Consider the following 72,089-nt stretch of genomic DNA (forward strand, 5'->3'; position numbering starts at 1 on the left):
CATATCTGGTGAAAGAAATTCGAAGCTCCTGCTAATCAAGCCAACGATAGAGTTAGCTTTCTTGATTTTACTGAATATATGGGCTTCAAAGGTCAGGTCACTATCGATTATCACTCCTAGATCTTTTTCTTGGTCAACATGTTCTAGAACAGATCCTGCTATGGTATAGGGATGGGCATATTTGATGTTCCAAAATTTACCCAGTGTTAAAACATGACACTTGTTCGGATGAAATTCTAAAAGCCAGTCCTTTGACCATTTTTCCATGGCATCAATGTCTTCCTGTAGCCTGAGCGCATCTTCGGCGTTGTTTATTTCTTCCACCAGTTTTGTATCGTAGCCTCTGGTAAATCATTGATGTACAAAACAAAAAGTAGTGGACCAAGTACACTTCCTTGTGGAACTCCACTCATAACTTTACATCTTCTCGACAATGTTCCGTTTACCTTTACATATTGATAACGGTCAACGAGGAAGGACTGTATCCAGTTGAGCTCCGATCCTCTGACTCCATAAGCATTCAGCTTTTTCAGCAGCCTGCGGTGTGGTACGGTGTCAAAGGCCTTCGCGAAGTCAAAATAAACCAGCTGCGCTGGAAAGTCAGCCCAATAAGCTTAAAAGGATTAGAAGGAAGTACAATCAAGAAACCTAATTCGATGTTAAAGCCAAAGAGGTTAAAAAGCTCATTTTGGTTGAACTTCAGACAAAAAAAAAGTTTAACACAAAGTTGAATCTGTCCAAAGCAGACAGAGATGTGATCGGATGATTTCATCCTTGGAATTTCACATAAATCTTTTCGTTAGAATGTCTTAAACCTGCTTTTTATTCTCTGAGAAAGTATCCGAAGCGGCCGCTTTATAATATGTTCACTGCGGCTTTCGTCAATTTTGTTCACTTTTGGCATTTTTATGTTGATTTATTTTTTTTTTCTCCAGTCAAGGCCGCCCTTCGTTTATAGTTGAGTATTTGAGTCTGCACGGTTCCGGGGGGGGGGGGGGGGTGCACCTGTCAGAACGAAAAATTGAAAATTTTTCCCATTTTCGCCCTGAAAATAAAAGTAGACGAAAATTTGAAAGATTTTGTGTTTTCCATCCTAAAAATTGTCCAAAATAATAAAAAATCGACCCTATCAGATACACATCTTGAAAATTAGTAAATTTGGGAACCTGTCAGATATCTTCAGAGCCTGAAAAAGAAACCCTGATAAGCGGCACGTCCCCGTACCCAATTTTGCCTGGGGCACGGTTAGCTGTCTAGTAATCACATAGTCAATTGATTCAGATTGATTTAAATGGCGTGTTGAACCTAGTATAATGTAAAATGAATAGGGGCATTTTATATTGATGAAGCTGCTTAGGAAATTCCGTCCAGTTTCGATAACGCAATCAAAAGTTATGACGATTCTAAGAAGTTTATGTTACGCCACACTTTGACGTTCCTTTCTTACACACAAAAACTCTCCAGACAAGAAAGCCTTAAAACCAATCATAAAAAACTTTCTTTTACACCCTCTATTTATTTACAATACAATAACTTCTTTCAATTAATTGAATAAGCAAAAAAATCGTTTTTCACCTTCTTCTTTTTAATTATAGTGTTCTTTTATTATTATGCGCAAATCTTTTAATGAAGTTATGTGTTTCTTTTCTCTTCCAAGGAAAAATATTTTTCGCGCCAAAGTTTTCCCGATAACTTGTTTTCCGAAAATAATCCGAAATCGGATTCAAACTTGAAAGTCTTGACGACGACCTCCGGGAAAAAAATCGTGAAAGGGATTTGAAGGGTCACCGGGGCTGACCAATAAATCACATCAACTACTTTATTATTTGATATCGAATCCGCGCATTTATCAAGGTATGTAAGTAATTGTGTTACCGTTGATCTCTTTGGCATGAACCCATGTTGTTTACTAGATAATAGTTTTTCATCTACCAGATGTTTCATAATTTGGTCCCTTAGCGCTCTTTCCATCAGTCTGCAAGCGATGGATGTAACACTGACTGGTCTGTAATTTTCAGCTAGATTTTTGCTCCCTTTTTTATATATTGGTGACACATGTGCAACCTTCCATCCGTCTGGCAGAGTACTTTCATCAAATGATTTAGTCATGATTGTGTGGAGCGGGACAGCTATGTAGTCCGCTAGCTCCTTCAACATAATTGGATGAATTTCGTCCGGACCAATTGACTTATTTGGGTTGAGACCTTTAAGTTCTTTTTTGACCATTTCCAAAGTGAGATTAAACTCTACTTTAGAATCGGTACGTGATTGAAACTCCGGAAGACTATCATCGGGCTCTTTCGTGAATACACTACATAACTGATCTTGTAATATATCAGCTTTGTCTTCGTCCGTATAGTGAAGAGAAGATTTATCCTTTGGGTTGCGCAGGAGAGGCGAGATCCCAGATTTTGTTTTCATGGAGTTACGAACATGTCTCCAAAATCTTTTTGGACTCCTCTTTGCTTGCCCACATATCCGTTTTTCAAGTTCCCTTTTTACTTGTGTTATCTTTCTGTTAGCTTCGTTCCGTGCAATCACATACTCAACTCTAGACAGTTCCTCTCTACTTGTACCGATCGATCGTATCCACTTTCGATGAAGACACCGCTTTTCTTTAAGATATTGTTGGATTTCCTGATTTATTGCAAATCTTCCTCTTTTCCCATAGACTCGTTTCGTTGCTGAAAGTGGGACAAATTCGGCCCTTAGTTCCAATAGTTTTTCTTGAAACATCTTCCAGCAACCATTCACTTGATGGTCTAGTAGCGGTCATATTTTTGTTTTAGCTCGGCCTTCAGACTTTCTAGAAATGTGATCTCTAACGGTCCTGGCCGCTTCTAGACGCTCGTGGCCGCTTGTTAGACCGGTCTAGGTTGCTAGTTAGTGATTTTTAGGAACGATTACATCAGAAAATTCTTGTAAAAGGATGTCGACTGGACAATCAGGGCCAGTCTGGGACCGGACGCTTCGGAGCGACAGCTAAATTAACTAGACTCGTAGCGGCCTTTTGGTAAATTTTTACTGGTCATTTACCACCCGTAAAAGATTGTCTAAAAACCGGTCCCATTTTCAGGTACTTTAAATCACTTGGGGGTCACAATTATGCAAAACTTCACATCAGCAAGTTTTATTGAATTGTTACATAGGTTATAGCAGGCTGCATTAATTGGGCTATTCCACTTTTAAATTGGGCTTTTCCACTTTAAAATTCAGGCTATAGAGGTGTTGACATTGGTATCAACTTTTCTCACAAAGGCTGCACTTTAAAAAAAGGTAGTTTTCCATCCCCAACCCTAGATATTGGAGGCGGTGAATCATTGGGAAAATGATTCTTATTTTGAGAAGATCATCAAATTTTGAAAAACCACAGTTAAGAAAATAGCAGACAAGCTAGAACAGAAAGGAATTCATGATTCCTAAGCTTTAGGATAGAAGAAGATGGAGAAAATTTGATGAAATTTGAAGGAAGTAAATCTTTAAAATGGCAATAAAGTTTTTTTGGTTGTCAAATGTCGAGGAAGGGTCATAGATTTATAAAGCCTGAAGGGGTAGATGTTGTGCTTTAAGCCATTGCAGACTAAAAAAGTTGAATAATGGAAAAAATATTGCTGCTATTGTTCTTGAAAACCTGCGAAGCTTCTAATTAATTGGTCAAGCACTGAAATTCTATTGTAATGTCAAGTGACCTAGGTAGAATTTCCTACCTAGCCACGGCACACTTTCAGCAAAAGTACGGCATCTAGCCCTTTGGGGCTCTATAAATCGATGGGTAGTGGTCAGGTGACAGGAAAACATTATTATTTCTTTAGTTCAGCCTTTCCCCTAGAAATTCGTTTGCTATATTATATACTATAACATCCACAAAAAGTGAAATTATCACATTTTCTCTGTGTAGAATATAAGACGATATTTTGCATTAATTCTATTCAAACTAGCCCCCTACTTTTTCTGTTTGGTGTGGAAACTAATGTTAATAGTTCCAGAAATAATAAAGCCTTGGACATTTATTTTATCCTTTATGTTTAAAATTACGAAAATGTACATATGTATTATGTGATAATTCAATAGAACTAGATGACATTTTCTGTAAATTCCTAACTTATACCGGGTGACCCACGAAAAAGTTCGGACGTTTCTCGGCGTCTTGAGGCCGAACAAATGTCCCAAAGTGCTTGGAGTTTTATTATTTAGAAAGTAGATATCCTAACTTAAAATCCGAGCCATTACTTTTTAAATTTGACGCACAAGTTCCCTAGTTATGAGCTTTTAAACTCAAAATTCACTTTTCGGAAAGTGTAAAAAAACAGGTAAAAAAGGGGTATCAAATTAGGTATTTTTAGATATATAGTTTTGAGAAAATTCCTTGAAAGTGCCAATTTTGATAAAAACTAGTCTTGGTTTAAACAAAAACTACTTTAAAAGGTGTTTTTAATAATTATTAAAGTCATAAAACTCGTTAAATAAGTCAATTTATAAGAGATTTTCTAATTGATTGCATTAATTTAATACCTCTTTTTTACGTGTTTTTTACACTTTCCGAAAAGTGAATTTTGAGTTTAAAAGGTCATAAGTAGAGAACTAGTTGGTTAAATTTAAAAAGTGATAGCTCAAATTTTAAGTTAGGATATCTACTTTTTAAATACCAAAAATCCGAGCACTTTGGGACATTTGTTCGGCCTCAAGACGCCGAGAAAGGTCCGAACTTTTTCGTGGGTCACCCGGTATTTAACTTACAAAATAAAATGATTCATGACACATAGAAATTCATGACACATAGAAATTCCCACACCATGAGCATTAAAATTGATATTTTCAATGTCAAATCTCTATAATGAAGATCAGCGGAAAGGAAGTGTTGAAAATACTAAACAAATATATTGTTTTGAAACTGTTTTTATTGAATATTTAGGGTAACATAAGCATTTTAGGTCAGGGAAATTTTTCCAAGCCTTTATTAGTTTACAATATCTTTTTTGAAAAAGGATATTTTTCAATTTTTACTCACTTAAGACCTTGTGTGCCAAATTTCATTTAAAAGACCAACTAGATCAGAAAAGGCGGATGAAAACCCCTTAGTTTTAAACCCCCCATCTAAATGCCTAGTATGAAAAGGGTAATAAAAAAACCAGCAAATTATCTTTCCTACTTCTGAAAGCTCCTACAATTACATGCATCACAAGACAATTACACCTCAAAGGAAGCAAGTTGACGTGGATTTTTTTTTCCGTCAACGAACGAAGACCTACGCTAGGGGCCGAATACCTTTAAAACTTTAATGTGTGGTTTTCCAGTGGCCGAAGACCTACGCTAACGGCCGAAGACCTACAAATTTAATGTGCGATCAGTTTTCAGCGGCCGAAGACCTACACAAACGGCCGAAGACCTGCAAAACTTAGAAATTTGAGAATCTAAATCTGAGCCAGCGAACGAATACCTTTCTTTGCCGCATGAAAGTTTTTTGCACCAAACTGCCGTTCAAGCAATAAATTGTTAATATTTCGAGAAATAAATTCTTTTCGTGATAAGTCACATGAAAACATAATGGTACTCTTGTAAACATGGAGAGGAATTCGATTCATGAAACTGATATTGAGATAAAATGTGATATATCTTTCAGCACAGATCTCAAAAATTTTATTGAAACCTACTCAAAATACACGGGTGAAACCTTGAAAATTAGGACCCCAAAAAAGAACACTGAGAAGAGTATCTATTCGGAGCGAGTGTTTTATAGATGCTACCACAAGGTACAAAAAGACAAGAGATGTCAAGTCAATATTGGAAAAGAAACCAACCAAAAGATTCAGGAATACTTTTTGTCCCTTTCAAATGTCGGTTAAGATACTTAAAAGTGATTCTAATAAACAACCAACTCCATTTGATGTACCATAGATATAGAGCATAAACACAATCACCCCGTGAATTCTCTTCATGCTTTAAGCTTTAAATTGATTTCAGAGGAAACGCAAAATTATATCAAAAAGCTATTCAAATCTGGTATGACTCCATCACAAGCATATGCTGAGTTTCTAGGTGAATTTCGTAGGAAATGTGCTACCGAGTACCATTATGTTTTCATGTGACTTATCACGAAAAGAATTTATTTCACGAAATACTAAAAATTTATTGCATGAATGGCAGTTTGGTGCGAAAAACTTTCATGCGGCAAAGAAAGGTATTCGTCCGCTGGCTCAGATTTAGTTCTCAAGTTTTGCAGGTCTTCGGCCGTTTGTGTAGGTCTTCGGGCGCTGAAAACTGATCGCATATTAAATTTGTAGGTCTTTGGCCCTTAGCGTAGGTCTTCGGCCGCTGGAAAACCACGCATTAAAGTTTTAAAGGTATTCGGCTGCTAGCGTAGGTCTTCGTTCGTTGACGGAAAAAAAATTCGCCCAGGTGACAGTTAGTCACACTTGACCTGATAACAGCTGGTAAAAACCGGTAAACCTCTGAAGGCGCTTGAAAATTAACCATCTGAGGAAACTGTAGTCCTCTCGTCGAGAATTTTACTTTAACAAGAATCTTGTTGTGCACTGGAAAGTTGAAAACTAAATTTTCCTGATACCGCTCTATTTTTAAAAACAATCATGCAACTATTGTCATTCCCAGTCCTATTAGACCAGCATGGTCCTCCAAATTCAGGTTAGCCACACTAGGAAATCCAGGGAAATCAAGCTTTCAGTTATCTAAAGGATGTATTTGCAACAGAAAGGATGAGAGTTATATTATATTATATTATATTACCTGAATCATTTCAAGATCACAAGACAATCAATCAATTTGTCAATTCCCGAGACAGCACTTCGATTTGCAGAGATTTTCTAAGCACTTTGAGCTAGGGCCGTTTTTGTAAACTTAGATTGAGTTTCTAATATGCCTGAAAGGGAAGAAAGACTCTTCCTCTAGCAATTAAAAAAAGTTTCATTGTAAAAGCTTTCATCTTTTAGAAGATATTGAAGACAATTTAAGGGTACCAAGGAAGAATCACGCAATTGATGTGGTACCTAAAAATAGCATTAGAAGTCATTGTATAATGTAAGCAATTCTAACGTTAATTCAAAGGGGCATCAAAATTGAGTAAGACAAGCATGATTTGGGTAAATCTAAAATAATTTTCAAACCTTTATATAAAAAAACTAAATCAAACTGAATAAATCAAGTGTTTTGTACTCTCTTCTATCTGTAGTGACCATTTGGATGTGAAAAGAAGTCCCAGCAAAATATACTGCTGCCATGAATAAATGGGGATCTTTTTAAACTCACCCCAACTTGGTACCTCACTCTTTACAGATATAAAAAAGTGCTCAGAGAAATCTTTGGATTTGTTAGGCCTTGATTTTACTCTAAAGTACAAAAATAATTCTGCACATGTAAATGGGTCAGTGGTTTTAAGGTCACGCAAAACATCCCAGGAATAGCCTATCCTGCAGTGCGTGGATCTAGGTGTGTGTCTTCTCTCCCGGTTTAGTGGGAAAAGTACTGGCTATATATACAAGGTTTGTCAGCATTTTTTGACGTCAAATAAAAAACTGAACGGTTGTTGTCTGAAAAATGCACAAAGATGGCGGAAAAATTTCAGGAAAATAATCAAAAATCACCATCAATAAATGACTTTTGCAGCCTGTCAAAGTGCATCATAAATGAAGAAAACACGCCAAAAGATACTCTACAACTGTCTACAATGCAGGAAGTGCCATCGCTTAGTCCATTTACCAAATCCAAATATGCTTGTTTCCAGTGTCAAAACACTGTACCAAGATCGCACCACAGGTAATTGAAAGGTATAATTCAAATGAAACATCAAAAATTGAAGGATTCAAAAACAATATCAAAGCCTATGAGAATATAATGAAAAGGCAGGGTGAAGAAATAAACCATTCGAAATCACAAGACCTCAATGTTATGGTTAACGAAATGAAAGAAACTATCGACACCAGAATAACCACGCTTGAAAAGAAGATTGAAAGCATTATCGTTATCGAAAAGAAAGGCAAGACCACAAATGAGCTACGCCAAAGTTACAAACACACCAAGAAAAACATTGTACCGTCAATTGCTCTAACTTGGGACTATCTGACAAAACATGATACGGCCAGTTGGCCACTATTTCACTGAACCTCCAAAGTCATTTAATTAACATACTGCAAATCATAGATAGAAAATAATGTGAATACGCTACTCTCAGGTAGGCTTTCAAACTGCAAAAGGAACAAATCTTTGCGACGAGAAATGAATGCGATCGCGCTCATTTGTGCCAGCGTTCGAACACAGATATAGAAAAATCTGTTCTTCCGCGGAAAATTGTGAGATCTGTTATCGACACTCGGTAACTTTGACATGTCAATCAATTGCAACGCTGGAAAAAAGTCTCCAGATAAAAACAGCACAAAAAAATGGCATCAAGATGTGAGCAGCGTGAGTGTGATTAAATTGTTAATTACTTCTTCAAATTATTGGCCCAGTCGCGCAGCGCAAGTGGGCCTTTAAAAAAGCAACTGACCGAAAAGATTTTGGCTTTGTCGGGGCCTGTGCGCGCAATAAATTAGTCCAGCAGTCCAGGCTAAACCAGCCGCCGATTTAGAATTTTTGCCTCGCCTACCTGCACGATGTTTGACCTACTCTTATATTGGATTGAAGTGGTAGTAAAGTCAAATTTCATTCTCTTTATGGCAAAGTATTTTTTATGGTTTTCGAGATGGACGGACAGATGGAGTCAGGTCAGGGAGCATTTGGATGTTGGAGTTTTATATTTCAAGCTTGACAGAGAATTTTTCCACGTAAACTTATGTTGTAAGTCATTAAAGGATACTAAAATGCGGCTCATGTGTAAATTTGAATAAGTTTGGAAAGTTTTTCATGATGCTACCCGTGAAAATGGTCAACTTTGGATCTATCACTCTAAACGGTTGGTGGTTGGATTTTTCAAACCTGACAGAGAATTTTCCCAAGCAAACTTATGTTGTAACTCATTAAAGAATACTAAAATGCAGTTCAGTGTAAATTTAAATAAAGTTTGGAATGTTTTTCATGATGCTATGCGTTAAATCGATACTTCTGAACTTTGACGGTCAACATTTGACATTTGAAGTTTGTGAATTTATTTAAACCGATTTTTTCTTTCATACTAGGAACAAAAACATAAAGTAAATCTATTATATACATATATTGCGTATCATTTATAATTGCTGACCTTCCAGCGAAGCTGGTTTCTTTTTTTCATTCAGCCAATTTTCGAACTTTTTTAAATTTTTGAATGTTCCGTATTTCAATCTCTGCCGAAAATGTGCATTAGGATTCTAAGACTCAATGTTTTCTTTCAAACCCTTTTCGGTTGCGTGAATGCGTGAAAATTGGAAAAAAAATGCGTGAATTGAAAAAATTTGCGTGAACGTGAAAATTCACTTTTTGATTGCATGAATGCGTGAATCTGGGCCATTTTGTGCGTGAATACGTGAATTTTCCCTTTTTTCCACCGATCATGTGCAGTTTTCCTGATTTTTCAATGTTTCCCCGGAAAAATCGGGTTATTGCATGAAACTCGAGGAAAATTTGCGTGAATGCGTTAATTAAAAAAAAAAAAAAAATCAGTTTTTTGAAGTTTGCAAAAAAAACGCCACATAGAAGATCTTTCAAATTCAGTATGTGAATAGAGCAGTAAAAAATACAACTTTTCTATTTTTCTTTTTTTTTGCAAAAGTTCTAGGAATGAAAATAAAGTGATAATGATAATTGAATACTATTCGTTGATGATCCACGGCACTATTGTAAAGCTAGAATCGCTTAGCGTACTCTTCGCTTGAGAAAATGATTGACAGATTGAAGTTTTTCACCTGCGCGGGAGCTCGCAGGCGTTCTGCGAGCGTTTTGCGAGCGTTCTCGACTTAATCCTCAGACCGCGCTAAAAATGGTAGACTGAGCTGTGAAAGTTTATTTTGATGGAAGTTGTTGGAATGTTTACAAGGCTCTTGACAGAAAATTGTTTGTTTTATTGTCAATGATGACAGTGCGGTTATTAATTTTGTTAGATCTGACAAATTAATGTTTGCAAGTGCACTTTATAGTTTTATACCAACTCCAGGTAGAAATATAGTTGAAAAATAAGCATTGGAAAGTTTTGAGTCATTATGTAAGGAAAAACACAAGATTTTCCCATATGGACTTTGTACCCTATGCTACACGCAAGCAAAAGCGGGACAAAAGTCAGTTTTTTTAAGTTTGCAAAAAAATGCCAAATAGAAGATTTTTCAAATTCAGTATGTGAATAGACAGGCTAGCTCTAAAGCTCTAAAACAGCATCTAATAACATGAAAACCAGAATATGATTCTTCAATGGAAATCAAGCGACCGTAGCATGAAGGTAGAGCATTCAGCTACGGTGCGCAAGGTTGTGGGTTCGATCCCCAGCCGGGTCATACCAAAGATTCCAAAATGGTACTTGATGCCTCTCTGCTTGATGCTCAGCAACTAAAGAGATGGATCAAGGGTAAGTGGAGAAATCCAGGGAAAGGAGGTGCCCTCCCCTACCTTCGGGTAGACAGCTATACGAAAAGGGAGCCTTCAGGTCGCCCTCGACTGCGGTCGCAAACTTACTTACTTACTTTACCTGGAGTTGGTCTCTTTTTGATAGAAAAGTGGCAGTGGAATGGACTATTCCAAAAAAAATTTGTACTGGGGTATTGACAAACTTTTTTCACTAACTCCCCTGGAAATTTTGGTTAACAAACTATTGTTAAGTCAGGTAACTTTCATCAGTGAAGGCAAACATGCATAGCCCTCAAATTAAAACATAAAATACAAACTTAAATCAAAACAAAAATGGTAGAGTAAAGCTACAAGCGGAGCTGCATAGTTCATTTGCTTTGAAATTTTGCTGCTTTGATTGGTTAGTCATTTTATGGCTATGGATGTTTGCCTCCACTGATGCAAGTTACCCAATTTCACAGAATCCCCTGGAAATTAGGGGTCAACACACCCCTGCCTAGATGGAAAGTGAAATTTTGTGAAAAAGACCTGGAAAATGACTATTGATGTCATTTTATGAGGAGAGAGCCCCCTGGAAACCTTTTAAAACACCCTTGGAAAATCTGAAAAATAAACAAATACCCCTTGGCCTAGTCAAGGCCTAGACCTAGCTTGGCTTGGCCTTGAAAAATCAAGGCTCAGACCCCCCTGGATGGAAAAGGGCCATTCCAGAACATTTTTGTTACCCCCCATCGGGCGACGTGCATTTTTTATTTTTTTCTAGGCTTGGAAATAATTTTTTTTCTAGTGTAGCAACTCCAGAAGATTTTTCAAGATTTTTCTATTGTGCAGTGATGTCTGACTTAGATTAGGGCCTATTCTTTTCTTATTTTTGGGAAGGAGTATGTCTTGTCTTCAAAACCTATCCTATCTTGTAGAGCTTTGAAAAAGAAAGAAAATGAGGGGTCATAGGCCTCTAGAGGATAAGTGGTTGTAAAGATTTTCAAATTTTAGTGTCAGATGCGTGCCCGCGCGGCAATTTGATCAACTTCAGATTCAAAGTCTGTGTTTCGGCTTCCGGTATTTTTTTTGTTGTTCACTGCTAGGGTACACCATTTTAAACGGTGTTTTTTGCAGTCCTAGCTACCAAACCGAGAAAATCTCCGTGGCTTCAAGCCCAACCATTCAAGGTCATTTAGACAAAATCATCGGTTTGAAGATGTGATTTATATAGCAAATTTTCGCTTGGGATAGAAGTTAAAAAAAATACTGTGAGTAGTCCTAAATCCGACAGCCCTGCCTAAATCCGATGGGGTCTTTCAAAGATACAAACTAAAATAAAAACAAATCTCTTGCTGTGACACAATGAAGATACCAAAGTGTCAACTAAACTGAGAGATTTGATACACTGAACCAATTGAACCAAATAACAATAATTGCTTCTTAAATACAAAACATAATTTTTTGTTACAAAATTGTTAACTTTTTAAACAGGAGCAACAGATTCAGTATAATAGAGGTAATTATTTTTACAACTCACACTTTCTGATCATATTAATTGACATCTTGACATTATAGTAATCTTGTTAGATGTTTTGTTTCGAGACTCGTTAATTTGAAAACTTGGAGAGGGAATATTTTGTAAACATAGAATTTTTTTTCAACTTGGAGAGGGAATATTTGTAAACATAGAATTTTTTTTCATAGCAGTTATTTGGGGGGTCGATTATGGCAGGGCTGTCAGATTTAGGACCACTCACAGTACGTGGATACATTACAATATAGCAAAACTGCTTCACTCATAAATTTGCTTCCCAATAACTTCAAACTTGACTTCACTGAATAAGTTTTTCTGAAAGGAGAAACCCCAATGAAAAGAAAATCCATTTCAGCAGAAATAAAAACTTTTTTTTGGGACTTTCCCATGCTAAAGAAGCAAAAAAATGAAAAAAAACTACATGAAAATGAAAGAACTAAAATTAGCGAATGTGATTTTTGAATTCCTCCACAGCTGTTCCCCTCAGGCAAAATCGTCGATTCTGTAGAGGTCACAAAATTGCTGAGTACAGAAGTCGAAAAAAAAAATTTAAAATGGCTGCCAAGTGAGCCCTAGCGAGCACTGACAAAAACAAAAAATCAGGAGTTTTCAATTGCCTACTACAGCAGAATGAGACAGAGAAATGCAGTAAAATAAAAAGTAAACAAACCTTGAACCTTTTGTTTGTCAAAATAAAGAAATATTCTAGCTTCAGTAATGTTTATATTCAGAAATAAATCCATTTTCCACCAGACCTACAACAACCACCAGCAAGCTTTCGAACCACGCTGCGGCATTATTATATTATATGGCAATGAATTCTGACTTAAAAAATGTTGGTCCAGTTCTCTGGAAAGGGTATGATTACACTTCCAAATGACTTTTCTTTACAATAACATTTGTCTTCTCACAAATCCAAAAAGATAGGCTATAAAACCAACACGGGGGTCAACTTTTTTTACAACAAACCGTCAGATCAAACTTTATAAAGATCAACCATGTAAATGTCACTTGTTTTTGTGATTATTTGGATAATATCAAAACCTTTTTGCATATATTTGGTTCTTCAAAACCATTTCCCTTTCCCGCAGCAGGCTTTAAAGTTCATGTTGACCCGCATAGTGGGCAGCACCCCTCCAACCCCCACCTGAATAAAGTCACCCCCACCTGCATAGGGTAACCCCCACCTGAAAAATGCTACCGACCCAACCCCCACCTTCTTGGACCACCCCCACCTAAATTCTGAAAAGTTTCCAACCCCCACCTGAAAAAGGTTTTTGACTGTTTTAACAATTTTGAGGGTAAGCAAGGTTAATCACTTGAAAATAATTTCTATGCTTTTTATACTTCATACATCTTTTGTTATAATTATTAGACTTGGGAAGAAATAGATTTTTACTGTCAATGTATATGTTTATGATGAGCAGGGTTGAAAGAAAGTTTTTGAGTCAAAATAAGAAAACTAGTAAATAAACTCTCCAACCCCCACCTGAAAAAAGTCACCCCCACCTGTATAGGGTAACCCCCACCTAAGATTTGTGAGCAGGCTAACCCCCACCTGCTTAAATTTTTCTGAAAACCTCCAACCCCCTAAAGTTAGGGGGGGTTCCCACTATGGACCCCCGGTTTTTTTGCGCAGTAATCTAGAAAGGCCTTTAGTGCGGTATAAACAAACGATTTCATTGGCTGAAAAAAGTCAAAATATCAAGCTATATCACGTGATCAGAATCATGATCGGAGTGAACGGGAGCCGTGGTCATACATCATACGATATTTTCCTGCGTTTTAATTTGGCAAAGTTTAGTAAATTCGACCACGTATCAATGTTTTGATTTTTCAAGCAGAGATTTCTGTTCAGAGCCAAAATATGATTTGTATGGGATCGAGCTCGGTACAGCTGTGCCTCACCCTTTTTCTGATAAACATACAAAGTTTCAGTCTTCAACTACGTTTTCCTCCATTTCCAGAAACATTTTTTCATTGATAGTTGCAAACGGTCGTGGCTTCTTCGTAAAGACGAAAGACAGATCTGGACTTATTTCGTACTTTCCAGTCTCTTGTTCGTAGTTTTTCTGACTTTCTGGTTCTATGTGAGTTATTTTCTATGTTTTCTAACTTACTGAATGACTTACCGCCAGATCGCCACCAGTGGGATTCGAACCCACTAAATGCAAAGTTCCGATGATTTGAGACCCAATGCCTTAACCACTGCGCCACGAATTCATGCCGAGAGAGTGTTTCTGACGGCTATTTATATTGTATAAACTGCAGACCAGACTATATTTCCAACCCTAACCCTAACTGATAATAACCAAATTCCTAGCCAATCTGATACGTAACCACACTCAAACCACACCCATACCCAACCCTACCAGGTCGCCTGCAGGTCCTGACACTATTCACGCATGCCGGATCCGAAAAATAGATATATGTCTTTCGCTTTTACAAAGAAGCCTTCACCGTTGCAAACGTTCGGCACTTTAACAATTCGCCGTCTAGCCCGTGTCCACAGTGTTATATACCGCTGGAAAGCTAAGATCACGGGCTTTCTTTTAGTAAAAACCGGAACGCTTTAGCATACATAGAAAAAAAGTTTGAAGGGTTCAAAGTTCACGGAAAAATGAAACATTTGGTTTGACGTCAACAAAGGTTGCGTGACCTCTGGAGTCCTTACCGTGAGATAGGGTAACTTGCATCAATGGAGGCTAACATGCATAGCCCTCAAATAAAAGACCTGGTCTAGCTGGTCATTAAAATACAACTACTATGCAGCTCCGCTCGCAGCTCTACTCTACCATTTTTGTTTTGATTTAACTTTGTATTTTAATGACCAGCCAGGTCTTTCATTTGAGGGCTATGCATGTTAGCCTCCACTGATGCAAGCTACCCATTCTCACGGTATCTAGTGGTAGTCGGAAATTCCGATGAAAATCCATGTACTTTCTTTGCAGAATGATTCGGAAATTCCACTCTTTTTTGCCTTTTTTTAATTCAATTGCCTTGGAAATTCATACATTTTCTTCTCTTGGAAATCTTGAATTTTGGTGAAAACTTTTGCCCTTGGAAATCCTGTGTCGTCCGCCCCCTGCCTCAGTGCTGCAAATAGGGAAACTTCAGTTGGCCGGTAAATTTTTGCTCCTCTTTTAATTAGAAGTGCTATTAAGAAGCCTCTAATCTAAAATTTTAACCGGACAAAATGAAAAACTAAGCTTCAGAATGACCGGTAGAAACTACAAAATGACCGGTATTTACCGGTCACCGGCCGTTATTTACAGCACTGTGCCTGACCTGTTTTACAGACAAATTCTGGAATGGCCCAAAGTTCGTCATATAATACCCCTGTATGGTTTAAAAATGGAATAGCCTAATCATGCTTTAAAACCTAATGTAAGACATAATCATACATACGAATTCCAATGTCATTTGCCATTTCTGATAGCTTGAAGTCTTGAAAGAAGATCGAGAGACATTCAATTCAACTTTCCTAGTAATTGAGATGGTTTGTTTTGAATTTGGAATGATTCCGGCTACCGTAAATGTTAAACTTTAGCTCTCCATCGCTAAAAAATTTAATAAAAACACGGTCGTCCACTTCAAAAATACCACACGGAGAAGATCAAAATATTCTTTATGTCTAGCTTTACGGCAGCCGAATAAAATTCCAAGATGGTAGACACCGTCTGCGGAAAGATTTCGCTATATGCACAGACCGCGCAAAGCAATTTTTTTCCCCGATAATTTTTCCTATCCATCATTCCGTGATTCAGGGGGTATTGGGTCAGGGTCAGGGTTGCTAGTAACGGCTTGTCACTGTGCCGGGTGCATACTCGGCGCCTTGGGCCCCGCAGGGTTGCTAGTAACGGCTCGAATTTCAGTCAGGTTTAAAAAAGGGGTACTTTTACCCATATTATAATAACACTAGCCGTCCCGGCGTCGTCCGAGACGACTTCTTACTCCTTTTAATACGCTCGCTTCGCTCGCTTTTCTATTTTTCAGAAACTTGTAGGGATTTGTATACAAATGTACTTATTTTGCGAGAAGAAATGTTCTTAAATTTAGGCCTTTTTCGTAAAAATTGATGTTTAAAATTTTTAAGGGGACACTAAAATTAATGCACATTAAAAAATATGATGAAAGTATTTTTAGTTGAATTTTGATTTTTCTTCTCCTTATTAAATTGTATAAATTTGTCATAATTTCTTTTGTTGAAAACCTTCAAACAATAATGTTCTTGACTCGCTAAAAATAATGCTCATGCAAATATTGGTGAAAATTGAGTTAAAAGTTTCTCGCGAGAAATCGGTCATACTTTAAACGTGCTTTTTTTGGGGTTTTTGGGAGAGGAAAGACTATTATTTTCCTCACGCAAGGATGAAGAGAAAAAACAAATAGAAATTCAAATTCAGTATTAGAGGTACTTGGCAACACCGATCACTCCAAAGACCACAGTGCTTTACGGTGGAATATAAAGAGTGCCTTTTTTCAATACCTCTTAACAGAGTCAACAATTATTTAACAATTAAACTCAATGCGTAAGTAAAAGCGTTTTCATTTTGCTATCTCAATAGAACAAAAAATAGCAAAACATTGATTAAAAAATTTCATAATTGAATTGGGAATAAGTCATCAACTTTTCTCATATTGTCAAGTCCATTAAATTGAAATGTTTTTATCAGAGTATCAAATAGAAGGGAAATGTCATCGGAGCTTTATTAATCTCAATGGTAATCATAAATATGATGTCTTTTTGAAAACTCAAATTTTATCTTCGACGTATTCCCATGTGAATCAAAATTATTTCATAACCGACATAAACTTTTTTTTAAAAAACTATAAATTATGCTGATAGTGCTATTGCACAGTCAGTTGTGTTTCTCCATCAAGGAGAAATGTGCTCTCTTGAATGGAAGTGCACTTGGCGAATAGAATTGAATATACAATCAAAAAGGCGCGAAAAAAATTGCCGTGTATTTAAAAATCGCTAGCGAAAAAGCCTCATGCGAGAATGGGAGAGTTCCGATTTAAGCGTATTATAATATAGATTACCCCCGTCTTTTTCCAGTTCGGTATAATGTGTTATGAATTGCGTGATTTTACTGTGCGGCGATGGCTGAATGGATAGAGCGCTGGTTTCCGAATCTGAAGGTCTTTCTTTGGTGGTGGTTCGAATCCCACTCGGTGCGAAAATTGGATTGGTCGAAATTGATGGAAAAATGATTGTCAGGTATGAAAACTCAGTCAGAAATGAGTTTCAGAAAGTAGAATAACCAGGTAAGGTGAAAGATAGGAAAGGGAAAATGGGCCGGCGCGCTCTGAGCATTTAGCGAAATGTCTGCGGAAAAGATTCTACTGTCGACTTTTACTGTTTTTACTGCCTGACTTTGCTTTTAGTTTTACCGTTTTCACAGTCCAATTCAACTGGCGCATCTGCTTTCTGCAACCATCGGTAAAAGCTATTCACCTTTGTTTTATCTAATCACTTAAACATCACACCAGGCCAAGCTATCTTTTCAGAAATTTTACGGATTGCACACTCTTCTTGAAGGATCTGACTCCTATAGTATAGAATCACTGAGCTTTTCATCCGGATGTGAAACCAGGGAGCTTCAGATGCTTTTTTGAAGAAGCAAGTTGTCAAATGTTTTTCCAGGTTTCCTGATTGTTTTTAGGAAGTACCATAAGTTTGGTCTAATATATTGACATCCCTCATCCCTTCTTTAGAGACAGGGAATAATATGAAAGCTTGTCCCAGACGATCTCAATCGAACGGAAACGACGATCGAACCAGTCGAACCAAATCGAACGCAATCGACCGATTGAAATTCGATTGTCGAACGCAATCTAATCTCAATCGAACGTCAAAATTCTGGGTAGTATTCGATTGGTTCGATTGTTGTTCAACTGGTTCGATCGTCGATTCTGTTCCATTGAGATCGTCTGGCTTTATTCTTGCAGCTTCCCAACATCCAAGCTCTCAAACATCACAAGCCGATTGAAATTACTTTCAATTTTCCGTACAAATTATGCGATGAACAATCTGGGGGTCAATGAATCGACGATAGAACACAATCGAATATCAATCGAATCTGAAAATTGCGGTAATATTCGATCGAGATTCGATTGCGTTCGACAATCGAATTTCAATCGGTCGATTGCGTTCGATTTGGTTCGACTGGTTCGATCGTCGATTCCGTTCGATTGAGATCGTCTGGGCTTGGGAATCACTGTTTGAAAAAGAATTATTCCTCTCTGACCACTAAGCAAAGAACAACAGTTTCAACCTTTTATCAATTTCAGCTGATAAAAAGGGTGTCGAAAATAGAGGAGGGATGTCGACATTAGACCAGACGTTAATAATTGATAAAATCAATTATCGATTAAAAATTGATAGCTAATCGATAATTAATCGATTGATTAAATATCGGTTAAAAACGATAATCGATAGCTATTTGATAGGCACAATTTTTTAGCACTCAATTTAATTATAATAATTTTTTTTTGATAACTTTTGAAATATGATTCCACCTGATGACGTCCTCATTCTCAAATTTTTTTTCGATGATATAGATTACAGTGTTAATAATTGATAATATCGATGTAATCCATACCTTAACCTTATCGATTTTTAATCGATAATATCGATAAAACTTGTTTTTAATATTGATAGTATATATCGAGTAAAATCGATATCTATAAATTATCGATTTCTAATCGATACTATCGAACTATCTGCATGTTAGCCTCTACTGATGCAAGTTACCTAATCTCACGGTAACTAATTGATTGAGTAATCGATAGCTAATCGACAATCAGGAACAATGTCTTAGTTAGGACAATGGCCTAACTAGGACAATGGCCTAAGAAGGACATTTTTTATGTCCTAATTAGGCCATAAGTAGGACATTTTTAATTTGAACCCCCATTTTAGACATTTTAGAGGAAAATGCGCATGCTAAAAACATAACCAATCGAAAGAGCAACCTTTAATTGATATTATGTAGAAAATTTCTTCAGAATATGCGGAATGGTTTTTGCGAAGCGAATTTATGAGCGAAGCAGTTTTGCTATATTGTGCACATACCTTTAACTTCTATCCCAAGCGAAAATTTGCTATAAAATTTGCTATATAAATAACATCTTCAAACCGATGATTTTATCAAAATAACCTTGAATGGTTTGGCTTGAGGTCAGAAAACTGCGAAAAATGCCGAAAAATGCCGTTTTAAAATGGTGTACCCTAGCAGTGAACAGCAACAAAATTACCGGAAGCCGAAACACGGACTTAGAATCTGAAGTTGATCAAATTGCCGCGCGGGCGGCACGCATCTAAGCAATCTAAGCAGTGGTCCTTCGGTTTTTAATGTTTATTTTGCTGTTAAATGGAAAAAAAATAGTTTGAACGGTGACAGAAAGGATCTTCATCATCCCTTGACTTTTAACAGCAAGTATCAAGTATCAAATCAAATAAGATCAATCAATGAGTGGTTTTTGCAAGTCGCGCGGGCGGGAGGAGTGCTCTTTTAGTGAATGAAACTTGCAAAACCAAGTGGATATTCTATGATAAAGAAGTACGGAGGTAATCAAATTTGTCGAATTTGTCAAGAAATAAATCAAAACTGCCGAAGAACCAACAAGCCATCTTTGTACATTTTTGTTTTTGTTTTATTTTTATGTTTTGTGATGATTTCGACAGACGATTTGTGATACGAATAAAAATGTTTGATCGTTCGACGAATATCGTTCAATTTTATTAAAGCACCATTTACACTAGAATAACTAGAAGGAAAACAAAAGAGCGATGCGCGGGCAGCGGCGGGTGTTGTGCGGCCGTGGATTATGTGGTGTGTTTGGGGCATTAAGGCTCTTACGACCCTGTCTCTATAGCGGCTTTATTAGAAGAGGGATTTTTAGAGAGTCTCTTATTTTGCTAGCAACTTACGAATTGAGGTGGAGTCTGGATCGCTTTGCAACCCTTATACAATACAGCTAGTTTCTCTATGTGTCTTTGAATAAGGCCAATAAGTTTCTCCACTTAAAGCTTTAGACATTGCCGTGAATAATTCACTGCCGCTTGGTCTACCATCATGAAAATTCCCGATTTTACAAATAAAGGACTGTCTACATCATAAAATTTCGGCTTTTGTAACATGTAGACTAGGCTTTAGGGCTAGGATAAGATATTTCTTGATTACTTTGAACAAAATATATGAAAATCACCTAGAACCTTTATTTTTGGTGCTCTTTCGATTGGCGATGGTGAGAAAGTGCGCATTTTTCTTGATTTTGAGTTATAGGCTAAAATAGAAAAAATGGCCTAGTAGGGACATTTTTTATTTCCTAGTTAGTAAATATATGTCCAAACTAACTCATGATGTCCTAAGTAAGACATTGTTCCTGACTGATCGATAAGTAATCAATTTAAATCGATATCACATCTAATTGATATAATCGATATCTTATATCTGATTGATATAATCGATACTCACAATTTTTTAGGCGCTGATTACTTATCGACTATCGTCAATCGATTAAATATCGATTAGCTATCAATTTTAATCGATAATCGATTTTATCGATTAGTAACGTCTGGATTAGACCAAGTTACAGTATGGGAAAACCGTTGAGGAATTTTAAAAATTTATTTTCAAATTGTAAACTTGTTTGTTTTGTTTTTGTTTTTTTTCTTTTTTTTGTTTAATTATTATTATCATGTCTGAGGAATTAGCATCAGAGTTATTCTGCTTTCCTTTTCCCAGTACAGTCTTCTCGTTGCGGCACGCCAGACAACACCGGGTTCTCGTCAAATTCCTGATTCTGTGTTTGACAGTTTTTAGTGTTGTTTCCAATTTTTATGTGATTTTTTCTATTTTTGTGTGAGATGTTGTTTGCTACAAATGTTTGTTTCACCTGTGTATGTGGGATAGTTGTTACAGTGTGTCTTTTTTATCTTTTGTACTGTATTTTGTTTCAGTGTTTGTTTGTTGTTCGTTATTTGTTTGGCATGGTTTCAGCCCCCCTTAAAATAAGGGGGGACTTAAATTTTTGAAAAAAGCTTTAAGGGGTCAAATTTTTGGAAAATCTGAAGTAAGGGGGGGCTAGGGCTTAAGGGCACCAAAGAAACAAATAAATATTATCTGAGGGGGGAGTAATTTTTGACAGTTGAGAAGAATTTCCTATTCTTATTTCAGACTCAATTCTTTTCTCAAGAATCTGTATTTCAGCCAAATGCATTAAAATTTGATTTTTTTTCAAGTTCGAATGTTTCTAAAATCTAATCGAATATCTTGTAAAATCGAATGTTTTCTAAAATCGAATGTTTTCTAAAATCGAATGTTTTCTAAAATCGAATGTTTTCTAAAATCGAATGTTTTCTAAAATCGAATGTTTCCTGAAATTGAAAAAATGATCTCTTTAAAAACAAACCTTTGTTTATATTTTATGTTCGCTTTGTCAGATTTATGTTATGGAGAAACATTTACAAATGTTCCATTTTTGTTGTAGAAAAATTGCAAAATCTAATAAACTTTTTTAGCTGCTCATAAGATTCTTATCAAGGTGGTTTACAAGTTATGTTTGCTGTTGGTAAAAAAGATGAAAAATTGTTGTTTTTTGCATTGCTACTCTTGTTTGTCTTGTTCGTCTTGTCTACTTCACACGGTTTGCAATTCGAGTGTTTTTTAAATTAGATGACAAATGACTTCTTTTTTATTCTTTTATGTAATCTGTTTTTTTTAGTATGATAACAAACTTTTTTAAAAAAACTAATAATTTAAGGGGGGACATTAAAATATTGGAGTGAAAATTAAGGGGGGAGTACCTTTTAAGGGGCAGCTTTAATAAATTTTGGAAGATAAGGGGGGGGGAAATGGATAAGGGGTAAATTTCTGTTTTAAGGGGGGGACTGAAATCATGGATGAAACCATGTTTGGAATCTGCTGGTCGGTTCCATTTTTGTTTTATGTTTTCTGAAGGCAACTGAGTGTGGGCCCTTAAACACGAGGAAAGTCACTATGCTAGTCACAATTCTGGGACTTCGGGTTGTGTTTTGTGTTTGTATGTTTTTTTTTATGTATTTGATGTAGTTGCTTTTGTATTTGTCCCAATTTTGTATGTATTTTGATGAACTTTACGTAAATGATTGTACGGAAATGTGTTTATCAAAATAAATTTTTTGCAATTCATTCTTTCTCCACTATAGTTTTTCTTCTATCATCTTCATTTGGGTTAGGTTTTTCTTTTACATACCACTATTTAAATTCCCTTTCACTTTTTGCTAACTTTCCCTCGGTTTCCCTCGGGAAACGCATATTTTGGACTTTGTTCCCAATGTTGCATGCGAGCCTTTAAGCTAAAACCTCGCAAAAGTAGGACAAAAATCAGTTTTTTGAAATTTGCAAAAACACACCATACACTGCACTGTTGAAGATCTTTCAAATTCAGGCAGTATATGGTGAGATCGGGCAGTCTAGACTTAAAGGGGACGTCAGCTTTGAGATATCATTTTTACCATTTTTTTAGAGAAGATACCTACAATGAAAAAAAAGTGATTGCAAAAAGAACGAATAAAAAATATTTTTTTCTTGGCTGAGTTATTCAAATTTTAATCTTTATTGTTTTGACTCTAGGATGGAGAAAATAAACAAAGGAGAGTAAATTAGTGACGTAGATAGTGTGTTTCTGTTTCCCCTCCTCTTTCTTTTAATAACAAATTTCTCCGAATAACTCGCAAATATCTGCTCTTTTTCGCCAGCGATTTTTAGAACAGAGATCCCCCATTTTCCAAGGCACTAATTCTATACTCAGAACAGATTGTATTTCTGACAAGTATAGATAAACTGGATAAAACTAATGAACAGATAAAATTTTCTGAAGGAAAAAAAGCAGATCGACTTTCCTGTTTAATAATTATGAAATCTCTCTCTTTTTACCAAAAATCTTGTTTAACAGATAAATTGTTTAAAAAGTAGAGAAGCACGTTTGTTACATCACAGATTTAAAAAGAAGGGGAATTTTCAAACGTCTATTATTACTCATTGACAAAAAAACTTTCAATAATATATAGCTCGTTTTGATCGTCTTGTTCTAAATTTTCTAAATGTAACAAAAAATGTGTGACAAAAATTTGGGCTGACGTCCCCTTTAAACTCCTACATCAAGATTATGGGACTTGGAGTGTGGGCCTGTTTTACTTTCATTTTCAGTGGTTTCACTTTCAATTTCAAGTCAACATCTTAGCAACGGATTGCTATATTATAGGCCGTGGCCAGGCCCCTCAAAAAGTTTCACTTTTTTTCAAAATACTGGTGAACAAGCTTTGACCATTAATTCTAGTCAATTTGAGGGTGCTAATTTGGAATTTGAATGTTACCAAGCTTGAAAACTTGCAGTTTTTGTGTAATTTGCATTTTTTTGCGTTTTTAGGCAAAATTGTAAGCCCTGAAAATTTGCCCTGCTTGAAACTCCTCAAAGATTGCTCCCTCAAAGCATTTTTAAGGAATTGGACTGAAAAGTTTGGTTCCTGAAACAGTTCAACTTTCTGAATCTTATATAGTTTTAGATGAAATAACAATAATGTAAGACAAAAGGAGGAAAAAAATATGAGTTATCTACTGTCATTCAGTCCAATTGACTTTTCAAAGAATTTTGCCTTTGGTCTTGGTATTGGGGTTGGACTTGGTGTAGTGTTTCGTAGATTCTCACAAGAAAAGCAGCGGAAAAGAGAACATCTCATTTCATGTCTCAAACAACTTGCAGCAGAAGTACGCCAACTGCGTGAAACATTTGTACAATATGCCACCACTAGACCTTCCTTAGATGCCATTGAAGATGTATCCAGCGATGATGAATTTTATGACACTGATCGTGGAAATGAATCGTAAGTTTAACAACTTTTTCTTTCTCATCCTTTCGTTTCGACTAATTGAGGTATTGTTCCTACATAAAACCAATAATACTAAGTATGTCTTCACACATTATATAGAGTTATATTATTTTGGTATTTTTATCTGTTTTTACTAATTTACTTTTTTATATTTGTGATTTTTGTACTTTTTTTTAGTAATGATGATTTTGAAGGCTTTTTGAGACAAATTGACCAATTACAAAGTGGGTCGTCAGCAGATCATCAAGATGCATACAATTTGTTAATTAATAAAACAAACCAAGTAAAAATTAACTTAAATTTTTGTTACAGTAGACCCTTATTATTTGTTTCGAAATTATTTGAAAATGAAGTGACTACTTTCTCCTTAAAATACCAGCTTGGACCGTAGCATGTCATTGGTAATGTAGATTGTGGGGAAATTGTTCTGAGCCTTTTTTCTAAGGCCTTGATTCAGTTGACCAGATTGTTAGAATTTTGGTTTTACTTTATTGTTCGAAATGTAAACCTCATTCTCCTTATTCTCTTTGGTAATCTATGTTAAAGAATGATTAAATTTTTTGTTTAGATCCATGATAATGCTGAGTTGCTATGGAGGTTTGCAAAATCTCAATATCAAATCTCATGCTTGAAAGAGAAAGCAGGTGATTCAGAAGCACAGAAACTGATGTTACTCAAAGGTATGAAAATATTTGATGAAAAAGATTATTGAGCTCTTTGTTTTTCCAAAATGAATTCTATTTCTATGTGTTTTAACAGTTTGGAATGCAATAGATTATGACCAGTACACCTTTAAAATATATTATTTCAGTTATACAAAATTTCTTTGATTTACTCTTCCTTAATTATTTTTTTTAGGCATAGATACGGCCAAAGAAGCTATTGAAATTGATGAAACAAATTACAGAGCACATCAGTGGTAAATAGATTTTCAATAATTTTCGAATCTATACCTTGCATCATTTGCAACCTGAATAGTTTGGTCAATTGCTTAAAGATAATACACATTTTTTTAACAAACAAGTGTCTGTCCCTATATGAGGCTTGCATTATGCTTAGTATTCCATTGTTCTTAAACAATAGAGCCATTGTTTAGGCACCAAAAACTGAGCCTGTGTATGCTTATAAACGTTATGCTTATAAAAGAAAAAACATGTATCTGGAAAAAGTTTGCCAAAATGGATATAATTTGATGATAAAATGAACGGAAAAAGCTTTGCAATAAGTAAAATAAGTAAGTTTGTGATCACATTCATTAAGCAGAGACTCATCAAGTACCATCTTTGTACAAAATACAAAGTCTTTGCTATGACCCGACCAGGAATTGAACCCACGTTCTTGTGTACTATAACCCGATGTTCTACCTTTGCACTAGGGATGCTTTGAAATAAGATCTTTTCATGATTCTTTTTTAAACTCTAGTTTATTTATTGTTACAAACTTTGATAAAAAATGTGTTAATTTTTTTCCAGGTATGCTATTTTAATCGGGACAAATACAAAGAACTTAGACAATAAAGAAAAGATTTTATCAGGTTATGAATATAAGGTAAAAGATTTAATAGATCCTTTTTTTGGTTTTTGTCCCCTGTTGGTGTATTTTCGCAGTTATCCTGCCTGTTAAAAAACTACGGTCACCAAATTTCTTTTCCGACAAATAGATTTTTTTTTCCAGAATTAGTTCCCTTTTTGTAGATTTAACTGACAGTATAGTTCAGCTGAAAGGGTAAAACTTTCTACATTTTAAAGACTTTTAAAATTACCTTTTAATTCAATTTAGCAACACATAGAACGAGCTATCGAATTGAATGACAATGATGCAACATCATACTTTTTGTATGGAAGATATTTATTTGAGGTAATTCAATTTTCAAATTTTGTTTGTTACGTTTTTTATAAGAGCATCTTAAACTTTCTAAGCCTTCGGATGCTCTTAGCTTTTTGAGTTTTAAGCCTAAAATGTTCTTAGAATGTTCTTAATTTCTTTAGTCGGGTGTTTTAAAGAGTCCATAAAGCCTTAAAATGTTCTTAACTTTTTCTTAATATTTTAGTCATCAAAGCCTTATGCTCTTATATAGTTTATTCTACAAAAAAATGTGTAATTTCAACATATAACTATCATCTATATCAACAGCAATTTTTAAAATTTGGTGCCTTACTAAAATGCTAAATCTTAGTTAAAATCATTTTTATGATAATAAGACTTAATTCAGTTTTTAAAAACCAAATTAGACTTTTTTTGTCTATTTCTCACAAAAAGCAGAAACGTCTATTAATTTTTTGTATTTATTTTTGTGGGTTCTTGTGAACCTATACCAGATATTCTTTCTAGACTCATTGCATATAGCCCCTGGGTAACTGTAGGGTTTGGTCGATGAAGAAGCTCAATCCAGCTAACAGGAAAATTGTATTTCATTTTTTCAGGTTTCCATGCTACCGTGGTACATGAGGAAAGTGGCATCAGCATTATTTGCAGAGCCACCAACCGCTAAAATTGAAGACGCATTAGCTATGTTTAAAAAAGTAACCACTACCTTCTTATCATTTTGCTTTCACCCAGAATTCAAAGCTATTTTGTACCATATTTTAATTGGATTGTAAATATTGTTTTTATGAGTATTGTTATGGAAATCATTGCTTTGATTGGATGTACCTAGTCTTATGTATGCCTTCACACATCTCTCCTTTTTAGGCAGAAGAAATACGACCAGGATTTTATGTTGAAAATCCTCTGTTTATAGGAAAAGTAAGTTTCGCGTATTCTTTTTCTTCTTGAAGTATAAACAAAAGAAATGACAGATGGATTGATTGTATAACAAGACCTCTGAAGGTGAAATCGCTAAAAATTTGCCATCTAAAACTTTCACTTTTTCAATGTAGAATGAGAATTCTTTTGCCAAAGAAAAAATGGTTAAAATGTGTGTGTTTTTAACTTCTTCTCCCATAGTGTTATTACCAAATGTCAAAATATAAAGAGGCAAAAGAATGGCTGTCAAAGGCTGTAAATGCTGAATGTAAAACTGACGAGGTTTGCTACTTTGACTAAATTACTTACTATTCAAGTTTACTAAATTATTGTGATTTTTCAGTTTTTGATTCTTCTCTTCTAGAAATTGCAACTTTTTATTCCGATTAGTAGATGTCAATTTCCTTCAATGTCAATTTATAATACATTGTTCTTTTAATGATAATATTTTTAATTTGTAACAATCTTCTTCTTTTTTTCAGGATAAAAAGACGAAACAAGAAGCATTGAATTTAATGAAAAAATGCTGACAAAGTATTATTTTAGACAACACAACATAGGAATCTTCAAATAAGATTTATTGACAATTATAGCCTTTCATACTCAATCAATATTCATTCTCTATAAAATAATGCATTTCGAAGCTTTTTAAAAAAACGAAAATCACCGCTTCTGAATGTTAATAAATCATATACTTTCAGAAATTCAGAATTCGCTACTTGTACCATGCATGTTTTTTTAGTTTTAGGGTCTTTAAATTAGAAAATTTTGTTTTTTCTAATTGCTTTTCGTAAACTTTTTTGTTCTTATGTATATACTTGTAGATCCATTTAAAAGACAATATTATTTTAAATTCATCAAGAAAATGTTCGAATTCTTGTATTGGCATCCAATTTTTTATGATATAATTTTTTTCAATGATATTTCATGTAAATAGTTTTTCAAAGAAGCGTTTCTACGTATCGCATGTCGAGGTGTTTTTGTCATGTTATTATTTTTATTGACTTCCAGTTTTAATCCATACAAATTGACCTTCATTGAATTTACAATCTTTGAAATTTAAGTTTCCTGCAGGGAAATATAATTTTGGTATGAGATATTTTGTTTTACAAACTGAAAAAACATACCGCGGGTAACCTCCTTGAATATATTAATTTAAAGGTTTTATTTTTACATAAGTGTTCCCTTTTCATATCAGACACATTATCAACAGTCTTTTGCTATTGTTATAAATAATTATATTTTATGCTGATATAAGCAAAATATCATTAAAAAATCCCCATCTTATTTGTTAATGATATACTCTATTTCTTTCATTCTTCATTTAGTGAAAATGGTATAAAAATGAGAATAACCAATAAAACAACATCGAAATAATGGCAAAATATGACGATTCAGCATACAACGAAAAGCGTTCTTTGAGAAACATATTACAAATTGAATCATCAGAGACGATTGCTATACAATATTATGATACAAATGAGAGTGAGAGCAAAAATATCACCTACAACGAATTCATTCGAATATCCAATGCCATACAAAATGAGTTATCAGCTTTGGTTAAACCTTACAGTGATGGTAATTCGCGCATTTGTCTTGGGATATCGAGCCAACCAACACCTCATTTACCCATATTAGTGTACTCGATTATCCAAACTGGTAATTTGGTCTTAAGACCAGTGTTTATATCTCCCGACACCTTTGAAGGTTTGATTATGGAATTTTTACGAACTCGAACCAAGTACCTAGTTTTGACTTATCGAGAATTACTGTTATTGCCAACACTGACAAATACTCAATTGATCGAATTAAAACATCAAATAATATCTTGTCAAGATTATTGGCTTGTAACTTTTCAATCATCTCTGGAGTATTACCCAAATGAAGTAGCTTATATAATTGAAACATCTGGGACCACACGACCGGCTAAAGAAAATGGAACGAAGGCTAGAGGGAAACTAATACATGCTACAGGGCAGTCAATCATACCAAACATTCTAGATTTGAGGTAAGTTTTTTATATATTAAACATGGCCAGATTATAATTTCGATACGCTTTTAACTGTCAAGGAATCGTCATCAAAATCAAACCCTAATTTACATCATTTCCCTCTTGTTCGCAGATCTTTTTTGCACGTTCAGTCTTTTAGAATCTAGAATTAACTTTTACTTGAACCAGGAAAATATAAAACTTTCTCGTCTTAGACACTAAATAAATCTCTCCTAGCAACGAATTCTTGTAGTTTTCATAATTTCTTCATTTCATTATGGAAGAGGTGCGAGATTTCTGATTAATTAGGTGATAAAACATTAAACCAGCATTTCTTCTCTATTGCTATGGACGTGGTATTCAACTATTGGTCCAATAAAATCACATCGAATACGAAATTAGGAGAACAAAAAATATCTATAATTTTTAGTTCAGATTTAATTTAATGTAAGGTGTCTCGTTGAGCTATTAACGGGCTTTGTTTTCCTATGAGCTCTTTGAAAATGTTCAATTTCATTTTCTTTCTCCCATAAATACAGGGCATTGTTTTCCTTACAGTCACGTGACGTCATTCTGCTGACATCAGCAATCACTTTCGACGCATCTCTCCTGCTAATGTTCTTATCCTGGCATTCGCACTGTACGCTCTTAGTGATGTCGAGAGATGTCGTGTACAAACCAACATCGCTCGTTCAATGTTTGGAAAAAGTCACTGTGCTTCAGGTATAAATCACTCGTATTTTCAATGTTTTCAATTTCGAGGTTGACTTTCGGGTATTATAAATCAATTTAGTTTCGAATAATAAAGATCGCTCAAGTTGCGATATTTCTTATAGCTCGTAGAGATAACTGACCTCTCCAAACACACAGAAAATAAAACGTTTTAAATAGCCTCGCACCTTCATGTACTGTCAGTTTGCTCATTAAACTTGGAATAATACAAACAATACACAGGCTGCAAATTAAAAAGTCTGAAGACAAATCACGCTTTTACTCGAAATTTTTATGTGCTACTGCTCATTACATTTTTTTCTCATTGGTTTGAATTTATTGACACTAATAAAGTTATCAGCTGTAAGTTGTAAAGCAAGTAATGTTGGAATAAAATCACGTGAACTTTTTAGAGTAATCACATGTTTTGATAGCCTATATTAGACGTCACCCGCGTTTTTTTACGCAATTAACGTCTATTCCACTTTGCGACTTTTTCGAATGTTTTGAGCCCGGGTTTTCGGGCTCTAAACATTCGATTTTTTGACGTCACTTTTGAATTTCGAAGCTCCTGCAGTAGTGAAAAAATCGAATTTGCGTCAAAGCACTTGAAAGGCTTCTATTTTTCGAAAATCATCAAAGTGGAACTCACTAAAAAACGATATGAAAAATTCCGGTTTTTAGTGAGGTACTCGCTAATGTTTTGACGGCATTGATATAATTTTACAACCTGTGTATTTGCTTTGAATTTACTTTGATGTTTTAGTGTACCCCATCATTCCTCCAAATGGTTGGCTCCAAACCTCTCAAAGAACGCATCTTCTCCGCTCAAAGTGCATTGCGCATCTTGGCTCTCGGTGGCGAAATATTTTTAACGAAATCCACTGTCAACAGATACCTTCAAAATGCCCCAAGTAACTTGAGAGTTTTCAATATTTTTGGCATCAGTGAGCTGTCCTCTTGGGCGTCTATTTATGAAGTCGACATAAAACGCCTTGCTAACGCCCCAAACCACCCCTGCGAGGGCGTATCTTGTGATTGGTTACCCATAGGAGAAGCTTTATCAGAAACTCGTTTAGAAGTTTGGAATGACGATAACGAGGCGATTGTACCACCGAGAGAAGGAGTTGGAAACCTTGTTGTGGGTAAGACTTTATTTTAAGTGATTTGTAAGTAAATACAGTTTTGAGGATCTTCCGTTCCAATGAAGTATATAAGGAGGCTTTTACGTCTCAAAATTCTGCATGATTCACTAAAAATTAAAGAATATGTACTTATATTTGCTGTACAAAATCGATATTTTCCGTCTCATACTAAAAACCTTGCTATGACCACTATCAAATAAACTTCAAACCCAATCCATATGAAGAGCTTATGCTTGATGGTGGTCTCGTGAACAATCCACCCACGCATTTTTAGCTTATATCTACCGAAATTTATAAAAAGTCAATTAGCCAACGACTTGGATTCGGTAATTTAATGAACGCATAGGCCCGAGAAAGTGTTTCTTTAACTGTTCTTTCTCTCTACATTTTCCTATCAGGAAGCGATAAGCGACTGTGTTATATTGAAGATGATGGGGGTGATGGAGAATATGACATGAAGTATTGCCAGGAGAAAGTTCAAGGTAAGGAAAGAATACATTCGACCTTCTATCAGATACCAATATACAGAAATCTAACTGTTAAGGTATAAAGATTAACATGCTGTCACCCAGCTGGCGCCACATCCCCAATTTTTTTATCAAAAATCATCCGGTAGAGCCAAAATAAATTAAGGTTTTTAGATACTTTATGGTAGAAGTTTTAATTTATGCGATGCTCGATTTCTTTTTCAGTTTTCAGTAAAATCTTCTTTAACTATATAGAACAGCATAACTTACATAAGTTTTAGAGAGAAAAAATTAAAGTAAAACAAAGACATTACTTTCCTTTTCCTTTTTATAATCCACTAGAGATGAGATTCACTGGAGATTTGGCTTTCATCACTGCGAATGGTCAAATATATTTATGTGGTCGGAAAGATGATAAAATTAAACGGATGGGTCAGTTTGTGTCCCTTGCCACTCTCACCAAAATGGTAGAAGATATTCCCTTCGTAGAGCAATGTTGTACTGTCTACCACGATAGATCTTTGATCACATTTGTTAAACTTGCTGAAGACAACGGAAACAATACTCTCGTTGATAGTATCAATGATAGGCACATAAGTAATGGAAACACTGTAATCGCGATGTCCAAAACTCGTGAAATTGAGAAAGTTGGCAACAAGAAGGTTAAACGAAGAATTAATACACCGTTGTCTAATAAAAATGTCACACTCGAAACTGATATAAAGAGATTTGTTCGAAGCAGATTATCGTCCTCGTATCTCCCTGATGTCATCCAGTTTGTTGATATTATCCCGATTAACAAAAACGGGAAATCGGATTCAAAAGCTCTTATCCGTGATTACCTAAATCGGAAAAAGGGAAATAGTACGGATAATAGTAGTATTAAAAGTTCTTTAAGGGATATTTATTGCCTAGCTTTGAATCTAGGATCTAATGTCCTGGAGAATAAGACTTTTGCTGAGCTTGGTGGAGATTCGTTTGCTGCTTTGTATGTGGTTAATACACTTGTTCATCAATATTTCCAAACTGAAATTGATGGCAATCTCTGCGAGGAGATTTTCAACAAAATTTTAACATCGAGTTATCGAGACTTTTATGAATATTTTGAACAACTGGCTGATTCATTTGCTTTAGTTGAACTGAAGAATGACAAAGAAAACGGCACTTTAAGTAATGGCTCAACGACTTCCAATAGTGTAATCCCAGACTGTGAGAGTGTCCAAGGATATAAATATTTACAAAATGACTTGTCTTCGTCTAACGAGCATTATCTCAACAAATCAAGCCGCAAAGAAAGCGAATGTTTTCAAAACGATCGTGTATTGGACGAATATTCAATATCTTCTTCAATCAAAAGCAGTGAAGAAATATCGAATAGTGAAAATGGGGAATCTGTTCAACATCAGTGCTTGAGGAACCAGTCATCAGTTACCGAAAAGAACCAGTTTTATGCTATCACGAGTCAAAATAAAGTTTTCTGTTCTGATTCTCTGGTGGAAAGTAAAATTCAAATTCCATCCAGCAAAACTATCACACCGGATCCAACAAATCTTACCAATTTTCCCATTAAAGACAAACACAATCCTTGTATCAACCTAAAAGTTAAACGTAAACAAAATCTTGGCAAATGTATTGATGCTTCCCCATTGGTTGTTTATAGTCACGTGTTGGACGAACCTCTCGTACTGATTGGTTGCCATTCAAAACGATTCGTTGCCTTGACGACTGAAGGTGTTTTGAAATGGGAATTGGAAACGAATGGTCGAATTGAATCTTCGGCAACGTTGACTGCAGATGGACGATTCTGTGTTTTCGGTAAGTTACACCCTAGATAGGCTAAAGGCTTACAGATTTCCTTTGAAAGTGTGTCCATTTTTGAAGTCAACTAGTGAAGTCAACGCCATATTTTTTTGGACCTACCCCGGTGGAGGTCCTATAAATTAACCTTTGTCCGTTCGTCTGTTCGTCCGTTCGTTCGTTCGTTATTAGCTTTCCTCATGATTGGCTCGTTATTTTTTTCTGATTTTTGCACAAAAAGATGCATAACTATAAACCCTCGAATGTGACGGAGCCCGATTTTCAAAAAAAAATTTTGGGGGCGAATTTGGGCCAAAAAACGGCTAAAAACGGGTTTTTTGGACTTTGTGAAAAATTAGGTCGTTAATTTTTTCTGATTTTTTGCATGAAAGTAGGGTACCATTGTAGGTAAAAGATGGCTTAAGCAGATTTTTGCAAAAAAAATTTGTTGGCTCAAAGAAACGCATGTTTATCTATAAGAATCACTATTAATAAGCATACATCAATGTTCTTAGTCAAGTTACTCATTTTTTTTATGAGATAAATGTTTTTTTTGCTCAGGAGGGCTTACTTCTAAAGAATATGTGTGTTTCGACATTAAATTTTGGTTGCTTGGCGGGTTTTTATAGAAAAACTGGCCAAATTCTATATTTTTTTATAAGCAAACTATCAATTATTTGGGTATTAGCTTTTCTCGAGATTGGCTCTTTCATTCTTTATGATTTTTTTAGCAAAGATGCATAACTATAAACCCTCGAATGTGACGGAGCCCGATTTTCGAAGAAAAAAAATAGGGGGGCAAAATTTGGGCCAAAAAACGGCTAAAAATTGGGTTTTTTGGTCTTTGTGAAAAATTGGATCATTAATTTTCATTGATTTTTTACGGGGTAAATTTCAGCTAAAAATCGGCTAAAAAAGGGTTTTTTTGGACTTGTTTTCCTAACTTTTTGCGTGAAAGTAGGTAAAAGATGGCTCAAGCAGATTTTTGTAAAAAAATAATTTTTCAGCTTAAAAGACGCATATTTATCTATAACAATCACTATTAATAAGCATACATCAATGTTCTTAAAATTACTGATTTTTTTTATGAGATATGTTTTTTTGCTCTCGAAGTCTTGAATATGAAAGAATATTTCAAGAGCATGAAATTTTGGTTTCTAAACGTTTTTATAAGAAACAAACGACTAATTTTAATAGATCGTCACTATTTGTGTTCTGAATTTTTTTTTAATCGTCACGCTTATGTAGATATCAATTATATATGTGTTAAATGCATAACCAGGTAGGTCCATAAAAGTATCACTTGTTCTAATTTACTTTAAATCTTCGAACGTTCGAAGAATTAAATTTAAAGAGTATATAATAAAGAAATTTTAAGAATTAAAGAATTTCAAAAGTTGAAAACAAGACGGCGGACTAATCAGCTCTAAAATTGGATACGCTCCCTACTTTATGGAAAGCCTGATCAAGTCAAGTAGTTAGAGATCAGTTGTAGTGCTTTACATTGTCATGGTATGAACCAAATACATGGTTTCTCACAAAAAAAAATTATAAAAATACGAGGCTCGATTTTACCAAAACCTTCGAGAACCCATATTTAATAGATTGCTCTGAAGAGAAGATAAACAAGGAAACGATAATAGAATAATATCTGTCATGAAATTACATCAATCACATTAATTCGTATGGTTTTTTAGGCTGTCACGATGGTTTTATTTATTTCGTCGACATCAAATCAGGCGATATTTATTGGAAATACAAAACAAACGACATTGTCAAATCTTCACCAGTATCTTACAATACTACATCCACGAACGGCTACGAATACTGTGTCACTAGCATTGCTTGTCACGACAAAGTTCTTTACTCGTTGGATCATATCAACAAAAAGGTCTTGTGGAAAGTACCTACAAACAGTCTTTGTTGCTCTTCACCGCTTGTCAATCCAACGGAGAACACTTTATACGTCACTCTGTTGTCAGGTAAGTTGACCGCTTTCGATAGCGTGTCAGGACGGAAAAAATGGGAGTTTAATACAGGTAAACCTATATTTACTTCACCTATGTTTAGTCGCTCCAAAACTCAAATCGTATTCGGATGCGTGGACAACGTCTTGTATTGCGTGAGCTCGGAAGACGGTAACCTCGTTTGGAAATTTGAATCAGAGGGTCATATTTTCTCGTCACCCATCTGCGTAAAACACCCTCGAAATCCAGACGTGGAATGCATATGTTTTGGCTCCAACGATGGTTCACTATACGTACTAAACGATACAGGAGATTTGATTTGGAAAACTTTCCCATGTCCGACACCTATTGTTAGCAGTCCCGCTGTTTTGTATGTCCGGTGCTATAAAAGACTACGGAAACGCCATCTTGCGGACAGCTTCGATAAACATCATGACAAGAGCGGGAAGAACCTTTCGGCAACGGATTATGAAAGAACGAGTAAGTCTTTGAAACGGGGCGACACAGAGTCATCGAAACAAGATTTGAAGCAATCCAAAGAGTCATCATCGGAACAAGATAACGAAAACTTCAAAAACTTCAACAAGTTTTTGAGTTCAGGCTCAAAGATATTGAACACACTATCAAAAGAATGCAGTGTAGGATCAAAGGCCATTACAATACCATCATCAGATGACCTGATAGTACCGCTTCTCTTTTCAGTTACTACAAAAGGGGAATTCGATATGTATGATCTGGAGACAGGTAAGCGAGTCGAGATCACTGGATTGTTGAAATTTAAAGGAGAAGTCTTTTCTTCTCCTGTTGTTATTGGTAACGGAATTGTTATCGGTTGTAGAGATGATTTTCTATATTTTATTGACGTTTCTTAATACACACAATGGCGACCCTGCCGACGCATCGGACAGTCCGGTGTTTTGTCCGGTGCCAAAAAGTATTTGAATTTCTGGACACCCGACACGTGTGTATCATCAAAAATAATGTGCACTGGACGCACCGGACTCAAGTCCGGTGTTCGTTAATCTTAATGTTAATGTATATATTCTTTAAAGTCGAAAAATGTGTACAAATCTGTACTAGCTTTAAAGCTAATAGAGTTCGACTGCCTATTTTACAAAATGAATCATTCATCATCATCTGTTAATGCCCAATCGCTGACGATTTCTTCTGTAGTAGAGCATTTTGGTTTGTAATGTGAAAATATCTTTGTTTGGTTTTGTAATTTTTTAACGAGGCGTAGTTTTGTTCTTGGGCTTCCTCTTACGCACCAGTTGAATCCTTTATTGTTATTGTTTTTTGTTTCCTTGATCTTTTTCCGTTCGTTGATTGTGAAATCTTCCGTTATACTTACCTGAAAGAAACAAGTTTCTTTTAGCATGTGTAAATTCTTCATGATAACATCTTTGTCATGTTCACTTTGCAGGGTGACTTTCAGAGGACGGCCATTCTTTGTTTTTCTGTCTCCTAATCTGTGGTGAGTAACATTGATTTCTGGAACATTGATGTCATCTAGGAGTTCTCGGAACCGAAATATGTCATACTTTTCCCCATTTTCTTCTTCTTCCTTATCTGGGCCTGAATATTCGAGAAACACGTGAACGATCATATTCAGTTTTCTAGATTCTATGTCTCTCTTTTCACTTTCTTCCTTCCGTTTTTGTTCTTCGGCAGATTTTAAGTCTTCTTTTTGCTTCTTGGTAATCTCGGCGTATGTTTTCTTTGATGTTTCCGTCATTATTTCTGCTGTGTGCTTTATTTCCTCTTTTATCATGCTTCTTGTCTTGTAGTTTTCCTGCCAGAAAGGTTTTGAGATCATTTTTGATGGAATCACGGGTTTTTGTGTTGGTGTTGACCTCATTGTTCAGTTTTTGTATGACGTCGTCTTTCTTTTTAAGTTCATTTTGCATCATATGTTGAGTGTTTTTTCCCACTTTATTTCTTAGGTTTTTCGTTATTCGTACGCAGTTTGAACATAAGTAATGATCGTTGTAGGATGTCACGAATATTTGTAATTGATACAGGGGTAACTGTGTGCACTCATAATGAACTGATCTTTTACATTTTTTGCATGTTAAGCGATCCAGGTCTTCGTCTTCAGTACATCTTGACGGCGTGCAAGCTTGAGGTGGTGAGGCTGCTTCGAAAGGCTGATCTTTATCCATTTTGATGTTATTTTCATGAATTTTGATGTTTTTATTTGTTTTCAGCCATTTTTTCGAAGAGCGTTGCATAAGCGTCTGATCTAGTTGACGTCAAATAAAAACTGTGAGTATAGTATGGTTCGTCGGCAGGGTCGTACACAATGTTGTTTATGGATATTTTTCAGGTTCGGTTAAGTTACATGATTTTAGCCATAATGTTTCTTAATGTATACCATGTTGTCTTTCTTTTGGCACTTTGGTCCTCAAAAGAATGCTTTGATCCTTTAGTTGCTTGAAAATCAACAATCCCAGTTTCTGCTTTGTTCTCAGTTTGTCTTATTTTTTGACGTCTCGTTGTTCTTATGAAATTGTTCCCATCAAAAACTTTTATAGTATGAGAAAAGAAGTTGGGTAAAAAAAAAGTTTGATATTAATTAAGTTTATACCAAAGTCCATTTTAAAATTATTATGATACTCTTCGCCTTTGGAATAGTTTGTCAGTTTCAAAATCTTGTTTTATACATAGAAAACCCCACAAAACCTGACGTTGAAACTCTTCCCACATTCGTCACTTTTCAAAAATCCTGTGAACGTTCACCGCTCCTATCAATAAGGGAAAGTAACAGTGTACTGCTATTTCCTTTATCATCTTTGTGAAGTAGTATTGTTTACTGAGAAGCCCTCTCTTAATTAGTTAATGATGGTTGAGCAGTCTCATTAGTAATTACTACATACAACGTAATTGAATTAAGCACAGCGATAACGAATTACGGAGTAATCAAAACTTTTTTAGCTGTTGGGATTTTTAAACTCACTTGATATTGTGTACATGGCTGGTGACATGGGTATAATGATGATTTTTAAAATTGGTAAAATGCTGTTGAAGTTCTAGATGTCGTTAAAGGAGTATTATTAAAGTATATCGCATTAGGACTTGCTCTTTCTGTTAAGTTTGTTTTTGGGGAATGTTCATTTTATTTGTGGTTTGCATTGCTCATTTTGATTGAAGCAACTGTTCACTTGAGCTGCAGTCTTAATTTGTATATTCATGAATTATAGAGGATGTTTGAATTGTGAAAAAAACTCAGGTTTTAGAATTTTCAAGCCAATGAATTGAAATTTAAAAGCAAAATAATTTCATTTCCTAGTTTGCTTTACTCATTTTTATCTTCTCAGTATTACTCGATATTTTTTACCTAGATTTTATTTTGTATTTTTTGTTATATTTATTTTTTATGTCTACGTTATTTTTCTCTTGGCTTTTCCCCGGGTGATATTTTGAAATATTGTATGACGTGGAGTAGTTGGGGGTTATTCTCTAGTTGGCTTATTTTGACGTTGGTTTATTTAAAGGTACAAGGATGTTCCGCTGGGCAGAGTATCTTTTTCACTTTCGCGAGTCTCAGGTAGGGTTCGGAAAAGCTCAAAAATAAATTTTGGCAAATTAATTCAAAAATGAATCCCTAAAGGGCGCATTTTTCGAACCTGGTCGGCACACTCTTGTTGGTCAGTTAGGTTAATACCATCCGTCTGAGTCCAAATAAATTATATATTTCTTTTCTTCGTTGGTGCTCTTATGATATTTTGTTTGTTTTGATTGTTTGTTTATTGTTTATGTTGTTCATTAGTTCAAAATTCAACAAAATTGAAAAAAAGGAAAATTACTTGTAATGAAAATTCACTAATTCAAAGATGAACCGCTGCATGTTCTGTCTACGTTCAATGGTCCGTTCAACTGCTCGGACCACGTATCCAGTCAATCATTTTCGAAGACTGTCCGTGCAAAGTGCATTATGGAGTAGCGATAACAACAAAATTAGGCTGATTGATTTACAAGGGAAAACATTAGGTCTCATAACAATAAACGAAGCAGAATCGATAGCTAAAAAAGGAAATTTAACTTTAAAACAAGTAGCTGTTCAATCCGATACAATCACAAACAGTGTATACAAGCTTATTGAAATGAAGGCCCCGTCTACATCAGAGAAACCGATTGGAAAATCGGGCAAAAAATCGGGGAATTCGGAAAAAGAGCTAACTATGAAATCACAAATACAAGATAATGACTTGAATGTGAAAGCAAAGAAGTTACAACAGTTTTTAGATCGTGGCTCACAAGTCACTATAAAAATCACCAAACCCAGGAGAGTTCAAACACCACCTATGGAGACGTACGAGAGACTGATCGCTAAGCTAGACTGTGAAGTTTCACTCAAAGGGACACCCAAGTCCAGTGAAGGCTTCTTGCGTGCTATCATTGAAAAACGAAAATGAAAATTTATGACTTGCTTTGACTTTACTTTTTTCTAGATGTCTCTATCATTTTTGTAAATTTGCCCTAAAAAAATTATTTGTCTACTCAAATACTGTCGTTTTATTATAATTTTAACATTAACTTAAATTCTACGAATTAATTCTACGACATTAGTTACGTATATAGAGGCTGATTTTGATGGAATTTACTGAAAATAACTTGTCAAAATTTGATAAAAATGGAAAAATGTTGTGCGTGGGCAAATAAGGTGACGTTGTAAACTGCTGTAAGAAGCTCATCAGTATTTTCATCAACATATTCATATTTGTATTTTTCAGGGAAAAAATAAATAAACAACAACAACAAAAACAAAACAAATTATGAAATTGGTATGGGCGTTTGGATTGCTCTTGATTTTCCTTATTGGTTCATGCCACGCAGTTGATGATGTTGTTGCCGCAGCACCAAGTGAAAAACAGGTATGACTTTCAATTCCTTTAGTAGGTAAATTTTGTGACCGTTTTCGAGGTGACCCGAATGCTTCCTTTTCTTTAGATATCTACCCGAAAGTAGGGAAGGGCGCTATCACTTTCCCTGGATTTCTCTACCATGCTACGGCCGACTCCTTTCATATGAGAAATTTAAAACTATTTTGGACACTTTTTACAGTGATTTTAGGGATGTATATGTTATCTATGGTATGGGTAATTTTTTTAATCGGGTTTAACACAGCTCTCAATTTTAGCGAAGGTGGACTTTCAATAACAGAAGTGAAACAGTTTGGTTGAGATATTTATTTGAAATACTCTTTAAGGTTTTATTTTTACATTAGTGTCCCCGTTTCATATCAGACACATATTTCATATCAGGACAGTGTCTGCCTATTTTTATTTTACTCTTTCTAACCAATCTTATTCCACATCTGTGTCAATCCCATGTGAAAAAAGCTTGTGAATGAAAATTGACGAGTAAGCAAAGGATATTACTCTTTTTTTTCACTTTTAAAATTATTTTGGGAATGAACTCGTTGGCTTTATCCTCTTTGCTTTGGAAATCTTAAAATCCATTCAGAAATCTATCCTGTTTTGAAATAAAAAATCAGACCCTCTACCATGCACACACACTTTACATTCCGAAAGATTTTTTCAATCCCTTAATTTATGTTCTTTCATTCTTTGTTTTTTTTTGTTTCTCCAGAAAGTCACAGTGAGCGGTGACAAACACGATGGAGAGGGTGGACATGACCACGCGCATCACATCCCGCATCGCGTGCACAACGAGGAAGAAGAGTCATGGGTTCAGGGATTCGTATGGAATATGGTCGGATATTTGATCATCATTATACCCGCGTCTTTTCTCATCCGAATGGTCAAAAATTCAAACTTCAAAGAGCAAGGAGGTGAGAATGGTCTAAATCTACACGAACTATTCTACATGGATAGCTATGGTAGATTCTAGTACCGTACAATGGCTAAACTTTCTTTTTTCCCGGTTAAACTTTCCTATTAGCGAGTTTATGTATTTGCACTTTTGAGGACGGTAAAGTGACTGAAGCGATTTAGAATAACCCGCAATTCTACCCCGCAAAATCGAGGACGGTTAAAGTGCTGATTTACCGTCGTCCTCAGTTGGTCATGATCTAGTCAAATTAGAACCTTACCGTCTCCGTCGCTGAAAAACACACATACATACATAAACTCGCTATTGCCACTTTAACAACGGAAAATTCCAACACTTGCTAGGCGGTCAGTCACAAGGCTGTTGTGTATTATCTACGCCTTAGTACGCTGCGAAAAAAAACAGCAGAAAGATCCTGGAAATGCAAGGAATGTTTCCCCAGGATTGAAAAGCTTTAGGCAGCCTACGGTGCATTTTTTTGTTTTCAATTTTGAAGACCGACCCTTGGTCTATTACGTTTTGTGTATTTTACCTTCCACTGATAGGACGTCCGTTCCTTACTGTAATTCACCAAGTGACGTCAATCTCTCTCGTGATTCCTGAGTGCAATATTTGCAAAAAGTTACAAATAAGAAATGGTGCTGGGAATAAAACAAAACCATAGATTTATAAAGCCCGAAGGGCTAGATGGAGTGCTTTAAGCTCTTCCAAGCAAAAAAGTGAATATTGCAAAAAATATTGCTGCTATTGCTTTCGAAAACCAGCGAAGCTTCTGATTGGTGAAGCGCTGAAATGTCACGTGGCTTAGGTATGATTTCCTATTTAACCTCGGCACACTTTTCAGCAAAAGCACGATATCTAGCCCTTCGGGCTTTATAAATCTATGAACAAAACCCGTTCCCGTCTATTACAAGCTATTTTATTTATAAAAACAAAACAAATAGAAAGATTCCTTTTATATGTCCGTTTCTTCCGGCAAAAGTTTACGTTCAGGCTAGAAATAAATACATCGGAAGCTGTGAAAAATTTGAAAAGAAGTGGAATCTCTATAACTCAAACATGCACAAGGAACGCGACCGTAGCATAAAGGTAGAGCATCCAGCTACGGTGCGCTAGGTTGTGGGTTCGATCCCCAGCCGGGTCATACCAAAGATTCCCAAAATGGCACTTGATGCCTCTCTGCTTGATGCTCAGCAACTAAAGAGACGGATCAAGGGTACTTTAATGGGATGAATTTTCGCGGGGATTAAATTTCGCGGTTGAGCTTAGTCTGATTCGCAGACCTATACTTCCTATAGGTCTGCTTAATAGTGTATGGATTGGTTTCCCGCTACGGTGGCTCTTATGGTGGCTGACTCGTGCTATTTGGCGAGTTGCTAAGTTTTATGGGAACTCGAATGCGAGTTAAAAGATAAACAAAAGAAATCAAAGTGAAGACATTCCAGTGTCAGACGGATTCCATTTTGCCACAGGCACGCCTTTTCGAATGTTTCTTTTATTTTCGAATGATTTTTTTCTATTTTCGAATGTTTTTTTTATTTTCGAATGTTTTGATATTAGAGCTTTGAGTCAACGAATTTGAATTTCTCAAAAACTTTGAAAGAAAATTTCACTATATATAAACTATTTGTTTCTAAAGAACCTCTTCAGGTTAGTTAAATGAGACATATTGGGTTTCATCAATAAAACTGATTCCAACATTCTTCCCGTCCCTGTCAAAGTTTAACAAAACAAAGAATAACAGAATCTGCTGCTGCACTTTTTCAAACACTGTAAGTAGACACAAAAAAAGTAAAAGGGAAGAAGGCTCTCTGGAAAGAGATAAAGCCACAAAATAATATTACTACTAGATACTTACAACAACAATCTTTCCCTATCATAAGCTTCTAAAATAACCACATACCTGTCAATACCTGTTACTGTATCTTTTCTACATTCGTTCAAAACGAACAAAATGTCCACCAAAACAAATCAAAATTCCACATTATAAGCTTGATAACAAATGTTCTAGACGGTAATTTTTTCTTGGTACACATATTATATACTCTAAAACTTGTAATTGTATTAACAAAACTTCTTTCGCCTTAAACAAACTACCCCAAATCAAAAACAAGTACTCGAGCTTGACGAAAACCACTTCCCGCTTCGACGGCCATCTTGAATTTGAACAGCGAAAGCTATGCTACTTCGTAACAGGTAGAGTACCTTTGCAAATTAATCATCATAAGCACTCGCCAGCAAAAATAGCCTTCTCGCCGAATTTCGGCGAGAAGCGGCATTTTGTGGGAAAGAGGATTTACCGAGTATTAAGCAGCCTCTATAAGAAACTTTTTTCGCTAGAGGATGAGCAGAAGCCTAGGTTGAGCTCATCCGCGAAATTTAAAATTTCACGGGGATTAATTTTCGCGGATGAGGCATTTCCTGATTTTTCGCGGGGATTTAATCTCGCGGATTGGGGTACAAATTTTTGAAAAGGGTCAAAACATTAAAATAAAATTTTTCCAGGAAAATAAATAATTTTTTTTCAAGTAATAAGAGGGTGTTTTGGAATAGGGCGAGGAGATATGTATTACAAAGAACACTGTTTGCAAATGCTGCTGCCAAAACAAAGCGTTCGAGTAAACCAGAAAACCCATCTGTTATCCCGAAGACATCTAATGCGCCTATTTTGTTAGACTAGTCATAGCTTTCACTAAATGCCCACGCAGAAGATCATGTCATGCACTTATAAACTTTTTAATGCTTTAAAAATTAAAACATTAAAAATAATCAGAAATAATTGATTGATTTAATTATTGAATGATTGATTAATTGATTGAGGCATATGCTTGAAAAAAATTATATTCCATTAACACAATACTTGAAGAATTCCTGCAGCTTGATAATTTGATAAATTTAAGGAAAAGCTTCTCACAAATATATTTCAAAAATTATGGTATAATTAGCATACTGGTTTTCACATCTCCTGTTTGTTTTTTTCTCCCAGTTTCTATCTTACAACAATATATGTCATGATTATTACTCACAATAGACCTTTTCTGATAATGCCGCAGACATTTTAGATTGTAGGCGAAATATATAGTAGTGAATAAATCAACAAGGTAACCAATCAGAAATAGCTTGTTTTTTTCATTGGCTGCTATATTTCAACAATTCTCTATTGCAACTTTGCCTAATAAACAATAGTCAAGAGGATACTGCGTATGAAATTTATCAAAAAGTTCTGCGCCATCTTAAATAGGGTGAACTAGAAACCAATCCTAGTTAAGGCCCGGCCTCCACTTGCGTACGCTGTGATTGCACTTCTCAAACAAAATCTTCTATTTTATCGGTCAAAAGAAAAATAAAGGAATGCCATTGTGGTCCATTCAGACGTACAGTCGAGAAAAGTTGAAATGCGCCTAAATTTTTTTTCAAGTGCATAGTACTTTTTCATGATGCAATCTTTTCTCCAAGCTGAAAGGATTGAAGCCATTAGGATGATCGCAGCGCAGACGATGAAGAGACGTGGTGCCTTCAGGAAGCTAGACTTTTTGAGTTTATAGCTATATATACTTTCACTTTATGGTGTTTCTATATGACTGTCTGTGTACCTAGTCTAACCACCGTTAAATGCCTTCGGGAAGGTCCATCCTAACTTGGAAAGCCAGAATTGGAGTTATTTTAACAAACCACTGGAGCGTAAGTTATTTAGAAAAAGTTGAATATGCGCATGTAAAGTTAAACGAATGTTAACAAACTTTTTTCAGGTTTTTTAAATAGATTTTACCACACTGAAAAAACAGTGAATACACTCTAAGTGAGGTAAATCTATATTGAAGACCAAAAGAAAAAGTTTGTTTACATTGATTGACATTCAACATTCATTCAACCACTTTTGGATTCAACTTTACATATGGCCATATGCATACATTCAACATTCTTGTACTTTGCCGGTATCTTGTTTTACTAAGTTAAGAAGGACTTTCTCGAGTTACGACCATATGATGGTATTTAAAGCTTAATAAGCTCTATAAACAATAAAGCTAGTTATTAATATAATAACAGACAAAGATAAATTACAGTTTGAACAAAAATATCAAATGTACGTACATTTAAAAAAAACTTGAGCAAATTTCTTTAAAGATTCCAGAAAAAGAATTGAAATCATTGCTGAAATGAACTTCTGACTAAATTACAGTATTTAGTATTCAGTTTCAAAGACAAGAAACAAAATTTGACATACAAAACACTTTTTCCAGTAAATGAATCAGCTAATCATCATAACCAGTCTACCATTTTGTTTGTTTTGATTTGCACAAGTAATATTGTAATTCGTGTTATATCATACACTGTTATAATTTCATTTATAACACTCGCTTCAGCTTTTCAAGGCTAAATCAAAACTAATAAATTGTAATATGTATTAATGGTAATAGCATATAACGTAATATGAAATAATGCATACTACTGTCCCGAAAAAAAACCCGAACATTTACGGAAGAGACTAACTACGGAGATGCTTGCGCGACAAAACACAAAAACAACAAAAACAACAAAATTTCGAGATTCCAGTCCAATATCTATGCGTGAAACTATGAGTGCCTCCTCGTCGCTGCGCTCCTGCGGGGGCAATTAGGAAGTTTTTTAACTTGTTAAAACAGAGATAAATAAAATGACTCAAATGACTTGTTGTTTCGTTATTTTCACTCTTTCTTATCATTGAAAATAAATTCTTTTGTTTTCCGTTTTCCCTCCTTTTCCTTTTCTTACATATCCTTTTAAATGTTTAAAGGAAACGACGCATGGTATATTTATGAAATGTTGATCTAGTATTGGCACAAACATCCATACGGAGTATTTAGGAGTGCTGGATCATAACAAAAACCAAAAGTGACTTTATTCCAAAAATATATATTCAAAAAAGTGAATGTAATCTACTATAATGTTCAACAACAACACAAAAAGGCATACAGGAAAACTGAAAGAAAAAAAGAATGTCTTTTTCTTTTGAATGAAATCGAGTGTTTCTATTTTTAAATGAAAACATTCTATTGTGAATTTATTCGAAAACTTCTTTGCAATCTTTTTGTTTATATTTTGTCTTCATTCACTTTCGTTTACTGTTGAAAACATAACAAAGTTTTAGCTATACTCTTAAATCGCGTATAACTGTCGGTTAAGCCAATCAGCTTTCGGGCTGACATCAGCATGTATTTCAGAGTATACCATGGAAGTGCCACAAAATCCGACCCCTACTATAAGTATAGCGCTATAACCTTTAATTTCAAGCCAGTTGGATTACCCTCTTGCATTGAAAAGCTATTAACAATAAGCGATCACTTTAGATAAAAAATTTTCCAATACCTCTTCCAAGTTTGTAAATTTGTGGAGAAAATTTTGAGGAAAACGATTTTTTGCTAACAAGCATATCGAGGATTTTACCTTTTTCGAGGGTTGCGTGCCCTCATGTAGAAAATAAAAAAGGATAAAAATAGAAATTTCGCGGATTGCAAAAAAAATTCAAATTTTTCGCGGAAACTTATTTTCGCGGATGGGCCTTTTTCAAATTTCCAATAGGACTTATTTTCGCGGATGACACCCAAATCCGCGAAAATTAATCCCCGTGAAAATTTATCCCATTAAAGTAAGTGGAGAAATCCAGGGAAAGGAGTGGCGCCCTCCCCTACCTTCGGGTAGACAGCTATACGAAAAGGAAGCCTTCGGGTCGCCCTCGACTGCGATCGCAAACTTACTTACTACTTACAGGGAACGCCAATTTGTTCGACTTATGGGAATTTCGAGTTATAGAGACGTCCTTTTAAGGCATTATTTAACTGATGGGACAAGAGAGTTTTTTTCGGGTTAAGGATACAACCGAGTTATAGAGGTTCGAGTTAATGAGACTCCACTGTAGTTTTTTTTTTCTTAAAAAATATAGACGTGTTTGTCAGGCATAAAATGAATGTTCGTCGCTGTGGAAAATTATTGAATATTTTTTTCTTCACTGAAACAACAAGCATACTTTCATTCAGTTTTAATTTTAGAGTTCTTTATTTTTTACCGGTTTTTAGGCCAAGGTAAATGGTACCAACTACTAACGTGTTGCATTTTCGGTAATGAAGCTTCACCCACTGGTAACAAAAGATCAATCTTTCCATGTCTTTCTGGCGACACCACCACTGCAACGGCTATCAAACTCGCCACATGCACCATTGGTAAGCCATAGCCACAATCTGGAATTTTCTTTTCATTTCTTTTCATATGTCATTTCCTTCAGTGCGCACATTGCCGTTTTTGTCTTTTTGTTTTATGTTTTTTTTCCTGCGAACTGGAACTCTCTCTTTTCATTCAATAAAGATGTCATTTTATTTCAGTGTGCACATCCGTTTTTATATTTTTGTTTTTTCGATCTTTCTCTTTCTATAAGGATATCCATATTTGAAATTTTTTATGGTAAATTTTAACGATATATCCGATATTCCAAGTTGACTTTTCGACTTTGTATTAAGCAAGAAACATTATAATTTTGACACTTGGACAGCAACAATTAGGTTTTATTTAGGGTCATACAAGAAGCTATATCTTTCGTTCTTATTGGTAATTTCAGGTCTTCAAGTATCTTACCTAACGTGGGGTGTGCTCCAAGAGAAAGTGATGACACACAAGTACGGGGAAGGCACACAAGCCGTCAAATTCAAGAACTCCGAATTCCTCGTCTTCATGAACCGTATCGCAGCTTTTATTGTTGCTGGGCTATATATCCAAATCACACGGTCAGGCCAATGGAACGGACCATTTTATCGGTTTTCTTTTGCCTCTTTATCGAATATTTGCTCGTCTTGGTGTCAATACGAAGCGTTGCGATTTGTCAGTTTCCCGACGCAGGTACTTGGGAAAGCCTCCAAGATGATTCCTGTTATGATCATGGGTCGTGTGGTTTCTAAGAAAACGTACCAATATTATGAATACGTTGTGGCACTTATGATTTCAGTTGGCGTTTCCCTCTTCTTAACGGCTACCGGCTCCGATAAACACAACTCTACGGAAACTACCGTGTCCGGCTTAATTCTAATGATCGGATATATGGGTTTTGATAGCTTCACAGCCAATTGGCAATCGCATATGTTTACCGAATATAAAGTGCCATCCATGCAGATGATGTTTAACGTGAATTGTTTCTCCTGTTTATTCACCTCAGTACCGTTACTCATCTCGGGCGGCATGACTTACGCCCTGGCGTTTATGATGGTCCACCCATCTTTTGCCACTCACGTTGGTATTATCTCCTTAACATCGGTGACAGGCCAAATGTTTATTTTCTACACTCTTGCTGAGTTTGGACCGCTTGTTTTTACAACCATAATGGTGACACGGAATATGTTGAGCATTTTATTGTCTTGCATTATTTATGGTCATGTTTTAACTTCACAAGCTGCTTTGGGTGTTTCCGTTGTATTCTGCGCTCTGTTTTTACAGATTTATGCGAAATACCGTATCAAACAAAAGAAATCTCAACAAGTGACGAATCCACGTGAACAATCTGATATGGCTTAAAGCCTGGTTTAGATTGTGACTTGATAAGTGAGTTCATGAAACTTAGAACTGCTTAGAATCTTACAAATTATAAAACACTGGACCAGGTCTGGGTCCTAAGTAGTTTCACTTAAACTGTGACTTGTAACCATAGTCACCCAGCTGACAGACAACGTTTTTTTAACGTTTATTCAATGTTCCATGGATGTTTCGAACATTATATGGACGTTTCTTTGGCGCCTGGAAAAGGAAAATTGTTTCACAAGACCTTTCTAACTAAAACGTTAAAATTTCGCGGTAATATTTATAATATTTATTGCCAAAAATAAACGAATAGGCCTTTTCATAAATTATTTGGAGTGCAAAAACCTCCTTCAAACTTAGTCTCCAGTCCCCAGTTCCAAATATTACGATTGGGAATCAATTGTTAAAGCAATATTTTGAAAACGAACCAAGTGTTTCTCGTGAAGTAGTAATGATGAAAGTCGTCGAATCTTGTGTATCTTAAGTTTTTTTTATCACCGAAGGAAATTTATTTAAAAATGGTAGCATAACTGTAGTAATTTAAATAGGTAATTTATATTTTATACTGTTCTTATTGTAGTTCTTTTTTATTGTTCGGTTTTTGTTCCGAGTTTTGTTTTTTGTTTATGCTAGGAGTTTTTCTATAATTTTATTTTTTTTCTTTGCTAGCCTTAAAATTCTGTCTGATTTCCAAGATTAAAATTAATGGTTATTGTAACTAAGTTACAGGCTCAAAAGTGTGATGTGATTTTCGTGAAATATTCCTATATAATGTAACCCGGAAATAGAAAGTTTTTTGTAAGTTCATCCACTCGATTTTTGACGCGGAGATATTTTAAACTTTTAAGATTTTTGAAAATTGAGGCATTTCTATATAGCAATAAATTTTGTTTGTTATTTATTAGTTTATTTGTTTATTACCAAGTAAAGTATTTTTCCTACTGTTCTAACAATTTTTTGTACTATTTATTTGGAATGAAAAATCCTACATTTCAAAATGTTTGGATTGGAAAAAATAAGTCATCAATTTTTGAGAATTTTTGAAATTCGATGCTATTATTATCGTTTTTAGATATTTCTATTTACTGTTGTTCATTTTATATAAAAATGATGTCTATGTCAACTCTTAGGTAATCTCCCATCAATCACTACGTCTTTGCCCTAACATATGAGAATCCTTACTGCGCCAAAATTTCTTTAGTCCGTTTATCTATTAACGGTAGTCTAAATTTAATAAATCTACACACTGATTTTTGACATTTAAAACCAGAATATGGTCGTGATGTAGGTTTTATTTTTAGGCCTAAATTTCTTATTAAGATGTTCTTTCTTTCAGCATTTTGTGAGTATATTTGTACAATTTCCTTAGAAGCTGTATGTTCTCGAGTCTTGCAAAGCCTCCAAACTCTGGAATTCCACCAGTATTCTAACATTACTTATGCTCTAAGAAATTTCTGTTTGCCTTTGTAGCTCCCATGAAAATGTCAATTGAATTTTCTAACTCTTTAAAATTACTTTTTGGTCTTTGTAGTTAAAGGCTTTATATTCTACTAGATACTAATACTGTATTGCTGTAACGTGATGTTTGAAGGGCAAGTGTTCATTTTATAGTCAGCCAGTATAGATATAATTTTCACACCTTGTCAAAAGTGGCTTTTTATGACTTTTTCCAGTCATATTATTTTCTCATTTTCTTTTCAATTTTAGCTAATATTAAAATCAAAAACAGAATCGGATCTGCATTTTCCAAAACGTGTTGAAACAATATGTCAAAAATGTGTTTGCTGTGTCATGAATCGAAATGGAAAATCAAATGATTGTTACAGGAAGAAAAATTCCACGAAAGTTCGTCATTTCAGTAAGTCAGTCATTACCTTTCGTTTGGCTTTGTATTGGTTTTATGATAAAATATTCCTTTTTACTTGGACTTGTTTTCAATAAATCTCGTACTTTTTTCATTTTAATGTTCATTTACAACGTGCCATTCACAATTTCTATCTGTTCCTTGTTGGAAAGGTAATCGCTAATAGAGAGCAGAACATTATAAACTAAACCCGTGAATTTGTGCGAGCCATCTCAAACAGCGCTCTTGTGGTGTTTTAGCCTTTAATTCTCATAATTTAATAAGGTTTTATAGAAAAAATGTTGACTTGCAATAACATTATAAAATCATACTGAAAGTGGTGTTGATAAAATTATAGTCTTTATTTTTTACAAACATATATTTATGATTTGATTTAATTCACTACAGCAGATTTAAAAACTGTAAAAATTTCAGTGACATTTCTTTTTTGAAATTATCTTTTGGATTGTTAGTTGTTGAGGTGAGAATTTCAACTTAAATTGTCAGACAAAAAAATGTGCTCATATCTGTTGTTATGGGTGAATATTTAGACATTTCCTTCATTTTTAACACCCCCTTCTCACAGACCCACCGAGACCCCTCCCACTGGAGATATTGGTGAAAATATCGTCCTCAGTGACAAATTATACTTTATTTTTTGTACCCACTGAAAAAAATCAGATAAGCAAATCCTCACTGCAAAATATTGCACTATTTTTTGCATCCCACTGCATTTTTTAGCTCGAAAACGATGGAATTCATATCCCTATATCCATAAAAAACATGGAAATATCAATCCCGATCGAGTTTTGGTCCGTGATTTTTACCCTCCACTAACTGAAAGAAATCATACCGGATCTGTGAGAAGGGGGTGCTTTCTATCAAGGAAAATATTTGGGTCCTATGATCATTGTTAGTGTTTGGGATTAGAATATGACAAAAGTTGTCCGCCTGTCTACCTGTCTACATTTTGCTTGTCTAGAACACGTAGGGCTATTCTTGTAGATTTTTATAAATGGTCAGAATCTGCTTAAATTTTATAGATGCATCTGTTCTTTGGATAAATAATTAAGATATGAAGTATGCTGTACTCAGAAATATTTTGAAAAAGATTTGAGGATTTTCCCATAATACTACCCAGCAACATTTCATCAGGCATCTGAACTATCAAGTATATATTGTGTACAGGGAACTGATTTTAGATACAATCTAGTGGGAAGTCAATACTAATGCTATTGATATTACTTTACTTGTCATATGAAACTTCTATATCTACGTCTTGTATAACTGTTTCTAAATTTGAACAAAATTTGAACAAAAAAAGTTTTGTAAAGTTTGATGACATCCAGAAATGAATAAAACTGACAGACATTGAATTTATTTTTGATTAAATGTCGTAAGATATTATGATTTTCCAAAATGAAAATGTTAGCATGTTCTAGCAAGCCTAAACTTAAATGAAAGTTAATCTTCAAACTAAGATGTTTTTAATTCGATTGTGATTTGAAATTGGGTAAATTCATCGCATTTTTCGCAAAAACAAGCTTCCTAGAAAAGATTTAACAATTTTTCACATAAAAATTTCTTAAATCGTGGTTGCATCTAAATTGGTACGTAGAATAGAAATATTTTAGGCAGGGTATAATTTTCAAACGCGAAAAGATGGCTATAAGAATTATGATTTAAATTCTCTAGAGAACAGTACCCTCCGAGAATGAAGTAATCATATCAATTCAGGGTGTCCGGAAAAGAGTATCGAGTCAAAACTTAACAAACGTTTTTATCTGTATTCACAAAATTATATTTTGAGTTAAATAAAAGTCAAAGTTAAATGAAAAAAGAAAATAAAAGTAAATAAAAAAAATAAAATTAAAGTTAGATTAAAGGCTGACATTCCCCTAAATAGTTGACCAGAAATCCCAAACAGCAAACTTAAGCTATTATGTGCCTCATCGGTCATCGGACAAAGAAATGCACAAAATTAAATCAAAGGGGCCTCGAAAGCGTGACAAATTGAAGTAGTAAAAATAAAAAAAGGGAAAATTTACAGTCTCTTGTTATCATTTATTCAACGAAACTTTAAGGGGTCAACGTTCTCTTATAAAACTTTACCTATCAAATTCTCAATTTTCACATCAAAATAGGCGCCCGAAAAAAAAGATTTTTTAGTACTATTGTGTGACTATCATACTGTAAACTTAACCCTAGTTGACCTTTACAAAACAAAAAAAAATTGTTCAAACTTTGAGAAGTTCCATGACTGAGGTTGTCACACCTCATAAACAAGTGAAGTGCTATGTAAGATGAAATATACAGTATGTTTTTATAAGAACATTTTAAAAGTCTCTTCATTTGAATCTTGCTACTTTCTATGAACACTTTGAGAATGTCTTATTCTTAGATATTCTTAGTTCATGGGCTACCATGCCTCTGCATTTTGTAGAAGCTTAAGATTCTATATTGTTCTTATTATGATGTTTTTAAATTCCATTGTTCTTATAAAAACTTGCGTTGTACACAATACGTTTTGTAATGACAATTCTTTTTGTTTTCGTCACATTTTTGATCAAAAAAACAATTTTTGACAACAAATTTTTGTATATATTTCTTTTTGACAAGGGATAAGAGATAAGATTTCTTAAATTTCATTTCAGATTTAATGACAGTGCTGTACGCCTGGGGTGTAGATTCCAGTTAAAAAAAAATACTGTTTTTGTTTCTTTATTAAAGATGGATCAATCGCAACATATGATACCATCTTACTTGGATTTCAATAACAATAATGGCGCCGCTGCAACCAATCACCAACCATCAGTTGCAAGTTTTACTCCGGAGCAAGTGGCATGTGTTTGTGAAGTTCTTGAACAAAGTGGAAATTTCGATCGCTTGGCCCGTTTTCTTTGGTCACTACCAACCTATGATGATATTTATGCTAATGAAGCCGTTCTGGTTGCAAAAAGCGTGGTCGCATATCACCAAGAAAACTTACAAGAATTATATCATATTATAGAGAATAACACATTTTCACCCATCTATCATCCTAAACTACAAATGTTATGGTTGAAAGCTCATTACACGGAAGCCGAGAAAATTCGGGGACGTCCACTCGGTGCTGTTGGGAAATACCGCGTCCGTCGTAAATATCCGTTACCGCGTACCATTTGGGACGGTGAAGAAACGTCATACTGCTTCAAGGAGAAATCAAGAGTCGTCTTACGTGATTGGTATGCCCGTAATCCGTATCCGTCTCCACGTGAAAAGAAAGAGCTTTCAGAAGGAACTGGTCTATCAACAACGCAAGTCTCAAATTGGTTTAAAAACCGTCGACAACGAGACCGCGCGGCCGAAGTAAAAGAACGCGAGGACGAACATGAGAAAAAATATTATCGTGAGACATGGGAGAAACAGCAAACTGAGTTAGTACACCGTAGCGCTTTACTGAAACCATCTAGTAATAACTTTTCAAGTGAACACATTGCTGCTACTATTTTATCACAAAGTTTAGGAGCAAACAACCAACACCAACCGGCATTTAACGTACCGCTGATCAATTCATCAGTAATCCGAACCAAAGATGAAAACATTCCTGACGGCTATGGTAAAAAACAACCTTCAGATTTCGATGTTTTGTCGAACATGTGATGAGTGTTTATGTTACCGTCTACAAAAACTCTTCGTCGGTAAAAAGAGATTATTGGTAAGTGACAAATCATTCACCTCACCAAAACCGGGATTTTTTCATTCCGTTTCTTTGTGAGCTCCACTTTGACGATTTTTGAAAAATAGAAGCCTTTCAAGTGTCTTGACGTAAATTCGATTTTTTTCGCTACTGCAGGAGCTTCGAAAGTTAAAAGTGAAGTAAAAAAATCGAATGTTTGGAGTCCGAAAACCTGGGCTCCAAACATTCGAAAAACTTGCAAAGTGGTATGGACGTAAATTACGTTGAAAAAGCTGGTATAGGCTACGAATTTTTTTGTCGACGAATATTTTTTTTGCTAAGTAGATTTCCCCCGACAAATTTTCTACCGTTAAAGTTAAATGTAATGTAATTCTCGGATCTTGACCCACAAATCCTCACAGAATAGCATATATTGGACAAAACTACTTTAAAGCGTCAATTTGCAATAACCTGCTTGCCTTTACGTTGTAAACATCTTCATGTTTGATAGCATACGTCACCCCTGTGTCACAGACCCGCTGGAACACCAGCCCCGCTGGAAAATTTGGCAAAAATTTCGTCCCCAGTGAGAAAATACTCTGAAATTTCAGCACCGCTGGTAATTTGACTTTGATTTCATCTCCATTCGAGATTCAATGTTTAAAAATTGCACTCCAAAGCCATCCCAACTGGATTCTTTAACCTTGGAACAATAAAATTCTTATCCCAATTGAGATTTCAATAGGAATTTTTATCCCCACTGAGGAAAAAGTTCCACCGGGGCTGTGAGACAGGGGTGTCATACGGAATGTCATTGATGAACTATGATGGATATTGTACCGTTAAATATAAAAGCTCGCTTAGCAATCAAATGCGTCAAAATGGTAATAATTCAGATAGTGCTCAGGTAAAGTCACTTGGAAAAAATACCAAACTGGTGCTCATCTGCGAATAAATTTTGGCAGAGTCTTTTCTTACCGACCAGCATGGTTCGTCTATCGAATGTTGAGCTTTTGGATTGTTAAGGGTACTTACAATGTGAAATGATTTCGATTCTGAGAGAAAACATTTTTGTTAAAACCGCGAAAAACTTCTTGGTAATTGGGAATTTTATACATTTTTGATCGTTTTGATGTGAAAGCTTTGGATCAACAATGACATTTGTTTTGATATGTGATTTGTTTGTAAATATGAAAAAAGATAAACTTTAACAAACAACATTTTATATATTTTTGATACTTGAGAATTTGTTATTTTTTAGATTTCTTAAGTGAAAAAGTTGATTTGTGAACTAGAAAAACCAGATGGTGATTCATCTAGAGTGTCTCAAAAGACGAAGTTTGGACCCGGGGGCACTCGATTCAAAAATGACCATGAGTGCGGCCCAAAATTAGGCCTTTGAAATCGGACCCTTACAGTGCACTTCTTTGAAGATCTTTGACCATTTTTAGGCAAAATATGGTCAGATTTTCAAAACTTTACACTCTTAGAGTGCAATTTTTCTCATCTTTGCTCATGTCGATCCTAAGAGTGGACTTTACGAAGCTTGGAAAAGGGACGCTTCAGGACCGCACATACGGTAAGTCGTTTACCTTGAGTGCCCCTTCTCCCGGGAGTTTATATGTGATTTGTTTGTAAATATGAAAAGAAGATAAACTTTAACAAACAACATTTTATATATTTTTGGTCGATCTTTTTTAATCCACCCTAAAGACTAAAAATTACTTAAAATCGACCTCTCAAATAAGTTTCTTTTTAAATCTATTATTTTTCCATTCTTTCAGCTTTTTTCCGCTACGTCCTTTTACCCTTATTTTCTTGAATTATCCTCGAACTATCTTTCCGAGTTTTATAACGCCCAGTTGGAAAGTTCCGACAAATAAAGGCTTTTGACAAAATCGGGATTCTTCACTCCTTTTGTAACCCTAGGGGGACAGAAATTGATAATCTTATTGTTTTTACTAGCCTAAAGGCAACCACCAACGGACACCCTTATGGGGAACACATACCTGTACCCTTCATTTGCATTGGTACTCTCCTCTTTAACTATCGAATGTTCTGATAAAAACAAAGAGATGCACTATTCTTTGTGGCTGTCCCGCTTTGTCCTGAAGAATTGTCAATTCTACATTACACTCCTCTACCTTGACATACACTTTTTATCAAATTATCGAGAACTGGACGGCGTATTTAACGCGAGCGAAGCAAGAAAAATATCTACTTGCAGAGTCATTTCGGAAGACTCTGGTACGGTATAAATTAAATACCGATGCTCTCTCTGATAATTTTTGACTTAAACAAAAAGAATACCTCACGCGGGCACCGGGGGGGCCGGGGGGCACTGACCTTGATGGCTGACGGGGATGTGCCAATGGAGTTTACAAAATGGACCCTATCAGATATGAATTATATCTGGTATCTGGCAAATTTTGGACCCTGTCAGAAAGGAAATCAAAAAAGATTTCCGATTTTCACCTTGAAAATGGCCAAAATGACTAAAAGTTGACGCAAAATTAGAAAATTTACGGTACAATCATGGTCGTAATATTTGAGAAAAAAGGGAAATCCACCGGGAAGTTTTAAAACCACAATCGATTTGTAAGTGCTCTAATGTAGGTTGGAAGGGTAGAGTTTTAACATGAGACTTAAGACTGATCTGAGGATCCAAAAGTTTAAAAATGGTCCAATAAGGCTCATAATATAGCCTGGAGGTCTCTAAACCCGAGCCAAATTGAAATATCCGATTAAATTTGAGAGATGGCCCAAAAATCGACTTTCTCGCCCTAACTCCAAAATTCGAAAAACGAGGAAATTAGCTTAATTCTCAATAGATTTCGACCATGATTGTAGTATTGATTTTCGAGTTAGTTTCGGTTTTTTTTCACCCGTCCTCCCGCCGTTGGAAATTCTCCTCTCTCGAAGCATGCCTCCTTATTCACTTAGATTCTTACTAGCCCTTTCTAAGTCACCAGGAAAAAATTGATATAATTCTTGTGAAGCAGTTGAAGCAATCTTTTTTTGAGCAGACTATATCTGTCAACATGAGGTGTGAGTCGCAGGGCCAAATGTCAAATACAATCAACTCTCTATAATTTGATCTTCAAGGGACCAGGGATTTTCTTTGAATTAGAGAAAAATTCGAATTAAAGAGAGTAATTGAACTCAATAAGTAATGAAGTAGAGAAAAAATATTCGATGAATAAAACCGTTTTATACCCAATTCTAAAGGGATTTTACTTTCATTGACTAACTTCAAGATCATAGGAATATTTTTACTGCCAAAAATTGATAGAAAAATCCCCCCAAACTAGCATCCAAAGGTTAAAAAAAACGTGTATCTTTGATCTCGACGAGAATATCGGCAAATATTGGGAAAAATTTGAGGGCGAATACGTTACGTGAATTGAGGGGCGACTGTGGTAGGGACTCTAAAACACCCGATTTTTTAGGAAAACGGACAAAAAACCACATAAAATGGTGAAAATAAAGAACATTTTCAGGCTTAAATCTCAAAAGGTTAAGAACATCTGAAGGCTTCAAAAATTTTAGATGTTCTTATAAAAAAACGTGTACATCTCTTGTTTTTCTTTATATCACAATGCTATGATGCACTGCTTTACAGGTATTTCGAAACTATAACAATTGGCGTACAAGTACTAAATGTTTTAATTTATCAAAAATTGCAATTTCAAAGCCACTTTTCTTTATTTAGCACTTATAACAGTACGTAATTTTTTATTGTGAGGTCATACGAAAGATTCCAAAAATGGTACTTGATGTCCCTCTGCTTGGTGCTCATTAATTAGGAGAAGAATCAAGGGTAAGTGAAGAAATCCAGGGAGAAAGAGTGGCGCCCTCTCCTACCTTCGGGTGGATAGCTATCGAAAGAGGAGCCTTCGGGTTGCCTCCAATTGCTGCCACAGACTTACTTAGTGATCTCTAAAGTGATTTAACAGTATATTAGGTGATTTTTTCTTTTGATGGACCAAATTTAAGGGTCGTGCATGGTCTTTAGACTTTCTTCTTGGACTCTGGCGACCCACAACAATGTATGTATGTATGTAATAGTTTATTTCAAGTTGACGAACAGGTAGCAACAAAGGCTAATAAAAGTCAACGCTACTTTACAATTTGTAAGGTGATTACAAAAAGCCGACACCGTCAATATAGGTCCGGCAGTTTCTACACGGGCATGATGTAGGCCTCCACTGCTTAATCTTTTCCTTAAAAATACTAAGATCGACTATATCTCTATACTCATCCGGAATTAATTCCCAAATTTTTGGCCCTAAAAATGAAAGTGACTCTGAACCGTGAAAAACAGAGTTTATTTCTCTTGATCTGAAGTAAGGCGTTTTGCGATTTACTTTGATATTTTCATCATGTTTGAAAATTTCTTTAGTTAGATTTGATATGTTATTTTTACATTTGAAAAGTTCTATTGCTAACAACTGAAGATTTTTATGGTGGAATTTGATGGCACCATCTTTCTCTAAAAGCTGCTCAAAAGTAGATGTATGATCAGAATACACTATCCTCAAACATCTTTTGTGGAGGTGATTTATTTTTTGATCTAGCCTGGAAACATCGCAACGCATCTTTAACAGCAACTCAGGCAAGATCCTAGGATTAACTTTTGACAACTGCCTGACTTTTGAGCAACATATTAACACGATTTATAAGAAAGCTAGCCAGAAAATCAGTGCACTTGCGAGGGTAGCACCGAACATGAATCAAAAGAAAAAGCAAAGGCTCATGAATGCCTTCTTTCGAAGTCAATTCAATTATTGTGCGCTTGCCAAATTATCAGTTCCTGAACTATTTTTCTTTAATTTCACAAGTAAAAATAAAACAGTATGCTTTGAATTACAATGTTTACACTTTTTACTGTTTATAGCCACTAACCACACGATTTTGTACCAAGTTTTAGTGTACATTCCTTGAAACATCACCCGCCTTCTTCGAAGCTCAGTAAGAATCGTTATTACAAGGGTTTTCATCATTTACTGAAGTATAGGCGGGTGATGACCTATCAAAAATTTCCAAGTACGGGAGAAATTTGTTTTTCTTCTAGAATTACATAAATAATGACAATCGGAGTTAAGACAGTTTACATATACCATAGCCTAGTGTCTATCTATGTTTTCGTTAGATAAAATGGAATTCACAGTTTAAATATACGCTTGAATATACGGACCATAGAGCCCGTGAAATCCGTATAAGGAAATGCGAAAGTCATCCCTTAGTAGGCTTTCCAGTAAAGTTATTTTATCAAGAAATTACTGCTATTGGATTGACCGTATTACTGTTCCGAGCAAAGATTGTATTCCTACGAAGAAATCTTTTATACAATCGTTTGAATTCAAGATCTTTCCAAATGTAAATGCAAGGGTTCACACAAGAGTTAAAAAGAAAAAAGAAAATCCCAACGACGTACAAGTACGGTTGATAAGGGCGTGTAAAATGATCAAAAAACAACACAACGATTGCATAAACAACTACTGGGAGGGCAGCACCAAAATACGCGATCATAAGTAATAAGATTTTCTTAGAGAGTCGGATATGGGTCCGTAGATGTTTTTGGTCGTTCCTACTAAGCGATAGGGTGTTTGTTTGCCGTTGCTTGACGGCTTTCCAGATCTGATAATATCCAGTGATTAAGATAGTAGATGCGATGACAGAACCAATGTTAATAAAATACATTAAAAATGTTTTGTTGAATGCATTTAAAAGTGCCGTTACTGAGTTACCAAACCAAATCGTCACAAGAATTAGATTGATTTTAAGATCAGTGATAATGTCATGGTATTTGAACGGTTTTGTGATGCTTGTATAGCGATCGTAGGTGATAAAAAGTATTGTAAAGCCTGATGAAGAACTAAACCAGGTAACAAAGAAAAGTGCAATAGTGTTTAATCTACAAATTGAAGGTGTAATTTCCAGACCAGTCCACATCATCAATATGGCCATGGGATTTGATAACAAACCAACCAAACAATCACTAATTACTAACGATGTTAGAATTTTGTTTGATTTTGATCGTTGTGACGGCTGCCAAAAAACCATCAAGGAGAAAGTGTTTCCCATTGTTGTGATAATTGCTGACAGACAAAATAGGATGGTAGCTGCCAGATTAAAACCATAGTTTGACGTGCTGAAGATTGCGTCGCATGACATTTTTTTAGTCTATTAAGAATGATTAATAACGTATGATTTGCAAATATCTATGGTTTTATCCATTTTTCGACAGATCTAAACTATACACCAGGCATAAATCACAGGACTGCCGTTTTTTCGAAAGAAACACACGGTAGCAGATGCTATAACAGATGAAGAAATCTTCTATTCTCATCGCCTATTCTCTTTGACTTTTTGAATATTAAATTTTGAATTGGAAAAGAAAAAATGGTAACAATTTCAGATAAGATGGAGTTTTTATTAGATATTTTGATAATTGGTCATTTAAAGTAATAGAAATGACACTTTCTTCAAAAAAAAGTAACAAAATTGTTTTAAACTGGTTAACAACCAACCAAATCAAATGAGAACTTGCAAAAACTCCATCTTTTCCCAACAATTTAAGAAGAAGCTATTCTGAAATAAGACTAAATTTTATCAAATTTTATTACGAACCTCTCCTTGATTAAATAATTGACTTCCAATTATGACTTCAATAGAAAAAGAAGATCAAAGGAAAGGGAAATTGCAATAAAAAAAGCAGTTTAAAGCAAAAATGAATCAATATCTCAAAGTAACTAAGACGTCCGCCCGGAAGGTGATGTACTAGTCTGGGAGCAAAATTCAATATCTCGAGTTATAGACGACTTTGCTCAACCCAGAAGGTGAATGGGATTGTTATACATCGTTGGAACCAAAATTTTATGCTGAAAATGGAAACCCGGGTCTTAAAAAGTCTTTCCTGGACAAAATTGCAAACGAGGCTGGAGTTTGCACTCCGTCGTGGCGTTTTTTCGATTTTACCTGTTTTAGAAAAATGCTTACTGTCAGCAAAGTAAAGGGTTTTAGAATTTCATTTTTTATGCAAAATATTCTCAATAGAATGGGTTAATAGAAAAAAATTCAAAAATTTTGAAAACAAATATTTTTGCACTCCATCTTGGAGGATTTTGGCGAAAAATCTATGTTTTTTCGTAAAATTCGTCGAAAGCTAGTCTATAAACCATTGAAATTATGTCAAAATAAGTCCAAAAATACTTTCCTGCTAAAAATACTATAAAAGAATAAGAAATCATAACAAAATAAAGAAAAATCGGCTCAAAACGCTATTTTGCACTCCCCCATTGGTGTTTTTATTGAAAAAAACGAGATTTTTGGTGTTTTTGAAAAAAATACAACATTTTCTAGCTCTTCCTTTGATCTACGACTGGAAATCCCGTCTTTCTCTTAGAATCATTTTTATCCAACACAAAATGCTAAAAATTCTGAAAAATGACCCTCCTTCGCTGGGGTTTTAAGTCAAAATTCAGTAATTTTAAGCCTAAATTCAGTATTTTTACTTAAAATTCGTCTATGAATCACTGAAATTGTGTCGAAATAAGTCCACAATTATTTTCTTACTGAAAATACTATAAAAGAATAAGAAAGCATAACAAAATAATAGAAAAATCGGCTCAAAACGCTATTTTGTACTCCCCCGTTGGTGTTTTTCAGATAAACGAGATTTTTGGTGTCTTTGAAGAAAATAATATAACAATTTGTAGCTTTTTTCTTGATCTACGACTGGAAATCCTGTGTTTCTCCTAGAATCATTTTTTTCAACACAATATGCAAGAGAAATCTAAATAAATCACCCTCCTTCGCTGGGTGTTAGGCCAAACTTTAGTATCTTTGCTTAAATTTCATTAAAAACTAGTTATTATCCATTGAAATCGTGCCTAAGTGAATGGTTCTTCACTCCCTGCATCACTCTCTGATGCTGATGAAGTCTACAATATCTTGATCAATGTTCAAAATATCACCATTTGCATGGGTGGGTTTCATAGAGCGATGAAGAACCACTTTTATGATATGAGTTTTCTGCGATCCCACTGTCGTTATTCTACTCTTTTGTGCTTAATTGTAGTGGCGATGGAATAAGCAGGGGGTGGGTGTTCCAGAAGAAATCCAATAAAAGAGGGGGGGGGTCATAATAAAGTGATATTGGGGTGATAGCCATAGGAAAATGAAGTTTTTAGCGATTTTTCAGGAAAATTTCACAAAATTGGGGGGTCGTTATAAAATGATATCGAGGGTAAAAAAATTGAAAAAATGTAAAACGACCCCCCTTCCCACTACAATTATGTACGAAGGAGTACCCAAATAGAACAATGCAAATGGCAGGAAAAAGAAGATTACTCCACGCGAGCTTGAATTCAAAGATTAAAGCGCAGTTCCTTCTTTACCTTCTCATCCCAAATCAGAAGAAAAGTCCATCACAGTCATTGAATACATGGCTATCGTCCAAAAGGTTCTTGCCATTGCTAAACCAAAGTCAATCGATGACGCTCAACGTCTATCGAATCACACATCCATTCTTCGTTAAAAGAAAGTCGAATTGTAGCAGTTGTACACGATTACGATTACGATTACGATTTTCAACCATCCATCAAAAAATAAAGTGAACACCAACGTTGTGGCAGCTCGAAAAAGCAACCGGAGTATCAAATTACTCATCCGAAACAGGCTTTGGTAGTCGATTTTACCACCTTTTTATCCAATCCAAAAACAAAGTAAATTTGGTCAACCACCTCTTCAAAACGTGGAAATTTTTCTTCTCTACTTTCTGAAGAGTGGGGTGGGGGAGGTTGTGTTCAGGGTTTTCGGTGACACGGTATCGGCCTTTTTCTGTTCTTTATTTCGGTATTTTATAAAATATGTACGGTATTTATATTCAAAATGCTGCTAGTGATGGTAATATCCATGAAACTTCAGCATTTCGGTATTTTACCTATGGAATTTAGGTATTATTTCGATAACTTTTCCTGAACTATATTCTTCATGAAGAAGTTTCCAAAAATTGCCTGCTAAACTATCTTCAAATTTAGAAAACTACTAGTACACCCCTGTTTCAAATACGTTGTATACTTATACAACCATCATAGTCCTTAAACCAGTGAAAGTTTTGTTGTTTTGCTAAGTTTTTGTACTAACCTTAACGAAGGTGATGGGATGCGTACTGCCTCATTTCCCCAATGAACTCAACTGAGAGCTTAAGCAAAAATATCCATAAAAAGTAGCGTTTGAGGTACTTAGTTTTCATAAAAAATCAGTCTAAAACATGGTGTAAAAATCGAAATTTTCTCCTGTCCCCGAAAAACCACGGTTTCGACTCCTCCTTCACGAAAACTTTAGTTCCTCAATACTAATTGTACGTCGAAATTAGGTCATTCTTTTACTATGCTGTGATCAGAAAATGTAAACTAAAACTATTACTACGTTTTAGTTAGGACATTATGTCATTCAGATCCCACATTCATTCGTTATGAAAGTCTGAGCAGGTAGTCCTCAATGCTCAAAACTTATTTCAACAATAATTTATGCAGCTTAAACGCCTTATTTCCTCCATTAAGCGCCACCATGCTGCCGTCTTATAAGCGCCGCACCTAAGGTTTAAGTTTCAAAATAAGCGCCGCACTTCCCAATGCGGCACTTATTAGAAAATGACTGGAAAGTGAAAAGTCTTATATTCAATAGCAATTTTGTCCTAAAAACCCAGGCGAAGGAGAGCGATTTTTCATATCTTTTTAGCATTCTTGTGTTGGAGGAAAGTTCTAAGAGAAAACACAGGAAAACTTAAATAATGTTATATTTTCTTTAAAAACACTAAAAATCTCGTTTTTCAATGAAAACGCCAACGGAGGAGTACAAAATAGCGTTCTGAGCCGATTTTTCTATTTCCTATACTTTATTATTTTAAAAACATTTAGCAGGGAAATATTTTTGGACTTATTTTGACACAATTTCAGTGAGTATAGACTAGTTTTTGACGAATTTTAAGTAAAAATACTGAATTTTAAATAAAAATACTGAATTTCGGCTTACAAAATACTGAATTTTGACTGAAAACCCCAGCAAAGGAGGGTCATTTTTCAGAATATTTAGCATTTTGTGTTGAATAAAAATGATTCTAAGAAAAAGATAGGATTTCCAGTCGTAGATCAAAGGAAAAGTCAGAAAATGTTATATCTTCTTCAAAAACACCAAATATCTTGTTTTTTCAATAGAAACACCAACGGGGGAGTGTAAAATAGCGTTTTGAGCCGATTTTTCTTTATTTTGTTATAATTTCTTGTTCTTTTATTAGCATTTTTAGCAGGAAAGTATTTTTGGACTTATTTTGACATCATTTCAATGGTTTATAGACTAGTTTTTGACGAATTTTAAGAAAAAACATAGATTTTTCGCCAAAATCCTCCAAGATGGAGTGCAAAAAATATTTTTTCGAAATTTCGAGATTTTTTTCTATTAACCCATTCTATTGAGAGTATTTCCCATAAAAAATGAAATTCTAAAACCCTTTACTTTGCTGACAGTAAGTATTTTTCTAAAACAGGTAAAATCGAAAAAACACCACGACGGAGTGCAAACTCCAGCCTCGTTTTAGTCTAGCAAGCTAGACGACTAATTTATACATAGTAGAAATAAAGCAAAAAGTAATTAATGGAACAATTTTAGTCGTCTAGAAACCTTTGTGCACTAACTCCAAACGAAAGAAAAGTGTCAATATTGCAATTATAATTTTTTCCTGCTCAAAATAATTCTCGAGAAAAAAAATATGTGTGGATTTGTGTATTGAAAGTTTTTCATTTGAGTTGATTTCGTTTTGAGAGTTTGTTGTTGCTTGATAAATTGTTTTCTCGATATGCAAGTTTCTGCGTAGCTAGCCCCTGTATCTATAAGGCTGGAACACCGGATTCTTCCAGTCGTTTATACAAACTAAATCCCGTATTATTATTATTATTATTATTAGTATTGGTATTGTTAGTATTACACGCATTATAAACGACTCCAGTCTAGCCTCGTTTGCAATTTTGTCCAGGAAAGACTTTTCAAGACCCGGGTTTCCATATTCGGCATAAAATTTTGGTTCCAACGATGTATAACAATCCCATTCACCTTCTGGGTTGAGCAAAGTCGACTATAACTCGAGATATTGAATTCTGCTCCCAGACTATACGAACAGATACTGATTGCTTTGCACATAGCACGTATTGACTCAAAAAGGTCATAGTCCAAATGTACAATCTCAATTGAAAAAAAAGATGAAAGTGAAGGGAAATTGCAATAAAAAAGAAGGTTAAAAAGCCGAAAGATGGAGGCGGATCTTCAACCTTTCCCAAAAAAAGAAAAGTCGTAAATTTGCGCCGCATTTTGGTTGACAGATAGTTCTTTCTTTGTTTTCACGTTTAACATTCTTGTATGAAAACCACACAGGCCACGCAACTTATGTAGGAAATATTTGCCTTCAAGTTCCAGCATAGGAGTTTCGACTATAGTCTCCGGTTATACCTTATCAGCCCTATTTACCCTAGACTAGCAAACTAATCTGTTAATTAATCATGTCAGAGGGCGGGAACATAAAGGCGAGTGGCGTTGGCTAAAATAGGAGCTGCGTAGGAGGACGAGCAAAAGTTGGTGAGAGGCTGCTTTCAGCTCTTGCTGCCGACAAAATTTCTTCCTACGCTTACCTAACTCCTACGCTCACTTTTCCCGCGTGATACCGTTCCAGCCCGACTGGCGTGCCAGTCTATATTTACCCGGCCCTTATTAGCGCCATTTTTCCGTCACTGGCGTTTTAAAGGCCGTCCTATGGGATCGGAATTAAATAAATCGGCTGAATATGGAAGAAATTTCGCTTTGGCGTAAATAAATGCTGGCGCAAGAGGGGTCGATAAAATAACTAATTGAATATGAGAAGCAAGTGAAGTGTATCAAAGCATCGAGTAGGGTGTGAAGTCAAGGCTGATAACAACCAAACAACTACACGTTTTTTTTATATCAGAACAAACTATATAAGAACATATGGCTTCCATGGCCAAAATGTCAAGAAATGTTGAGAACAACTTAAGACTTTGTGATAGCTGGTTTATCATCAACTTGAAAAATTTCAACAAACTTTTCTCTCTCCATTTGTTTTTCTCTTCCATTATTTTTTCTTTTACTTTTATTTAGATGAAATCAACATCAAAACATTCGAAAAAAGAATCGAATGGTCATTAAAAAGATCAACACACTCTTTTCATAAACTCTTTTGATAAGTTGTTGTGTATTGGAAGTCAAAAGAAAACATTTATAATCATAAAATTGTACAAAATATGATCTCTCGCTTACCAGACCCCTTTTTGAACGAGGTACTTGTATTTGTACGGTACAATATGAAATACAGCATTTATGTACGCGTTTTAGCCAATCAGATTGCTTATATTTTTCCTGTTGATGATGACAAGAATTAAACCAAGATCGGGTTATTCGATTTAAGATTAACCATACAGTATGCACAGTTATGTAATTTGCGGCAAACATAATTTTGATTCCTATATAAAACGCACTTTTCATACCCCTGAGTATCAGAGGTTGAGAATATTTCAACCTCTGAAGACCAATAATAGAAATTTTATCGTGCATGTGTCAATCTAATCACTGCAGAAAAAATCAAAGATGAAGAGTAAATATAACCATATTAATGTCTAGCAGACTGTATCAGTATGCAGTTTACTATTTGCGAATTCCCCAGAAACCTCCAAGTGTAAATGAAACAAGAGCCACAAAGATGTGGTTAAATATTTCCTCCAATAGCTCAGAGCATAGATTGTAGTCGCAGTCGAACCCCACAGATTATCCTAAAGCCCCAACTTAGTAACTTAAATTTATTAAAGCCTTTATATTAAGCAATATCCGATGCAAAACAAAATTTAACCATATTCCTGCTAAAAATTGTCTTTATTTCATAGACATGTTCACAGATGATATAAGTCTAAAAACTTGTTAAAAAATTGCATGCATTTACACCATCTACGTATTCTTTAGAATTATGTGTGATAATGTGTTGGCAAATGATAACCATTTTGACACAAAGAAAAATGTATTTTATTCAACTAATATTGTTTTTTACCTTCATTAAGGAAATAAAATCTTAGACAAAATCTTTTGCAAGTTGATATTATTCTAAGACTCATCTGAGTAAGAAAGTGCCAAAATATCTTGAGACTGTCTACTAAGGGACTAATATGGAAATATGGCAATATGAATTTGGGAGATATCGAAATATGTTGTACACATTAGTTTCATATGAAAAACTTCCTTGTCATCAATATTTTAAACCACCATATTATACCATCCACAAGTAAAAAGTTACTTAAAAATGGATCTCCTTCTTTACAGATTTTTAGATTTCCAGTGCATAAACATCTGTTACATTAGTATTTATGTGATAATATACCAAATTGTCAACCTTGAAATTGTCACATTTAGTTACAGTATTGCTGAATATTTACAACACTTTCCAGCAAACTTTTTTGTGAAATTTGTGTCTTGATAAACTAAACTCCATGACATTTTATCATTGACCATTAAATCACATCTTGGAACAATAGAGTTCCTTGGTTTAATTATTGCAAGAATGTTTATCTTTGTTCATATTCTCATTGTGTGTGCAACATTATCATTACATCATTGCCAGCAAGTTACATTGTATTGTCAGCTTTAGAGGTCGTCAAACTTTGTTGAATTTGTAATCCTGGCACCTGAATGTGAAAGGAAAGAAAAATTCAAAATTTCATAATGGGAAATAATCTCTTTACAGTAATCAATGCCAAATGTGTGGTCATTCGCTGAAATCTCCCAAAAAAAAAGGCTTTAAAAGGGTGGGACTCTGCTTGATGGTTTGACTTTGAGCTATGTTTGCCATGCATATAAACTGAGCCATTAAAGAAGTTTACGGGAACGTACAAAAAGGACCACAGGGTACGTACAATAAGGTACACTGGGAACATACAATAAGGTTCACGGGGAACATACAATAAGGTTCACGGGGAACATACAATAAGGTTCACGGGGAACATACAATAAGGTTCACGGGGAACATACAATAAGGTTCACGGGGAACATACAATAAGGTTCACGGGGAACATACAATAAGGTTCACAGGGAACGTACAATAAGGTACAAGGGGAACGTACAATAAGGTACAAGGGGAACGTACAATAAGGTACAAGGGGAACGTACAATAAGGTACAAGGGGAACGTACAATAAGGTACAAGGGGAACGTACAATAAGGTACACGAGGAACGTACAATAAGGTACACGAGGAACGTACAATAAGGTACACTGGGAACGTACAATAAGTTCACGGGGAACATACAATAAGGTATACTGGGAACGTACAGTAAGGTTCACAGGGAACATACAATAAGCTTACTACTTACTTACTGCACGGTTTAACGTCCGTTGTTCCCAGCAGCTGGGGTTGGACGCAATAAGGTTCACGGGAAACATACAATAAGGTATACTGGGAACGTACAATAAGGTACGCTGGTAACATACAATAAGGTAGACGGGAACATAAAATAAGGTTCACGGGGAACGCACAATAAGGTACACAGGGAACCTACAGGGAACCTACAATAAGGTATATACACAGGGAACATACAATAAGGTACTGGGGAACGTACAATAAGGTACATGGGGTACGTACAATAATGTATACGGGAACGGCACAATAAGGTACCCAGAAACACACAAAAAGGACAAACGGAGAGCGTACAAAAGGTACCTTGAAAGCATTCAAAAAGGACCATGGGAAGTGTACAAAAAGGACCACACAAAACGTACCAGGACCATGCCGACGCACCGGACTTAACGAACACCGGACTTATTTTGTCCGGTGTAGCGAAAGGATACTTTTTGCCACCGGACAAATACACCAGTCAGTACGGTGCGTCGGCAGGGTCCTAACGTACCAAAGGATCCCAGAGAGCGCACACAAAAGATACAAGGGAGGGGAGCATACAAAAAGGTAAACAGGGAGTAAAAGCATCTATTATGATGATCTAGTTTTCTTTTTAGCATCTGGCATCAAGGCTAAAAAGGGGGCACTGAGAAGAGTGCAAGCTTTTCCAAGTTTTGACCATTAATATCTAGACAATATATACATGATGGAAATCAGAAAGAAATTTATGCTCACCTTCTTCTCAAGTCAAGATAGGAATGGATTGGATTTCCATGTGTTTCAGCTTCTTTCTCCACCCTTCTTCTTCTCCTTATGGGAAAAATAAATTCAGCACACACGAGAGAAACTCAGGCAGTCCTCTGAGCTTTACACACAATCATTTGTTTTATGAAAAGCCCAAAAAGCTGGTAAAAACCCCTGCCATATTTTGATAGAAGGATACTATTTTCTTCCCCGCTAAATCTTCGCGACTATTTTTAGTCACGTGACTGAAGAGCCTAGTCATAATGTGCAGCACGAATAAAGAAAACATTAACATCGAAAATGGAAGAAAAGACGGAAAAAGGCCGTTTTAACAAATATTCCCCTATAGTAGGGAAATATTTAATGAGTTTCTTTCAAAATAAATCTTTTACATGATCCCAAATGAATAACAATAATTACTAAACTTTTAATTATGGAAATGTCACTTTAATTGAATCGAAATAATAGACAGACTTTATGTTATGATTCTCTATCATTGACTCTTTGTGTTTTTAACGACGGGAATAAAAATATCAACTTAGAACTTCGTCCAAGATCTTGTATGGTCGTCATGGTTACTTTTCTCTGCGTTGATTGCGCGCTAAATAGAATCTGTATTGGTCGGCACAGCGTCGATATATGATTTCAACCTGTGCATTTCAAGGTACAATTTTCATGGAGCGCCATTTTACTTAATTTTTAATTTTTGGCACATGACAAAAAGTTGACATAAAATTTTCCGTAGCGCAGGGGGATTTTCCTCAGATGCTAGTTTTCAGTGATCTTTAGAGCTTCAGCGTGTTGCGTTAAGAAAACTCCATAGCTGTTATCAGGTTACTGAGAAATAAGAAAGTTGTTTCGTATTTGCTACTTAGCTAGCACAAGTTGCTATTTTGCCTATCTTTGAATATATGGCATCGGAAAGGTGGTTTTGAATTTTGACGAAAAAAGCAAAAAAGCGTGATTTTATTTTAATTGGAGCTAAACCTTAATTCCAAGTCGAATGAAGTACATCCCGCCACCGTGCAGAGGCGGCTAGGAAATAGTATATTTCGGCTCCCGGTTGTTCTTTCCTTCGCCTGTATATATTCTACCGTGAAGTTTCCTTCCAGCTCAATCTCAATTGATTACGATTTCAAACTTCATCATCCGAATCATGATCGTTCAAATTTCATTTTTGCAACGACTCACCCAACCTCACCCAAACTTCCGCCACTTCATCAACGTTACCAGCTTCCTCAGCAGGCGGATGGAATCAATCCTGGCAACGCTAAACTCATTAATCGACAGCCGTCTTTGTGATTTGTTGCTAACAGGCGTCATTCCTTCTGCCCCATCCAAACGATGCCAACAACTTCCCCAACATAATCAAACAACGACAATTTTTACGCCCGCTACCACCTCTAACGTCCTCACAGGAGTGATCAATAATAGTGGTAACCTTGCTACGAGTACGGGTGAAAACGTCCTGCTATCATTGCAACTCCTCTAGTCCAGCAATTTGGACAGGCCTTGCAACAGCGACGACAACCTCAACTTCCATGTACTAACGAACTACCCACCATTCCTGCAAAGATTTTAATATAGATCAAGAATGGCGAGTTCATTGACATCGACCTTTTGTTGCCTAACAATATATTGGTAAACCTGCTAATTCTTCAGTCTCATTTGCCTTCGATGGAGATGGAAGTATCTCCCTTCGGCAGGGTAGTGATGCCTCTTCGGTGCCTGGACGTCCCCCCCACGCACTTTTCCTCGACGAACGTTTCCCCGACACACAATTCCCCGTCGTACGTTTCCTCTTACCAGACATTTCCCCTAACGGACGTTTCCCCGACTATGACCGGAAATTTCCCCGACGGATGTTTCCCCGACCGGAAAGACTCACTTTTGATTTTTTTTTTGGTTGACCATGAAGCAATTACCACGAGTTATAACTGAAAGTGACAAATTTTAACTAAAACTTGGCATTTCAGGAGGGCTACATTTGCACTTAAAGGGTTATAATCTATTCCAGCGCGCGGCCAGTGTGTATCCTGACTAAAACTAAGCAGAATACGAATAAAAAGTTTGACTTTTATTTGCGAGTTTTTCTTGAGAACAATTATCTTGAGAAATAGATATCTTGTAGGTGCAATCAATTTTTACCTTTAAGAAAGCCAATCCTTTTAAATCCATGCACGCATCAGAGCTGTCGATGTTGCAATGTTTAACTGGGATGGCATCTTATGCCACTGACTTATGGATTAAGGTATTTCAAACTTTCAAAAATAAATCTGTCACCTTTTTTATGTTGGGGGAAACGTCCATCGAGGAAAACGTCCGGTAATCACCTCTTCTATTGTGTTAGCCAAAAAAGCAAAGGTTATTATTGATCTGAACTCCTGGCTGACGATGGCATGGCCCAGGTTTTTTCAAGCCGTATTGGTTTATCGCCCTTCCCTCGTCAACCAGTTGATCGTTGATCGCTTACCATCGTATATATTTTGCACATCTAGCCAATGACAACTTTTTCATGGGTGGCACACCCATACGATACGACCTTTAGAGCTTTCATCTCCAACAATCCCACTGTTATATGGGATATTACTAATACCACTTTATTCAACATACACATTCAGGGTCAAAGGGAAAAGGAACCTAGCAAATGTCACCTCTGCCAGCGCAAGGACCAACTTGTCTTCTGCTTCCCCTCTGCTCCCCCTTGAATCTAGGCTCAGCTCGCTCCTCAGCTGACCACACCCCTCGGTTGCCCTCCCACCCTAGCCCTGGCCCTCCGCCCTCTTCTTTCCCTCGTGCACAGTGCATTCAACCTTACCCATCCATCTGTCAGCCCTCCCCCAGCAAGCTTCCTTTATGGATTCCACATTGGATTTCAAAGACTTCCTCCCTCAAGACCTAACGTAACGGTCTTTCCACCTATTGCAACAGTGAGGCTATGTCTAAAGCCATCTTGAAAGGGCTGAAGCGGGGACATTTGCAGGCCCCTTTGAATCCGATCCTCTTCCTTCAACTACTGTTCCTCTCTGGACGCTGCCCCTAAGGACGGACCCCACCCTCGACTTACCTACCCTGGCTCCTCTGTCAACGATGGGATTCCTGTTGATTCGACTCACGTAGAGTACACATCCTTTGATGAGCCCTCAACACGATCCACCTAGTTGGCCCTGGTTGTTTTATGGGGAAATTAACATTAAACATGCCATAGAATGCACCCCCTGAGCTTAGGGGGGAGGCTAAATCATTTTTGCTTGATCGGGGGCTGAATTTTTCAAAAATACTGGGGGCTAGCTTTCTAGGGGGGGGCTGAGTTTTGACTAATTGAACTGGGGGCTAGGTTTATGATTTTAAGTTTTCAATAAAT

General features: G+C 35.5%; 5 protein-coding genes across 6 annotated transcripts; all 5 read left to right on the top strand.

The window, feature by feature from the left end:
- The first annotated feature begins 17,378 nt into the window (after positions 1-17,378).
- Positions 17,379-27,778, top strand: LOC136822582 (regulator of microtubule dynamics protein 1-like). The gene is made up of 11 exons (XM_067078846.1): positions 17,379-17,444; positions 23,550-23,873; positions 24,057-24,162; positions 24,448-24,559; positions 24,738-24,798; positions 25,352-25,427; positions 25,659-25,736; positions 26,303-26,401; positions 26,571-26,624; positions 26,826-26,906; positions 27,107-27,778. Exons 2-11 carry the CDS (start codon positions 23,596-23,598, stop codon positions 27,152-27,154), a joined length of 993 nt encoding a protein of 330 aa, XP_066934947.1. The 5' UTR covers positions 17,379-17,444; positions 23,550-23,595; the 3' UTR covers positions 27,155-27,778.
- A 172-nt stretch (positions 27,779-27,950) lies between these two features.
- LOC136822583 (beta-alanine-activating enzyme-like) lies at positions 27,951-39,201 on the top strand. Of its 2 annotated transcripts, none has more exons than XM_067078848.1 (7): positions 27,951-28,632; positions 29,173-29,337; positions 30,092-30,470; positions 30,869-30,952; positions 31,280-32,752; positions 34,432-35,613; positions 36,948-39,201. In XM_067078848.1, the coding sequence occupies exons 2-6, from the start codon at positions 29,230-29,232 to the stop codon at positions 35,571-35,573; spliced, it is 3,186 nt and encodes a 1,061-aa protein (XP_066934949.1). In that variant the 5' UTR covers positions 27,951-28,632; positions 29,173-29,229; the 3' UTR covers positions 35,574-35,613; positions 36,948-39,201. The 2 variants fall into 2 exon arrangements, with proteins under 2 accessions (XP_066934949.1, XP_066934948.1); XM_067078847.1 differs by having other exon boundaries at positions 28,551-28,632; positions 29,154-29,337.
- On the top strand, positions 38,535-39,116 carry LOC136822577 (translation initiation factor IF-3-like). The gene has a single exon (XM_067078841.1). It carries the CDS (start codon positions 38,535-38,537, stop codon positions 39,114-39,116), a length of 582 nt encoding a protein of 193 aa, XP_066934942.1.
- Positions 39,202-39,438: 237 nt separating the features above from the next.
- On the top strand, positions 39,439-48,431 carry LOC136822584 (adenosine 3'-phospho 5'-phosphosulfate transporter 1-like). Its single transcript, XM_067078849.1, has 4 exons — positions 39,439-39,575; positions 40,294-40,495; positions 46,548-46,691; positions 47,084-48,431. Exons 1-4 carry the CDS (start codon positions 39,477-39,479, stop codon positions 48,028-48,030), a joined length of 1,392 nt encoding a protein of 463 aa, XP_066934950.1. The 5' UTR covers positions 39,439-39,476; the 3' UTR covers positions 48,031-48,431.
- A 1,328-nt stretch (positions 48,432-49,759) lies between these two features.
- LOC136822585 (homeobox protein six1-like) lies at positions 49,760-55,210 on the top strand. The gene is made up of 2 exons (XM_067078850.1): positions 49,760-49,891; positions 52,607-55,210. Exons 1-2 carry the CDS (start codon positions 49,835-49,837, stop codon positions 53,516-53,518), a joined length of 969 nt encoding a protein of 322 aa, XP_066934951.1. The 5' UTR covers positions 49,760-49,834; the 3' UTR covers positions 53,519-55,210.
- The last annotated feature ends 16,879 nt before the right edge of the window (positions 55,211-72,089 follow it).

The sequence above is a fragment of the Clytia hemisphaerica genome, unplaced genomic scaffold, assembly GCF_902728285.1.
Source record: "Clytia hemisphaerica strain Z4C2 unplaced genomic scaffold, Clytia hemisphaerica genome assembly, whole genome shotgun sequence".
Classification (NCBI taxonomy): Eukaryota; Metazoa; Cnidaria; class Hydrozoa; order Leptothecata; family Clytiidae; genus Clytia; species Clytia hemisphaerica.

Excerpts from the sequence above, each read along its gene's own strand:
- LOC136822582 (XM_067078846.1), top strand. The coding sequence starts at position 23,596 with ATGAGTTATCTACTGTCATTCAGTCCAATTGACTTTTCAAAGAATTTT. Across the intron at positions 24,560-24,737 it reads GAAACTGATGTTACTCAAAG|GCATAGATACGGCCAAAGAA; the intron begins GTATGAAAATAT and ends TATTTTTTTTAG. Across the intron at positions 26,907-27,106 it reads CTGAATGTAAAACTGACGAG|GATAAAAAGACGAAACAAGA; the intron begins GTTTGCTACTTT and ends TCTTTTTTTCAG.
- LOC136822583 (XM_067078848.1), top strand. The coding sequence starts at position 29,230 with ATGTTCTTATCCTGGCATTCGCACTGTACGCTCTTAGTGATGTCGAGA. Across the intron at positions 29,338-30,091 it reads AAAAAGTCACTGTGCTTCAG|TGTACCCCATCATTCCTCCA; the intron begins GTATAAATCACT and ends TTGATGTTTTAG. Across the intron at positions 32,753-34,431 it reads TGGACGATTCTGTGTTTTCG|GCTGTCACGATGGTTTTATT; the intron begins GTAAGTTACACC and ends ATGGTTTTTTAG.
- LOC136822577 (XM_067078841.1), top strand. The coding sequence starts at position 38,535 with ATGAACCGCTGCATGTTCTGTCTACGTTCAATGGTCCGTTCAACTGCT.
- LOC136822584 (XM_067078849.1), top strand. The coding sequence starts at position 39,477 with ATGAAATTGGTATGGGCGTTTGGATTGCTCTTGATTTTCCTTATTGGT. Across the intron at positions 40,496-46,547 it reads AAACTTCAAAGAGCAAGGAG|GCCAAGGTAAATGGTACCAA; the intron begins GTGAGAATGGTC and ends ACCGGTTTTTAG. Across the intron at positions 46,692-47,083 it reads ACTCGCCACATGCACCATTG|GTCTTCAAGTATCTTACCTA; the intron begins GTAAGCCATAGC and ends TGGTAATTTCAG.
- LOC136822585 (XM_067078850.1), top strand. The coding sequence starts at position 49,835 with ATGGAAAATCAAATGATTGTTACAGGAAGAAAAATTCCACGAAAGTTC. Across the intron at positions 49,892-52,606 it reads CACGAAAGTTCGTCATTTCA|ATGGATCAATCGCAACATAT; the intron begins GTAAGTCAGTCA and ends TCTTTATTAAAG.